This window comes from Mytilus galloprovincialis, chromosome 8 (assembly GCF_965363235.1).
Source record: "Mytilus galloprovincialis chromosome 8, xbMytGall1.hap1.1, whole genome shotgun sequence".
NCBI classification, from domain to species: domain Eukaryota; kingdom Metazoa; phylum Mollusca; class Bivalvia; order Mytilida; family Mytilidae; genus Mytilus; species Mytilus galloprovincialis.
The window spans coordinates 29,316,583-29,384,951 of NC_134845.1; the positions used below are offsets into that span (position 1 = coordinate 29,316,583).

A 68,369-nucleotide genomic window follows, 5' to 3' on the forward strand; every position below is an offset into this window, starting at 1 on the left:
GAGGGGAAAGAAACGAAGAAACATAAATAGTTTTATTTGTATACCGTCGTAAGTTCCTCTTAATGTACGACGGTAACACGACTCCCTTAAAATTGATGTTTAATGTTTCAAAATATCATAAAGTCTTAGGGGGGGGCTATGGATTTTTTTGGAAAAAAAAAGTTTGTTTCCAGTTTTGGGAGAAAAAAATAATTTGTTTCTGATCCTGAGAAAAAAAATAGTTTGTTTCACCCTCAGCTGCCACTATATGTAATGCTAAAATTGAAAAAAATTGTTTTCGACTTCTCGCCAATTAAATAGATTGAAACTGATTTTCATAGTTCGTTCTTATGTTGTTATCCCGCTAACATGTTTCATCCCGCCACATTATGTATGTATGTGCCTGTCCCAAGTCAAGAACCTGTAATTCAGTGGTTGTCGTTTGTTCATGTGTTATATATTTGTTTTTTGTTTATTTTTTATATAAATAAGGCCGTTAGTTTTCTCGTTTAAATTGTTTTACATTGTCATTTCGTGACCTTTAATATCCGACTATGTGGTATGGGCTTTGCTTGTTGTTGAAGGCCGTACAGTGACCTTTAAACTCTTTGTTAATTACTGTGTCATTTTGGTCTTTTAAGGAGAGTTGTCTCATTGGTAATCATACCACATCGTCTTTTTTATAATCACCTTAAAATGACCCGGCCAGCAAACCAACATGGTCGACATGGCTATAAATAGAACAAAGGGGTGAAATGCAGTTTTTTACTTATATCTCTGAAACTAAAGCATTTAGAGCAAATCAGAAAAAGGGTTCATAATTTCATCAGGTCTAAATATTTCTGCCCTTATGTTTTCAGACGCATCAGAACACCCGTTGTTTGGTTGCTGCCTCTGAATCGGTGTGTAAGGAAATTTTGCAGTTTTTGGTTATTATCATGAATATTGAGTTAAACTGTAAAGAGCAATCATGTTCAGCAATGTAAGATTAAATTAATCAACATAAACACAATTGACAGTTGACCCCTCTTCTCCTCTGAAACTACTGAGACAATTTTAAACAAATTTGGCCATATTTATGGTATCTAGTTTAAGAAATGTGTTCGATGACCCCGCCTAAAATTATTCAATAGGGCAAGATCCATCTGCCCTGTAATTTTCAGACAAATCAGGCAACCAATTGTTGGGTTGCTGCCCCTGAATTGGTAATGTTAAGAATGTTTTGCAGTTTTTGGTTAATATCTTCAAATACTATTAAAGATAGAGATAAACTGTAAACAGAAATAAAGTTCAGCAAAGTGAGATCAAAATGTTCAAGTGATCCCTCAAGTAATCATTGCCCTTTATAGTAAATTTGTGACAAATTTTGAGTTTTTTACAAAATATTTTCCTCTAAAACTAATGGACCTAAGTTTTTTTTAAAGATAGCGATAATAGCAAACAGCAAAAATGTTCAGTGAAGTAAGATCTACAAACACATCACCAAAACACAATTTCGTAATGGATTCTATTCATGTCTATAATGTGTGTCCTTTTTTTTTAATATGCACATAGACCCAAGTGAGCGACACAGGCTCTGTGAAACCTCTAGTTTATATAGTTGCAACTCCCAATAAATTTTATCGATTTGAATACTAGATGTATATTGATCGTTAATTGCTATACGACGTGTTTCGGTATTTTTGCATCCAACGTTCGCGTGCTTATTTATGATGTCTCTGTTGTGGTTTCGGTTGGATATTGTGTTCGGTCTTACAGTTTGTGTTTGAATTTGTATGTTCGGTACATTTCAAATATGTCTTAAATGTCCTAACCACAAGTCGGAATAATGACAGTTGTTATCATATAGATATAAGATGTGGTATGATCCAAGTCACAATTTATAAAGGTAAACCATAATTGGTCCAACTACGCAGCATTGGATCACAACGAACAACAAGCTGTCTGTTTCTAATTATGGTTCGTTTTTGACTATGTCACATTAGCGTTTGTTTCTGTTGCATTCTGTGTTTCTGTTGTTCCGTTGTTTTACTCTTATAATTGATGGGATTCCCTCGGCTTTAGTTTGTAATTCGGATTTGTTTTTTCTCAATTTAAAAGTGACTTTTGAACAGCGGTATACTACTGTTGCCTTTATCTATACTCTTGTGAAAAAGATGAATATACTGGGTTAAAATTTAATCACGATGGGGCGAAGGATACCAGAGGGATTTTAAACCCATAGATCGATATTAAACTGACAACGCCATGGCTAAAAACAAAAAGACAAACAGATAAATAATATTACACTATATACAGCATAGAAAAACAACTTATAAAACAATTATTATCAGAGTAGAATCATATTCAAAACAGTGTAGCTGTGGCCATTGATTGACAACCTTAAATTATCCCACTGACTGGGGCAGATTAGGTGAACGACAACTGCTCACTACCTACTTATTATAGAATTTAAACTGTGGGGTCACCAAAGGTTCTTAACGCCTTTAATATTAAAATAATTCGAAAAATTAATCAGGAATAACTTTATGTTTTGATTTATATTATTGATATAAATCAAAACATCGTGTTATTCCTGATTAGTTTTTCTAATTTCTTTATTTAGGTGTTGAGAACCTTTTGTGACCCCACAGTTTAAGTGCCTTTAACAAGTACATTGTGAGCAGCGGTTGTTACAGACAAACGTTCACATAATCTACCCCAGTCAATGGGATAATTTGAGGTCGTCAATCAATGGCCACAGCTACACTGTTTTGAATATGATTCTATATAGTTTTAAAATGTGTATATTTACCCCATCAGCAAACATGGCATAAATGGCTAAAAAACATAGGGATACCAAGCGAGTTTTGAGTCAAAACTTTCAGATGACTTCTTATAGTAGTTAATGCGTTGTCCTTAAATGACAATTTTATCACATTTTCATTAATTTTTCCTCAAAACTATAATAATACATAAAAATGATCTTTATTTGGGTAAATAATCAGCATACAAGATCTACAAATAAGTCAACATAGCTGAAATCCTCAGAAGACTTTATTGAATTTTTTGCTCTTTAAGAACGATTTTATTAATCTTTTTTGGAAATTATTTTTTTTTAAACACTGTAATAGATCAACAATATAAGATCTACAAACAAGTCATCATGGCTGAAATCTTCAATAGATATGTGATAAGAGATGTTGTCCTTTTTTTTTTATATTACCCCATTACCTTAGAATTGAGAATGGAAATGGGGAATGTGCCAAGAGACAACAACCCGACCATAGAGCAGACAACAGCAGAAGGTCACCAACAGGTCTTCAATGCAACGAGAAATTCCCGTTTTTGGCACAACTTTTTGGAAATTTGGCTCCTCAATACTCTTTAACTTTGTACTTGTTTGGCTTTTAACTGTTTTAATCTGAGCGTCACTGATGAGTCTTATTGTAGACTAAACGCGCGTCTGGCTTATTAAATTATAATCCTGGTACCTTTGATAACTATCTTAAAAAGTATTATAATTACAAATAGGTTGACAATTTTTAAAGCACCAAATGATCAGCTGTAAAATTACAATATGTCAACACGATTGAAACTGTCTGTAACTATTCATAGAGTTATCGCCCTTTTGTAAAAAAAATTCTCTCAAAAAGTGGCAACTGGTGAAGATGAATGTGAGCAACACAGGCTCTTAATAGCTTTTTTTTACCAGGGCTCGTATTTGATATCATATACATTTGTATAAAGTTACAAATGTCTCTTTTCTTATAACACTTTTTTTTGTTCTTATATTTATTCATTCATGCATTTCAATTATTAAATAAACGTTTAATTATTTGATTCACAATCCAAGACCATATCCATGATATTAAAGACATAAATTTTGAAGGTATCAGATTCTATTCCTACGTACATTCTTCCACTGATTCCGAATAACACTATACTTTCAGAAATCTTTCATCGTCAGCAAAATATATAGGATTGTCCACACTTTTGTCAAGTTCTTCTGTTGTAGAACATAGTTTTTCTTCTGACTGATCCCCGTTTATATCAGAATTGTCATATGACTGTTCGTGACATTGGGTAGTATTTCCGGTTCCTGTTACGCCAACAACTATTCCATCCTCATTCGAATTCACCCTTAACTGAATGTCGTTCACTGAAGTTTCCTGTTCTTCAATAGGAAGCAATGCCGCTCGCGGACTATCCTTATGATCCATCAATTTCATTCTGACACCGTTCTCCGAGTAAGAACTATTTGTGCGCGGTATTTTTGTAAGAGTGTAATCATACGAATTTGATCCATTTGACATGAAGGATGACAATGTAAAAGATCGTGACCTTTTCTTAAGATAATATTCCCGCGCACAAATTATCATTCCGGCACATACAAGAATAACTGAGATGGCTGTAGCGCAGATTATCACAATAATATCAACTTCGTTTAATCCCATTAGGAAAATTTCTGAACCAATTTCATGATTTGTATATAGATATATTCTGATAGCTTTGAAATTCAATCTATAATTATCAACGAGGACTGTTATGACAAAGTTGTTATTTTTTATCATAGTCTGAATAATTTCTGTTAAGTTTTTATGTGTTGTGTTATATACATTGAATGACAGACGCAAAGGACCACATAATATATTTATCGGTTCCACACTCAATCCTTTTGTGCCTGCCTGAAAGGCAACGATGTTCATCAGACTGCCCCAAATTTCCTTCAATGCCTCTTGGTTTTCTAACGATTTGCATTCACCGGTAAACTCGATTTCAAAACTGAAATTGTATAAATTCCTCTTGTGTGAGTTTGGTTTTACAGTTACTTGAACTCTATCGTTTAGAGAATATGTCATTTGATGATATTTAGTCGACATAGAAGGTTGAATAGTAGTGTCTCCAAGTGAATAAGTGGAAGATACATGCGACACATTTAACAAATTGGATATATTTGATCCAAAAAGAGATTTACTTGCAGCACTCAGGGATGTTTTGCTTGTTGGAACGTTTGTTATGACTGATGTTGAAAACATATTTATTGCGGCAACGGATGACGAAGACACTAAACGTGGATGACTTACAGAATTTAAAAGTGAGGAAACAGTAGCTTGTGTACTTTGGAGAGTCACGTCGCCTGAAGATGCAGATACAATAGGAAAGAGAGTTGAAGTAAAATCACTATGTTGTGTTAAATTCTGAGTTTTCAGATTTATTGATGTCGATGGCACAGCCTGTGTAGCTTTCGAAGATGACAGATTTATCTTTGTGTTAACTTCTGTTTCTAAATGTGAAATCCCAGGAGTAGATCCTATCATATTTGTGAAATCTCTAACCTCACCATTGACTAATGAGCTGATTGGTTCAGTTGACGACTTTGATAGTTGATCAATAATCATGCCAAACGGCCGCGTCGTTATTTCTGGTTGGAATGACGTTTGTAACACATGCGCCCGTGTCGTAGTTTGTAACACGTGTTCCCGTGTCGTTGTTCTTAACACATGTGCTCGAGTCGTTGTTCTTAACACATGCGCCCGTGTCGTCGTCTGTAAAACATGTGCCCGTGTCGAAGTTTGTAACACACGTCCTTGTGTCGTCTCTGTGTGTATTTCAGACGAAATGTTCGGCGTGTTATAAACAGATACATTTTGTACTAGTAAACTTTCTGTAGATAAAAATGTCGATTTTGTCACTGAAGGGCTATGATTGACAGTGGAAATTTTTGAAACCGATACATTGTTTAATTGAATAACTGGCGATGTTAATATGAGGGAGGATACCTGTGAAGAAGGATCTACTGAATCAGTTAATGCGTGTGGTCTGTTACTTTTCGTTGTTGCGTTGAGTTCCCCATCGGTATTAAAAATGGTTATTGTAGATGACGCAAGTGGCATTTTTAGAACTGATCTCGTTGATTTTAGCTCATCAAAGTGCGTCTGAAGCTCGATGTTTGAAGTAGAAAATGTGTGTGGTAACATTGAACGAGTTGTTGTTGGCACAACATTGTCAATTGTTCGTTTTGTTCTTATACTCGAGGATTCAAATTGCGTATTGTCAGTTGATAGTTGTCCTCTTGTTATACCTGACGAAAGATAAACAATAAGTTTACTTCATTAGAAAGTCAAGTACTTAGTTTAAGATATAGGAAAATAAAAACAAACATGTCTTAATGTAAGGTCTTAATGTAAATAAGTGATTCTTTGGAAGTTTTTTTATTAGTGGTTGACGTTTGTTGATGTGGTTCGTAAGTGTTTTTCATTTCTCGTTTTTTTTATATAGCTTGGACCGTTGGTTTTCCTGTTTGAATAGTTTTACACTAGTCATTTTAAGCCCTTTAAAGCTTGCAGTTCGGTGTAAGCCAATGCTCCGTGTTAAAGGCCTGTGACTTGGGTGGAGAGTTGTTTCATTGGCACTTTTATCACATATTCTCATATCTAAATATGATTATTCCGAAGATTTCCTTTAAGAATGTGATCACTATAGATCTTACATACATATTGGCTAGATAAAAACGATAACTTACAAAAAAATAAAGTATGACTGATAATTATATCAACAGTCAACATTACTAATGTTTGACTTCACGCTCATAAAACTCCAATTTTTGTTTATAGAAACAGTGTCGAAAGTGTATGAACAAATCTGTAAGAAAGAAATTTGACCTTTAAGTGATGGCGTTGGTTGATTTTAAACTGTAATACCTTATATTAAATTATCTGCATCAACTCATAGAAACTCCTCTGTGACATTTGAATCGTATTAGAGTATATAATGAATAGCATAACTACTGTAGCTTCACAATTCAATTAAATAACGGCGCCATTTCTAAGTAATTGAAATGTTACTGAACAACAACGCTTTTCTGTAAAGTAAATGTCACGCTAGAGATTCATTTAAACCTGTATATCAAATCTTTTTCTCAGTAGACATATGTCCCGAGTCGATCGACTTTCAATCTCCTAAAAGCATCAAATCCTTAAAAAAAGATCGTAACGAAATTGCAATCGATTTTGTATTAACTTTATTCCTACATTCTTGAGCAAGCAATATCGAGAAAGATTTATTGAAAAACAAGAAACACATCCAACGCATATAACATCTGATAAGCTGCGAAAGCCACATATTAGAGACAAATGTGTTCTCTTGACATTGTGTTTAATATTATATGCATTGCCTAATTAAGGAATTACGACTACAAATCCCTCATGACACCAGTAAAAGTTATCTTGTTCCGCAAAAACACGATTTAGACGAAGGAATTTATTGACAAGTGATTCGTTATACAGGAGTTCTCGTTTATTCGTATTTGATGTATTTTATATGCGTTTATAATTAACAGGCTACATATGTGCAGCAAGAGCAATACCCTATACAGTCATTTTAGTATAGTTTAGTTACGTTTTTCATTAATGAAATAAATGTGTACGGAATCATAAACCATCTATCTCCACGGTAGGCATAGTGTCCGGCTAGGATCGTGGTTTTTCGAGTGATTTGATCGGGCTTTTTCGAGTGTGACCACTTTTTTTCGAGTGAATATGATCAAAAATGTAAACAAACAGACTTCTTTTCTAATAAGACGTGATATAGAAGCTTCAGTTTGATAAACAAGGTTGTACATGATGTGTTAGCATTTGAGATATAAAGATAGTATCATTCTGACATCACTTTTCGTTTAAAACGTTAAATTTAGCTTTAAAATGCTTTTATTCCAAAGTACCGAATAAAGCCATTTTCTTACACATATCAATGCAAATGTCGACGGAAATGCATACATGGATTCTATGTATCCTTAGATATACAAACACTTTACAAAAATTATTGTTATTGCATTGAAAACGACATTTTGAGAGCAAATTCAGTTTTTCATGTCCGGGTTTTTTCGAGAGCAGTCCGGGCTTTTTCGAGTGTGTCCTTTTTTTAATCGAGTGATTATACTCATTTCTTATGGCTACAAATCTTATGTGTTTACGTTTAAAAACTATAAAATAAAGGCTCAAATTAAGTACTTTCAAGGCACATGGTGTATCAACACTTGCATTTTATCATGAAACCAGTATCGTTCATTTGTATATATATTCTTTTTCCCAATCTTATAAATTGCATGTGCAGTATATATCCGGGATGTCAACAATCTAATGTGAGTGTTCCGGACCATATAAGTATTTGGACCTCATGGGATGACTATTACTGAACAGCAAAATGTCGACTCGGAAGATAACTTCTAAAAATGTCTTAATGAACTATTAAACAAGAGTTCAACTGTTTTACCAACTGACAAAAAAAAATCGATATGATAAAGAGTCTAATAATTGATACTAGAGACGGACAGAAAACAGATACACCCAACTTAGACAATTAATTGAAAGACAATGGGTTTCAACTTGTAACTTGTGATGTTTTGGGTAGCCTTTGAACTTTAAAATTAATACATTTCATGTAACCATCATTGTTATAGATAAGTTCATTGTTTTATTGAATCGTTTCTAATGTATAAAATTGAGAATGGAAATGGTGAATGTGTCACAGAGACAACAACCCGACCATAGACCAGACAACAGCAGAAGGTCACCAACAGGTCTTCAATGCAGCGAGAAATTCCAGCACCCGGAGGCGTCCTTCAGCTGGCCCCTAAACAAATATATGTACTAACAAAGGCCAGAGGCTCCTGACTTGGAAAAGGCGCAAAAATGCGGTGGGGTTAAACATGTTTATGAGATTTCACCCCCTATACCCCTAGCCAAAGTAGAAAAGTAAAAGCATAACAATACGCACATTAAAATTCAGTTCAAGAGAAGTCCGAGTCTGATGTCAGAAGATGTAACCAAAGAAAATTAACAAAATGACAATAATACATAGATAACAACAGACTACTAGCAGTCAACTAACATGCCAGCTCCAGACTTCAATTAAACTGATTGAAAGATTATGTCTTCATCGTGTGAATATCAGGCAAAATTCTTCCCGTTAGGGGTTTAGTATCATACCATCATAACATATATGAGAAGATATACCTATATGGTTCCAAATTGGGGTTCCCTTTGGGCACTTATTTTTTTGCCACTCTTTCGCCAAAACAATATATTTTTCGCCACTTTATTACTTTTTTCGCTAAATAGCATAACTACATCTTTCGTTTAAATTTTTTCTACCCCACCCCATCCCTAAACCGTTGGTTTTCCCGTTTGAATTGTTTTGAACTAGATTAAGGGGCCCTTCATAGCTTGTCGTACGGTTGGAGCCAAGGCCCCGCGTTGAAGGCCGTACCTTGGCCTATAATGGTTTACCTTTATAAATTGTTATTTTGAGGGAGAGTTGTCTCATCGACACATATACCACATCTTCATATATCTATCATATGGTCCGACCATTCGCGTACAGTTTGACCATATGAAAATACGCATATGGTCGTGACCATACGCGTATGGTCCTAATACTCATATGGTCCGGAACATAAGCATAGACAATTCGAATTGAGACGTACATGCATATATTGTATAAGATGAGATGTATGTTCTTAAAAGAGTATACATCTTAAGATACATTTCATGATCTATTTGTCTTGTATCTTGTATTGTTTATTTTATTTTTTAAGAAATGGAAACCGAAAATGACTAAATGCTACAACTGTGAGGAGAAGTCTGATTATACAAATATAATAATTGGTATACAGCAACTAAACACCATGATAACTCCCTTGTAATAAAAGAAAAGTGTCTAAAAAGTGGAAAATATGAATATTAATCAAGACATTGAAATGTTATTCCTGGTGTCTTTCGATGCACTGGACATGATATACACAGTTTGTATTTGTCTATCATTGCTGAAGGATCATATTTAGGCTAATGATCTATTCATTTCATTGTTGATTTTATCTGAAATTTTATTCACATTTTATGTTCAATGGCAATAAAAATGGGAGGGATTAAGTGTGTGTGTTTTTTTATGTTTTTTTATTAATAGGTTTCTTTTTTTAGTCTTCGGAGTTCACCACAAGAAATATTATTAACTGTAAAATCAAAAGTAGCATGGAATGAAGTTAAAATGAATATGAGACCCCTGCATAATGTTCTAGACACCGTTTTGTTAAGGATCAAGTTATATCTAAATGAACACTGGAAAGGAGTTGTATAACGCTCTCCAAACAGAATATTTGCATTAAATTTTCCTTTTGATATGTTTTTGATGACTTATTGGGAAAATATGATATTGTCCTTCACTTAATTACAGTTATAAACTAGAAAAAAGTCATTTTTTAAGGCCTAGAATACCTTCAAATTTTCTGTAAAAAACCCGGACCATTTGTCTAAAAACCCGGACGAAATCACAGTTGCTCTCGAAAAAACCCGGACAATAACAAACACTGATTTATTTAATAAATACAAGGAAATTGAGATTCTTTGTTGATCAAAACATATATAGTTTTCAATATAAGATGGGTAGTAATGTTAAAAACTGTTATAATTACGAAATATTCGTTAATTGAACTTATCGCATGTTTTATCATTCGAAAAAGCCCGAACTACACTCGAAAAAAATGGACCAAATCACTCGAAAAACCACGATCCTAGCCCGACACTATACCTACCGTGTATCTCTATCTAATTAAAAGTGAAGCGTTGTTTTACACGCGACAATTTTGATATATTTACAGAAAAACATTTTGAAAATATATCTTTTACAAGATCACCAGACTTACAAAGTAAAACTGAGAAAGGACATGGGACATTCATACATGTAGAAGTTCATAGAAATATATATACGACTGAAAAAAATTATAGCAACGGTCTCATATATATTCAGAAAACCACCAAAAAGTTTACATTCCGTTTTTTTGGTAATATTTTTGGAAACGCAAATGTTTAGATATGGGTTGTATAATTATATTAATCATTTAACAAAATATTCACACAATGAGAAAGTCTAGAAAACAACAACGTATATCATAGTTTTAATGCGTTTGAAAGAACAAACTGATAAGCCATGCTGTTGTTTTGTAGGCATTGAAAATGTATTTTCGCCCTTCTTTCCCGAAGAAGAAATTGTGTCGGTTTTCTTTCTTCAAATTATCTATACATAAAATGTCTTTCTGGTATTAGTAGTCGGCTGATATTTGTGAATTTCAAAATCTCTCTAAGAAATAAATGTAAAAGACAGTCTAAAGATATTGGACATTAAACTCTTTTAAAAGTCGAAACTGACAATGACATGGCTAAAACGGAAAATAATAAAAACAAAAACAAAATTAAACAAAACAAAAAAATAGAAAACTTTACGACTGATCAACACGACCCCAACCAAAAACTGGGGTGTTCTTATGAAATTGGGTATATTTTGTGTGACTTATAATTATATTTATCGCTATTTTGTGCATTTTTCCTTTGATCTTTTTTTGTGATAAATTTCATATGCTACTCGCTTGAGATGGAAAATTATCGCTAGAAACTAAACATGCACGTGGCGTTGCTAACGAAATTGACATGAAATTGACAACGTCGTCATAGGTAAACTAGCGATAAAAATATTATCATTGTTCATCTCAGCTCGATTGCCTTTCTCGCTTTCGCCGTCCCGGCTCAAGCGAGAAAATCAATCTCGCTGAGATGATCAACGATAATCTATAAATATCATTTATTACATTGGTTGCAATGAATTACATTGATTTCCCAGTTAGATAAAAACCGATAATTTCACATGTGAAATAATATCAGATTATTACATGGCATTTTTCATATCGCATGTATTATCAGCCCTAGGTTCAATATCAGCCCAAGAGCCGCATGGCTCGAGGGCTGATATTGACCGAGGGCTGATAATACATGCGATATGAAAAATGACATGTTATGATCTTTTTATCATATGCTTCAACAGTAGAGAAAAATAACAGATTCATATAATGATCCTTCTACGTGGTTCCCGAAAAGAAGTTGAAAGAGTAAAAAGTTCACGGACGTTGGACCCAAAATTTGATACATTCAATATGAAATCTTTCTATCATATGCCTCAACTGAGGGAAAAAAAATCATTTAAATATTGACGAATCGACAAAAAATAATTCAACAACATACATAATGAACATTGTTTGGAAAAGTCAACTTTTTTAAAGTAACTTTCTAAATAATGTTTCAGAAAAACTTAAAAACTGCATTTATTTAATTTTTTTTTTTTTTTTTTTTTTTTTTAATTTAATTTAATCATTTTACACCATATACTTTCCACTATTCAAATAATTGTTTTGTACACTACTTTGTAATGTTTTTCACTGAAAACGTAGCATTGAGATGTATTTTCCGGAATTTGCCGAGTATCACCGGAATGCCATGTGATAACGTTACGGAAAGGCATGTGATAACAATTGAATCATGTGATAAACTTTTCATATCAGCCCGCTAAGCACCAATTCGGAAAATATGGAAAATACTTAAATTTAATGCTATTATCATACGGTAAAAATCATATGTTATTTAGTCTAAGTATATGATAAACGTGGTTATTTCACTCTCTGACGTCATACAACAATAGGCGTTGTCAAGACGTCGATAACGTCGGATCAAAACAAATTGTCAATGCGTAGGAAAAAGATATAGTTCCTTACATTTTCTACATTAATTTCATAAAAAAAAAGCCATTTACCAATGTAATGAAAAGAATAACTAATCGCCGTATTTGAATATCAAAAATAAGACAACGCGTGACCGAACGACGCATGGATTAAACGAGTGCGCATAGTTATACTATAAGTATACTAGAACACACCCGTGATATATCGCGAGTCCGTGACTGAATTAAAGTAAATAACTATGCGTAAAGCCTTATTTAAGTATTCATTTTTTGGTATTGTCATCTGATTAAGCCATTAAGATGCACTAGAACATATCAATATTGGTAATATTTATTATTTGGAAAACAAAAGGGCTTGGAATGAAGTATTTTTTAATCAACAGCATTGTCCTATATTAGTTATAAGATCTTATTAAATAAAGATGGATCCTTTAATTCGCTGTTTTACGTCATGCCGGCTATCGATTGAAAACTGTACCTATAGGCTTTATTTTAAGTCCAGATTTTTAGTATTCGTATTGTCATCTTAGAAAGTCATACTGATTAAAATACTACAATAGGGAACAATGTGACAATGATTGAATTTAGTAGTGTCAACCTCTTGATTATGACCCGTGTATATAGCAAAATCCTAAATACACCGTTTGGTGGTGCTCCTGTCAGATGCGTAACGTACAGATAAGGTGATAGGTAACAGGTGAATATACTATTGGTATCGGTATCGGATTCGACCCGGAACTTGTTAATTATTGGCAATATTACAAAAAGTCTGGAAAGGTGTAATTTTTAGTCAACACCATTGTCCTATATTAGCTTTATATAAAGTTGAATTCTTTGATTTGTCGTTTTCACCCCATGACGTCTGATAAATTGGACCTCGTTATTTTAGTATTATTGTATCTTGTGTGTACTATTGTTTGACTGTTTGTCTTTTTAGATTTTAGCCATGTTGTTGTCAGTTTATTTTTAATCTACGAGTTTAAATGTTCCTCCGGAATCCTTAAAATTCGGTCATCTTTATTAATTCTATAATTTTCATTATAACTTCATTATATCATTTTGAAGTAAAAATATTATTTTAATTCAAAAGAGAGCCATTATTATCTAAAAAAAAAAATCTTATAAAACTAGATTATTTAATAAATGTTGTTAACATATTCTGAACCTAAATTTGAATTGCACACATGATAAAATTTTAAGATTGGCAATCATATGTAGGAGAAAGAACTACATTCCCCAATTCATGTTATGTACATGTATCTAAGCTGTTCATCTCTTTCACTGACGTTACATGGGATTTTATGTTTTAAATCAACTGAAACAAAAAGAATAATTAGGAAAAAAATCATAGTTATATAACTATGTTTAGCAAAATGTCGCAACCTTCCTTCGGATTTAATGTAAATTGCATGTATAGTTATATATACTTTAACTATTCCATTACATTACACAGATTGGTATAATCAAGCCAATAGATTCCCATCAAATTCACATATACACAATAATAGGTGCTATATTAATCGCCGGGATTGTTATTTACATCGAAAAGTAACCAATTTGTCGATGTTTGCTGTCGAATTAATATGACTAGTTACTGATTTGAATTGACGTCATTGAAGCTTACACATATTTAGATTCTTCATGCTGGAAATTAATTATACATGTAGGATCATTATAAGGTTTCAAAAGTTTTACTGCATGTAGCATTTTGTGATGTAAAGACTTATAATTGTAATTTAACAGCACATCTATTTTGCAGTACTATGCACGCATATGGCGACAAAAATATCCCTTTTCATCATGAGGAGAAACATATAAGTTAAATTTATTGTAATCTATAAAAGTACAGTAAGTTTGGAAGGAGATCTACGTATACGTCAATGAAACAGCAACACAACTACTAAAATAACTCGTTGACACATACACTGTTACAAAGCACATACACTATTGCAACACACATACACTGTTACAAAACACATACACTATTGCAACACACATACACTGTTACAAAACACATACACTATTGCAACACACATACACTGTTACAAAACACATACACTATTGCAACACACATACTGTTGCAACACACATACACTATTGCAAATCACATACACTGTTACAAAACACATACACTATTGCAACACACATACTGTTGCAACACACATACACTATTGCAAATCACATACACTCTTACAAAACACATACACTATTGCAACACACATACACTGTTGCAACACACATACACTGTTGCAACACACATACACTATTGTAACACACATACACTGTTGCAACACACATACACTATTGCAACACGCATACAATGTTGCAACACACATACACTATTGCAACACACATACACTGTTACAAAACACATACACTATTGCAACACACATACACTGTTGCAACACACAAACACTGTTGCAACACACATACACTATTGCAACACGCATACAATGTTGCAACACACATACACTGTTGCAATACACATACACTATTGCAACAAACATGCACTATTTCAACACACATACACTATTGCAACATGCATACCCTGTTGCAACACATACACTGTACTGGGTCGATACCTCTGCTGGTAGACTATCAGTCCCCGAGTATATCATCAGCTTAATTGTCAGTATTTCGGTACTGACATGATTTAACAAACTTTACTTAAATTGTCCGTTGTTAAATTTTTAAATTATTAAGAAATTAAGGTTTCAACTCCCTCGGGCAAAGTTGGCTTTAAATGAATTTGGCTATTTATTTTAGGTATTTTTGACACATAGGTCTTCAACGGTTTCGGTACTTATACATCTTCGGATTTCAAATGTTTGCATGGTTTTGAGTGTTCCTGATGAAGGTAAATCCAGAAAAGCGCGTTGGACGCAAGAAATTATTAGACGTGATGTTCTCAATATTGCTACACACATACACTATTGTAATATCTTTAAATCGACCAACCTATAAAGATTCTGCATTGACCTTAAAAGAGCTTGAATCAACCAAATTCATTTGATGAAATAAAATATTAAGATACAATAACCTAAGACTAATGACGTTTCGGACTGAAATTCGGCACATGAATATGAAGTCGGCTTAAAATTAAAAAAAAAAAAAAAAAATCGAAATTCTATTTTTTTTAAATCTCGACCACAGTTATAGCATAAGGTACACAAAAGTGTGTAAATTACAGTCGGTACACAAAAATCTTTAATTTTGAAAGGTTTCATAATTTTTTAAGCTCTGGAAAAGTTCTTGTATTTAAGATGTTTCGCTGCCTCCATTACAAACTAGTTGTTTATTTGATGGCAATTATGAAGAAATATAGGAATCTGTATTTAAATTGATATCTTTTAAGATGTCAAGGGTTTTCAAAGCTATGAAAAATTGAAGGCATAATAAGTATCGATTCGTTAAACTAGGCAAATTTTAGTTACTATTTTGTTCATAGATATAAAGAGATGTGATATGAGTGCCAATGAAACAACACTCCATCCAAGTCACAATTTGTAAAAGAAAAACCATCATAGGCAATTTTCTCCTAATTAGAAATTATGACATTATCATTAAGATACAATAACATGGAACATCCTAGCTGATTATCAGCAACAAAACACAGTATCAAAAAAATATGATGTATGTAACCACAATCATGAACCATAGGGATTTAACGTCCATATTCTGACCTGAAGTGGATGCTCATTTATACATATCGCACAGCCAATGTTAGTTCTCAACTCCCTTTTCAGGAATAAGGACAACTTGGACAAAGACAACTAGGCCAATATGAGGACAACTCAGACTACACTGTAAGACAACTCGAACCAGTTTAATAGATAAGTTGAAACAGTTTGATAGACAATTAGGACCTGTTTGCAAGACAGGTCGGACATGTTTGAAAAATAACTGTGACCAGTTTATTTGAATAACGATAGTTTAACAAAAAGTACACTAAAAAATAAACAGCAAGAACCAATACAGAAAAAAAAACCCTTTACTCTAAAATAATGGAATAATTGATAAAAAATAAGCAAAATATACACTGAGTTCTTATTAATGTTCGTAGTGACTGAGAGCAAGCTGAAAGTACTTAACCCGTTTTTTTGTATTAAAATCTTCATAGAATATTCCCTGAACTAATTTTAAAGAATAAAATTGAGAATGGAAATGGGGAATGTGTCAAAGAGACAACAACCCGACCAAAATAAAAAAACACAACAGCAGAAGGTCACCAACAGGTCTTCAATGTAGCGAGAAATTCCCGCACCCGGAGGCGTCCTTCAGCTGGCCCCTAAACAAATATATACTAGTTCAGTGATAATGAACGCCATACTAATTTCCAAATTGTACACAAGAAACTAAAATTTAAATAATACAAGACTAACAAAGGCCAGAGGCTCCTGACTTGGGACAGGCGCAAAAAATGCGGCGGGGTTAAACATGTTTGTGAGATCTCAACCCTCCCCCTATACCTCTAACCAGTGTAGAAAAGTAAAAGCATAACAATACGCACATTAAAATTCAGTTCAAGAGAAGTCCGAGTCTGATGTCAGAAGATGTAACCAAAGAAAATAAACAAAATGACAATAATACATAAATAACAACAGACTACTAGCAGTTAACTGACATGCCAGCTCCAGACTTCAATTAAACTGACTGAAAGATTATGATTTCATCATATGAACATCAGACACAATCCTTCCCGTAAGGGGTTTAGTATCATACCATCATAACATATATGAGAAGAACATAACCCGTGTCATGCCAACAACTGTTTTTAGAATAAATGTGTTTAGTTCCGACGCAAAGACCTTATCAGTGACTCAACATTTTTGTAATGTCATAACAGAACTATTTGTATAATGCTTTAATATGATATAGATATTTTGAAACCTCTTGGTGAATAATTAGGAGTTTTCACTTAACTAACTGTCACCAAGCAGTCTTCCGTGTTGTCTTACTACGGATGCTATTCTTACGTCTTTTAAGTGGCTGCTGTGGTTTACCAACAAACTTAATACCACATTAATATTGAATAAGATATCTAGTGCTCCTGATTTTGCAAGTAAGATTACAGAATATTGCGTAAGTTATCCAATTAAAGAAACAGTTAGAAGCTTTTGGTGACAATATGATTGTTTTGCATGTCAGATATTGTTTGTTATTTGTGGATTTTACGTCACAGAGAAGTGTTTTGGAGAAGATCTTGAGTGTTTTCGATTAGTGTTCCATTTCATTAAAATTTCGCTGATCACTTTTGACAATTATATATCCCATTTTGAAAAGAATTTCACTCCAAATTGACTGGTTTTTTTATCTTGACTTCGGTACCTCCTAAGACAAAGGTCGTCAATAATCTTCATTGAAACACAGCATCTCTACATCTTGTCTAAAAGCATTTCTTTTAAGAAAAATGTTCGAATTAAGTCCGTCCTACGAACTTGGGGTATATTTGGGTACAATAGGATTTCGTGTCATAATTCTGCTCGATTTTATATAAAAATGACCATCCTTTTTTATGACATTTAATGAATGACTATTATCTATTTTGAATTTATTGAACCATAAAACTAATTTTTGACTCTTCACATTGAATAATCCGCGAAGCGGATTATGTAAAATGTGAAGAGTCAAAAATTAGTTTTATGGTTCAATAAAATCAAAATAAATTATTGCCATTCATTATAAATAAATTTCTATCAAAAATAAGGCTCAAAGAACTTTTTATATTATTTATATTAACAATAACAACGTACACACATGTTGGCGTATGAATACACAACGTCAGAGTGGGCGTGTCGCCATCAAAATTGACAACATTGAAAATAAAACTAATAATTTTAACCAATCAGAAGACAGTAAAAACACCAAATTTATTTATTCTATATTAAAATGGATTCATGTTTGAATACTGTATATTGATTTGGGGTATGACCTTCATATCGTTACATTGTAACACATCTGCAATTGGGAATTTTACATTATAATTGATGATCAATTATTATAGATTACATGTATCAAATTAAATCATTAAAATATATGTGCTCCTCACGATGTCAATTCATATATAAAAACTTGAGGGTCACTGTATATATTTGAATTATGATTGATGATATAGATTAAGTGGTTATATAAGTTTTGATATAACTATAGGTACTGAATTTCAGTGAATGCTATATTAAAATAGTACGTTTTTGTGGAAAAAATGCACCGGCCTAGAAATCTTTTGTATTGAAAAACATTATGCGTCAGATAATATAAAGGGAAAGCTGTCTTTCAAACCTCCAAAAGAAAAATCTTAGAAATCGTTATCAGTTAGAGAGAAGTATGTTTAAAATATTTTATACGAAATATTGCAATGCTTGGAATTGGCAATACTGGAATTCATCTTTTAAAATTATTTCATTTAACTAAAGATTGAAATATAAAGTGAATTACTTACTTGTAAATAACGGGAAAATGATGATAATTATCTTCGTTTCCATCTTAAAACTTTGTCTGAAAATACAACAAAGACAATGTTTATGTAATTTTCCATGAATAATTACATTATTGAATTGCCTATATACTACAGTCATTTGCAGTTACAGTGAACAATTTACTGGTACGGAAACCTTGTAGACAGCTCATTACCTCAAAACGGCATGGTTGCGCTTTAGCAATTTTTCAATAATCGGATGTGAGAAACTCTGCTCAAGGGTAAATTCATTTTTAAATTCATTTTTTTCTCCTTTATTAGACATATCGGGAAGGAACAGTTCAGTAGATATTACCAGATTTTCTACTAAACTGTATATGTAGCCAATTATACTGACTTGAAATTAAACATTCGTTGTGATATCGATAAACCTGTCACAGTTTTGTAAAATCTATTCTTTAGGACAAATCAAGCTGCTCATTAAAGTAACAAGGATTGTTTTGATATTTTTAAGCGAGGATACTAATTGCGTAAGACAGCAATCACAATCTTATTGACGACACATCGCGTCTATAATGGTATATATAATTATCATATAGTGTAAAAAAGTCGTAGTTTCAACGTGAACAAAACTTGTTGTATACACTTAAAAAAAAAACAATTCAATAATAGTACTAGTGTAATAAGGGCGATCCGTATCTTTTAATATCTTAATGATGTATACCCTCCACTCCTCTTGCTCATATATATAGAGAAACAATTATTTCAAGAACACTGTAAACGACCTTTGTTGCTATAAAGTTTTGCCTAAACCAGTAACATGCGGACAAGTTAAGAATTTTTTATGAACTTGAGTGTGAACCATCTTATTTAGAAACGGAAAAAAACATATCAAGTAAAATACTTGCATACATAACATTTTTTTTAAGTCCTCAATTCTTTTTTACAAACATTGGAAAATATAAACCAAATTATAAGCAGTCATTATCCATCTGAACACAGTAGCAAATAGTGACACAATTTGAAAACGCCATAGAGAGTGTTGAACTAGTGAAGAAGTATCCTTTCATGACAAAAAACAGCTACTTTTTCAGATTTTTTCTATATATCTAAATGGTCTGATCTGATCATTTAGATATTAAGAAATATGAAATGTAAAATTGGCAAAATAATCTTTCAACAACTCCTTAAAAAGATTTACAACATTAAAAGGTTTGTAGACTCTCTGCGAAGTTCTAAGGTCTGGGTTAAAAAAACCTGACATCATCTTTGAAAATATTTACTAAAAAATCACCAGTTAGTTTGAAAAGAATAGAAAAATATCAAAACATTTCCTTTATAGAAGTTCACAACTTCACTATATATGTTCAATTATTTTGTTAGGTTTCAAAGAATATTTTTAAACCAGTATTAAACATTTATTTTACATTTTGTTTGTCGTTTTTCTTGTGGATGAAAATTGACTACTCCCATAATATTACTTGATTTATTTCCCTTGACTGGGCGGGTTTGAACCGGTTCGATCACCAAAGACCAGTCCATCTCTAGACAGGTGTTTCGGAATAAATTCATCATGAAGTGTCCAGTTGTTCGTCCCATATCTCACATTCAGTTCTTTGGTGACACTGAGAAATCAATAATAATTATAACGGCAATTATCCTTATCACACACATCTTCAAATAAAATTGAGAATGGAAATGGGGGATGTGCCAAAGAGACAACAACCCGACCATAGAGCAAATAGACTGTCGTTATGCAAATTAAAACGTAAGCTCCGCCCGATCAGTTGAAATAACTTTTGTAATACATGGTGAATAATTTCGACATGTGTGCAATCTGTTTGAAATTTCGTGAATATATATTGTAAACTGTACGAAGAATTGCGCGAAATTGGTACCGTCTTCGGTAAATTCTGCTAAAATAATAATAAGTCCCAAGTGGGGAAACATAGGGTAATATTCTATACTATCAGAATAAAAATTTCAGCAAGTGTTCATTTTAAAGATATGAGCTAAAAGCTGCAGGAGGAAATGATTACATAAAAGTGGTACCCACTTTTCCCAATCATCGACCCTCGAGCCAACACCATAATATACGCTGGATTTGGCTTTTAAAGTAACCCAGTTTAACTGCATGGGTCCAAAATTTACCCCAAAATATGAAATCGAATGATTTGATTATAATAACAATTTTAACAGACTGTTGTTTAAGAGATGTCGCTATGTTGGTGCTTTAAGAAGGTCAATGCTACAAAATACATTATGACTGTCCTTTTGAATGTAAATTTATAAGTTAATGTAAAATAATTGATGCATAAGAATTGTATTAAATTATACATGTAGGAATTATATTAATATACCTTTTTTGTGTGAATAAAAAGAAATTGTCATTATTTAAAACAATTTCCAGGTTACGATGAGTTGAAGAACTCTAAGTCTAACCTCTTAAACGATATACAGCAATTGTTAAAAGACGGTAATAAACTTCAATGTTTAAATGAAGGGGAAAGAACAAATGATTGAATATTATTTACCTCATGTAAGTCTAGCCTGTATAGTCCAAGCATTCATTACTTCACAAATGCGTTATTATTACTTAAAATTGTATTTTGAAGAACAGTATTTGACCTCGAATATTGAATGCCAATTCCAATTGCTTGTCTCAAATTCCATTATATTTTCCATAAACATTTACACTTTCGTTATACATTAAAATTTTGTAATTCTATTCCATCGTGATATATCGAGAACAATTACGCCTTATCTTCTGGTGTTATTTCATTGGACAAAACAAAACAACAGAATTGACGAACGTGTAAATAAATATTTCCTTAAAACGTTTTCTATCATGTCAGTCTGACTAGAAATCAGATAGAAAATACATTAAAGCATAAACTTGGCGACACTGTTGTGAAAACGTATTGAATCCAATCAGTTTACTTCTTGTACATAATTTGCAGAAGTTTTTTTTATCTCTTTCTCAGATTTATCTTTTCCCTCTCTTTTTCTCTAGATTTATCTTTTCCCTCTCCATTTCTCTAGATTTATCTGTTTCCCCTCTATTTCTCTAGATTTTATTTCAAACAGGATTATTGTACACATTTTTCGTTAATGGAGTGTCAATTTTGAAAGTAGCAGACAAGTTTTCATCAGTTTTACATACGTGTATTTGTTTGTTCAATAGATACAAGTTTTGGAAACGTTGGCTATCTTTGCAATATTAGAAAAGATCCCTAACAATAACTTTTTGAGGGGTTCATAGTGACCTCTATTATATAAGGTGCAATTTAAGTTTTTTAACTTCTTATTGCAGCTAAAGCGTTCATCAAATTTCCAGTTTTTCATCAAGTTTCCTGAATTTCATAAAATTTTCCAGTATTTCATTGAATTTTCTATTATTTAATAAAATTTCTACAAAAGTTTCAATATTGTTATTGTTTATTTTTTCATTTTGTCTTGAATACACAACGTGTATGCCTGAACTATTTGAAACTTGATGTAAGTTTCAATCCCACTAGCAAAAATAAATTATGTATGGGTTAATTTTCTGTCCAAGCCTATTGTACTTCGTTACATGTAATACGAAGAAACTCAAAGCAACGTCATTTTAGCGCAAATGTTATGGCAGTACGAGAACCTCTATTAATATAACAAATGGATGTCGTTCATGTATATCAATTGTGTAATTGGTGATTTAGTGTTGATCTCTGGAGCTTATACCATCCATTAGCTTCTCTAAGTATAAAATAACTGACCAAACCGCTAACAGAATACTAATGAAGGTTTTACAAAACATTGGAACAGACGCCAAATCTATTTAATTTCGTATGTAATACAACGTAAAATGTGACCGCTGACATCAGATAAGTTAATGCAATGTGTGATGTTAGTGCAGAAACATATATGATATGTAAACAACTGAACATATACAATATAACCATTACCAATGTTTATTAACCGTAACAATAAACAACTGAACATATTATACAATAAAACCATAACAATAAACATTTTAATGTATTTAACTCTACACCACTGAAGAAGAAACACAGTTTGAGTTCCGAAGAAACTTAGAAACAATTTAAAATTTTGCAAAAAACGGAGAAAACATATAGTGTAGATAACAAAACTATTCGATAACTGTATGTACGAAATACCGAAGGAAACACTCATAGACACTGGAGTTATATCTTTTATCACTTTTGAATTCTGAATTGCATTAAATTCAGAGGATTTGACTAATGTAAATGCAGAAGGCGTGATTAAATTGTCAATTGGTCTTTTCCTTTTTCAAGATGCAAATATATACAAGTTATGAAGCATGCCTTCAACCACTATGACGTCTTGATGATTTGATATGAATGATAGAAGACGTGCTTTACACACCAATTAAATGAAAACAAAACTACAAGATATATAAATCATTAAACATATTTAGAGGTCAATATACGATTTTAACAAAAGACAAGTAAATAAACCACATGTGACTTTAAGAGTATTTGGTTTGATGAGACAATTATCTACTACAGACTAATATGTCAAGGACGTGGATGCTGAACTAAAAAGATTGCCCAGAGGACAGAAGTAGTGTAAACAAAATTCTACACTGGAAAAAAATACATCGTTAATTCATTAGTTGATATTAACATTTGAACTATTGCTTCCGGAAAAGAACCGACTAAGCTCGGTATCTTATCTACTTTTTCGTTTATTTTCTTATTATTATTACATGCTTAGTAGTGATTGGAAGTTTTAAACCTTTCCAGTTTGTTTAAATGTTTTATGGTCACACCAGTGTTCCAGTTAGTGAAGTTTGGTGTTGAGTGCTCAAAAATGAGTGACCCACCACATTACAATGTACATCATGTATGTGTATGTCCACAACTATGAACTTGTAATCCTGGAGTAGTCATTGGTTGCTGTTTGTCATAATTATATATGTTCGTATATTTTGTCACATTTTGTCATTACGGAATCTTTAATAGCTATCTATATACATGTACTATGAAATTTGATCAATATTAAACATGACTAAAAACATTTTTTGTCTGTAAAATGTCCCTTTCATTTTTTTATACATTATCTTTCTCGACTTCCAGTTGAACTTTTAAAGATAAAACAAAGTGAGTTTGTTAGAACTAGCCACCAAAGCTGCGGATTAACAGGTATTTTGGATTTTGTAAAATATCAGTTATCGATGTTTATTTTATCTGGAACATAATAATGATATTGACAGTCCCAGATTTTATGCATTCATATTTATTTTTAGACATCTTATAAAAGAGACTTATGAGTCAGTATTACATGACAGATGATAAAAATGTCAGCGTGGGACAAAACGAAATGATCAATAGCAATAAATATCGTCTGCAGAATAGGCATAAATAAAGATTTATAAGTATGAGTGTATTCCTCTGGGCAAAGATCTATTATGCACAGCTATGTGTTTAGTCAATTGCGTAATAAGTCGAATTCTGAGGAGTCATGATCAATGCAATGGTCACTAATTATATGGCGTGAAATTGTCCATTGCTAGTATGAAAATACACTTTGTAAAAGAGGGACGAGTGACAGTCAAACAAATAAATCGAAACAAACCGACAAAGACTGGCTAAAAATGAATGAAGACAAACAGACAAACAACAGAACACATGACACAACATAGAAAACCAAAGAATAAGCAACACGAACCCCACCAAAAACTAGGGGCGACCTCAGGTGTTCCGGAAAGCAAGCAGATCCCGCTCCACGTGTGGCATGTGAAATGTGCTTAGATTCTAAATATATAGCACAATTATGCGCTTCGTTTCATATCCAAAACACATAAAATGTGACGTCTTATGTGCTAAACATGTCTAGTTGATATATCGAATTTCTAACGCTATAGAAGTTGCGCACAATGTGACGATGACAGAGTATGAAGAAAAAGACAAATGAGTTCAAAATAAAGAGCTCACAAGTAGTTTGAATAATGTATATAAACTAAAGAACGGTAGAGTTTATGTTTAAATTAGTTCTTGACACTGTTTCTAGTAATTATTAAACCATAATTTATTCCTAATCTCGTTGGTATATCCTGATTATCGCTATTTGGAAATCTGTCTCGCTTGACCTGAGAATCTATCCCGCTTGAACTTTTGACGTCATACAACAAGCACTCTTCCATTTTGGAGTCAGATATTTTCTAAATTTTGACGTCAACATTTTACGGGAACGTTTGTGATGTCCAGTAATGGCGGACAAATAGCGGTAGTATTGCTAATTATTATAATAGAATAGAGAATGGTTACGAAGATTGTGTCGTCAATTGACAACAATCCGATCAAAGAGTTACGAATACGTAAAAGAAAAGAAGGCAAGGTCATTCAACTTGTTTTCTGTTTTACTCAGATGTAACTGTTCAGTATCAGTATTAAACAGTATCTATGTCTGGAATGTGTTTACTTGCACGTCAAGTCAAATACAAAATTGAAGAGCATTAAAAACCGATATATAAAATAAATTGCCAAATACGGCGAAGGCAATCCATATCAGCTGGGGTAGAATAATTTGAGTGTTTCCAATAGATCATCATTTAAAAAAAGAAATTTTAAGGATTAAGATTTTTACGATTCGCATATTTCATCAGTTCATCGGCAAAACACTGATCTGCTGGAGCTAAGTACTTTAATCATTTGACATTTTGAGCATGATATCTATATTAGTTTTTATTAATTAACTACACTGTTATTGGACTTAATATGATGAAAACTACCTATGCAATATAAGGTGTAAACTCGGCCAATATAGATTTTTTTTCTGTATTGGCCGAGTTATTCTATATTGGCCGAGTTGACTTCTTCTCTAGGTAAATTCCTCCGCAACGGAGCACCCGTGTCACACGGTAAAAAAAAACCCTTATTTTTATGTAATATTGTTTAAAAACATGGAGCAGACTGGATTAGACTTTATACAATCCTTACAGGAATATTGTTGTCCTAAAAGCATGTAGTAATGTAAAATCTATCATAAAAATATTGACACCTACTATTTTATGTACATTAAGCATAAAATAATGTTAGTCCAGATATCTTAAAACACGCAGATTTAAAAAAAGAGGGGAATAGATTTACTAGTAAAAGGTAAAAGGACACAGTTTATTTATTTATTTCTTGACAGAAAAAATAAAGGGATTAATAAAAATATAGAGTGCTATTTAATGGTCTGGGATTTATCGTTACTATGTACACCACTAAAATTAATATTAACTGTTATTTTACTGTACAGAACATGCTGAATTTATATCATTATATTTATATATTACCAGTTGTTCTTCCGTTAAAATAGACGTGGATTAAAGAATATAAAGTACTAAATGGTGGCCCTATTGCCGGCAATGCTATTTTTAGCAATTATCTCCTTAAAAGGCGTTTTTAATAAACTAATTATGGAAAAACTGCTGTTGTCTAATTGAAGCTCGATATCTATTTGTGATTTTACCGCACTCCAATATATATGGTCCCATGGCTTTTCTTGGTGAAATTTGGGGGTTTTCACGATACCTTACGATTTCGCAGAAAATTTTCCCTAATTTTTATCAACATAAAAAAAAATATTTCCGGCCCTTCATCATATACATTTAAGGACAAATTTGTGCCTGCATGAAACTTCATTCATAATGCTTTCCAGAAAAAAAAATTATAAATGATATAACAACCAATCACAGAGAGCCATCTATTTTTATCTCTATGTCATGCTCCCTTCATAAAATGGCTGCGCCCATGTAATTTTATTTGGTACATTGTAACCAATAAGGAATCATAGAACTTTATAAAATCTAAAATATTTAATATTAAACATTACTAATTTAGGCTTTTTAAAATCTAAAATATTGAGTTTTCCTTTTTTGTGTTACTTTGTCCATTTAAGTTTACTCTTAAGTTTTCTTTTAAGATATATGTCTGATAATTAACTAACTTAATTTTTTTTTTGGTTAAAATTATTAGTTATTTAGACATTGCACCCGGGGTATTTTGCCTCAAACTGCCTTGATACTGCTATCCTTTTGTGTAATAATGTTCTTCCACAATGGAGGTCATAGCACAGTTTTCTGCTTATTCTTTCTATCCCTGTTGAAATTTCTTCGTTGAGAATTAGAATATTTTCCCGTACTTTGCTTGAGTCAATACTTACTTGCATTAATTGTTCTTTGTTTCCAGCGAAGTGTTCTTGCCACTTATTCTGGCCTATATTCCATCTATTATAGCTTGTTTCAGCGCAAGAAACACTTTTTGACGTTGTTCAATTAATGCTGGGCATCTTAGTAGGAAATGTTTTAAGTCTTCCTATTCTATTTGACAAATCAGGCATTTTTGCTCATCACGATTTCCATTAAACCTTTGAATATGTTCTTGCAATAGGTATGTTCCTGTCAGAAACCTAGCTTTAATGTTTGCCTTTTTGGCCTCGTATGTTACTGGAGGTAATGTTCTCCATACGGGATGGACTTCGTGTATCTTAAGCATTTGGATGTTATAATGTTTCAGTGTGGATTTTTCTTCCATTTCTTTTTGTAAGAGATTTGACTACTTATCAGCAATGCTCCTGTTAGTATCTTTTTTCCAACGGATTTTTGAGGGCAGATGTTCTTTGAATTATGCTATTGATGGCAGATTGTAGAAATTCAGGATTTCTTGTGCTCTTGAAAAGAAGCTGTCAGAGTTCCCTGCATTTATGGTCATCTGTCGTTCCATTATATTTTTCAGTTTTGTGTTTTCTGATGCTAGTATGGAATATAAGAGACTGTCTTTTGTGTAACTCTGTCTCAATTGGAAGGGCTCCAATAAGCATGTAAACTGCTGCACTAGATGTCCTAATTGGCAATGATTGGAAGCATCTGCGAATTTTGAGGTGGAATTGCTTCAACTCTGACATTTGGGTGGCATTCAGTGATAGTTCTTCTAATCCATATAGTAATCTTGGGAGCACGTATGCCTGCTATATCTTATATGCTGTTATAGCGTTTAGCCCTTCTTGTCCATTTAGTCCAACAGGAATTAAAGTATATAGTGTCCGCCTGGCTACACTGATATGTTCTTGTATATTCAGTTTTGTTTCGTTCTTACTTGCTCTGATGATGCCAAGATGGGTTGTCTGTTGGTCTTCTTTTATTGGTTTTTCTCCTAGAGTTATAGGATTTTGTTCTTTGGTTGGTTTTATCCTCTCTGTTTTGATAAGTGTACTCTTTTCTGGATAAATATTGTAGCGATGTGTCAAAATTCCTGTTTTGAACACTTTAGATATTTCTCCTGTAAGCATTATGTTGTTAAATAGAGACACTATATTTGGGCTTATGCTTTTACCTGCATAGATGAAATGTTCTGCGGTGAGTGAGTATTCGTCTGCTGTTTTTCCTGAGTTGAGCTTGCCTACTGCTTTTATTATTTCCTCCTCACTAAATGTTGTAATGTTACATGTATCTATTTGATGTTTAATAATGTTGTTCATTAACTCCAGTCTGTGCTTGCTATCCTCTAGGTACTCCTCGTCATAGTGCTCGTCATTTGATGGAACTGCTAGCTTTTCATAGTAGTCTGCAAATATACGTGACTGCTCTTCTGGATTCATGATTTCTTCTTCATTCTCATTCTTAATTACTTTGGAGTTGCATCTTTGGATTCATACTTGTTTCTTCTGATCAGTCTATGAAAAGCTTTTGAATCAGATTTATTCATTAGCTTGTTATAAAAGTTTTGTTTATCAATATGATCTTCTTTTCTTATTGTTTCCTTAGTTCTCTTTTATGTTTTTTTCATTTCTTGATATTCTGTATTTCCTTCATTCTTTGGTCGATTCTTTTGCTTCCATGCATAGGATGCTTTTTTGTTCTTTTCTATACATTCCTTTACTTTTGGTGAGGCTTCCACTTTGGTCCTTTCAGGGCAACTATTTTCTTGACAACACTCATTTCAGTAGCTTCCTGTAAAATGTCTATGATATTAATTGCTTGTTGTTCTACATCAGTTTCATTTTGCATTTCATTCTTCTTCCTTACTTGATTTACTTTTTATTTCTAGTTTTTACCTTAATAATCAGGTTGGTTTTTGCCTTGAGTTGGTGCCCCTGAAATGTCTTGAAATGCGGTTATTTGATTATAACTTCAACTAAGTTCATTATAAAGGCATTTACTGGTACATGTGCTGAACTGTTAAGTGGATTTTGGTCCATAATCGTTGAATACAAAAGATTATTGCCTCTGATGTTTTCTAGGATGTAATCTATCTGCGAAGTTGAATTTCCATTATGGTGATAAAAAGTAGGTTTGTGAGCATTTCTAATTGTATGCTTTAGCCGATGCTGACTGCAGAAGTTCTTCGGCAGTTTGTCATGGTTATTATTTTTACTTGGCATGAGTGTTCCATTCACATTCCCCACTATGAAGACGTTGTGTGTTTGCTTATATTTATCAATTATTGACGAAATTTTATCAAGATGTTCTCTGTACTCTTTGTCTGATCCTGTTGCCATTGTTGGCATATAGCTGTTAACTAGTATGATTTTAACTGATTCAGATTGAATTTCAGTGACTATTATTTTTTCTTCTTTTTCTAGCTTCCTGACCTTATGTGAGATTGTTTGAGGCCATATGGTTATTACTCCCCCTTTCCCCCTTCTTCTTTGTATTTCCAAATCAATTAGATTATCATCAAAGCTCGAGAAATGATAGTCACAGTCTGGCAGAATTTCTTTTAGTGCTACGGATTCATATCCGTGTAACCAATGTTCTTGTAGGCATAGAATTGAGTTTGTTTTTAAAAGTTCTTTCAGATATACCTTGTTGCCTTTGATTCACATAATGTTCATTGAGACAATATCTAGCATTGTCTCAGTAGTATTTCGGTCTCCTGTTCAAGTTTTTGGGTGTCTGGTGGTTCCTTTGGTAGGCCTATTTTCCCTAAAAAATGCTGTTGTTTTTTACTTTCTTTTTCTGTTGAATGTTGAGGAAGGTTCATTGAAGGATGGTCAACATGTTGATTATTAGGAACTGTTATTTCAGTGTCAGGAGTTGCGGTAATTGTTTGTGTTTCTTTTAGTTTTTGTTCTTCATATAGCAGAGATTCTGGATTTGTAAGTTGATCAATTGCTTGGGTCAGTTTAATTTCTATTTCGGCATGACTTAGCGGACTTGAGCTACCTTTTGAGTTGGACTTTTCTTTTCTTTGCCCCTTATCACTGTTTTCCCACTGATATTTTGTTATGGTAGTAGATATGACTATTTTGTTGATAGGGTGGTGGTGGAACTCTCGGGAGTCCTTGTCTTAGTAGATCATTTTGATGATTTTCATTAGTATAGGGATCATTTTGATGTCGACTTTTTCCAGAGTTGTACCCTATTTTGACATTTTAGTGATGTTGTTCAGAGTTATACCCTCTTGGATCGTTTTGAAGATGTTGATTTTGTTCGGAGTTATACCCTCTTTGGTGTTTTTGTTGTTGCATATGTGGTCCAGAGTTAAATCTTCTTGGATGATTTTGGTGAATTTGACTTTGCCCTGAGTTAAATGTATACCCTCTTGGATCATTTTGTTGATGTTGACTTTGCCATGAGTTCAAACATCCTGGGTCATTTTGATTTTGTTTTTGATTTTGTCCAGAGTTATACTCTCTTGGATCCATTTGATGTTGATTTTGTCTAGGGATATTCCTTCTTTAGTCATTTTGATGTAGGATTCGCCGAGATATATTCTCTCTTGGTTCAGTTTGGTGTTGGAATTGTCCAGAGTTATACTCTCTTGGATCTGTTTGATGTCGAAAATGTCCAGAGTTATATCTTCTTTGGTCATTTTGATGAAGAAATTGTCCAGAGATATACCTCTTTGGATCAGTTTGATGTTGACTGTATCCAGAGTTATACACTCTGGGATCAGTTTGATGTTGAGTTTGTCTAGAGTCATAACCTCGTGGATCTGTTTGCTGTTGGTTTTGTCCAGAGTCATACCATCTTGTATCATTTTGCACAGAGTTATACCATCTTGATTCATTTTGATGAAGTTGGCTTGGCCTCAATTCTTGATATATTCATGGCATGATGATGTTGTATCTGGTTGTAATTATCAGTATGTCTTTCTCCTCTATGTGAATGAGTGTGGTCTTTTTGAGACTGTATCATCATTTGGGTTGTGATGGATGTGTTAAGACACATGAATTGAACCATCTGACTTTCTAGCTGCTTTAGCCTCATACCCATCATTTGCCCATGCATTTCTTGTCATCTCTCATTTGATCTATATTGCTTCTATTCGGATTACCTTGTTCTATATTTGGTTGCCTATTCATGCTATTGATGTTATCTGTTGGCTGTCCATTATTCTGCATGATCTCCATGTTTTTCTTTAGTAAATCTATTGTTTTGTCTTGATTCTTAATACGCTGTTCTAATGAGCTTATGTAGGCTATCTGTTCTAGTTCAAATTGTCGGTTTTATTGGTTTTTCGTGTTGCTTTTTTTAATCGGTTGTTTCTGGTTCTGTTTATCTATATTTCTTTTGTTCTCATATGCATTTAGACTAGCACTTTCCAATGGCTTTTTTACTGAGGTTTGCTCCTCCGCATGGTGTCGAGATTGTCTATTCATAATGTCTGATTCTCCCTCAGGATTGTTACTATCCATTTGAGTATGTTTCTGTTCAAGGCTTGCTGTTCTCTGTTTGTTTCTCTAATTATATTATCTTCTTCCTTGTACAAGGCACTCTGGGTTCCCTCATCATTGTCTATTTCTATAATTGGTAAATCCAGGTTGGTTGTGTGTCGGGTTTCATTGTTTTCACTCTTATCTTCTATTACTATAGCATTTGTTGGTTGCTGATGTAACTTTACAAATTTTGATGGTTGTTGATTAGGAGCTTGTTGTTGGTTGAAGTCTCTGTCAGATTTTGTGATTGTGCTCCTAAAGAGAGCCTCGTCATTACACAGATCACAAATGTATGGTATGTCTGGATCAATCTTACGTATCTTCATTTCTGTAAGCTTTAGACAGGTGTAGTGGAACCATTCATTACATTCGTCACAGGCTATTGTGTTATTTTCTGATTCTTCTCTGCATATTGGGCATTTGTAGTTATTCTCATTCTGTTGTTGTTGGTCTTCACCTTCGTCAAATTCATCATCTTGTTGTTTCGGGTTCTTGTCAATTTCTTTATTGCTTGGTGCTGCTTTGTCTTTATGGTTTATATCCTCTATTTCTTCATTTTGGACATTACAAGCAGCTGTTATAGTTAGTCTCATAGTTTCAGCCATACTTCTGTTCAGCTCATCTAATGCAGGTTGTGTTTGCTGAATGAACTCTTGTATTGGGTCTAGTATGTTTTCTGTAAATATATTGATTTCAGAGCCATTTACTAAGATGGAATTATTCGTCCTGTATGAGTTTATAGTGCATTTTGATTGCTTCCCATAGGTTCCATCAGGCTTTTTTTGTATATCTTATAGATGTCTTCAACTTACAGTCCTTTTTGCAGTCCTTTTTCTTCATGACTTTGGTGTCGTGTTGCATGGTATGCTTTATTAAAGGGGGCCGTAAATAGGTATGTCTTGAGTGTGGTTCTGAATACCTCGTATGCTGCTGTGCTAAGTTCTATGTACAGATTTCCAGCTTTAAGATTGACTTCTATGTGTTTTGACTTACATTTGTCTATCTTCTTGGAGAGAGCATTTTGTCTGTTAAGTTTATACCCTTTATTTTTTCCTTCTATTTCATGCTTATCTGGTGATGGCGGTCACAGTAAAGTGTTAGACCTTTCACTTCTACGTAGTGTTTTTGATACTTGTTTTTCATCTTGTTCTGCCATGACCATTTTGTTCTCTAAACTTAAGCTTTTTAAGTTCAGGCTTTGTAAAAGAATGTAACTACCAATGAGCTATGCAAGTTATATATTTTATTTATTTTTTTTGCTTGTACAGATGTTGTATAAAGATGTAAGTTCTATCATGCAAGTTACACCCTTGCTATGATGGTATACTTTTGTGTGTTGATATTGGTCTATTGGTGTTTGTAGATGACTGATCTAAGATCGCTGTGTTAATACAGAGGCAAGTAATAATCTTGCTTTTCAAATATAGGTGTGCTTGATATATGGAAAGTTGTGGCCAGCAAGCTATATCCTTGCTATATAAGTACAAGAGTAAAGTTTGGTTATAGCCTTGCTCGTACAATGTTTGTAAGATATGGTTGTATCATGCATTTTAAACCCTTGATATTATGGTATACTTTTGTGTTGATATTGGTCTATTGTTATTTGTAGATGACTGATCTATGCTCACTATGGTATTTCAAAGGCAAGTTATAATCTTGCTTTTCAAATATTGGTATATATATATATATATATAAAATTTTGGCCAGCAAGCAATATCCTTGCTATATTAGCACAATGGTAAGTTTTGGTTACAGTCTTGCTTGTAGATGAACGTTCTAAGTTCACTATGGTATTACAAAGGCAAGTAGTTACGTGGTATACTTGATATAGAAATTTGTAACCAGCAAGCTACATCCTTGCTATATTAGCACAATAGTTAGTTTTGGTTATAGCCTTGCTTGTACAAGGTTTTACTGAAATGTAGGATAGTTTTATCTTGCAATATACAACCTTGCTATATTGGTATATTTATATGTTGTTAATGGTTTCTGGATATTTGTAGTTCAGGCAGGCTCTAGGCTCAGTATGTTTTCATAAGGGCAAGTTATAATCTTGCTTTTAAACTAGAAGTTATCTTACTATTGATATAGTTGTACCCAGCAAGAAGTTTAAACAAAAAAGAAAAATTAAATCCTTAAAGTACTATGATTTTTGAAAGAAAAACTTATAAATATTTAAGTGCACTATACAAGGTGTGACACGGATATAATACAAATGGGAATATATGGACTAAACACTGGAAAAAACGAAAAATTCTCTCAGGATCTTTCAGACATCTTCTTTCTCTCATCCTCGCTTTCGAACTTCATTGACACAAGTGCAGGATTTCGGGACGTCTCAAGTTTTTACATCGAAAGTCACGGTAAATACCAACTGATAGTAAACAGTTGTTTGGAAGACGCAGTTTTCATTTAGTCATCTAAATCATTTAGTCATCTGAAAAGGTCAGCATGGCATATATCTCAGGCTAAAGACGGTCACATTCATTTAAAAAGCATTTTGAAAACAGACGATGGAATAGTTCAGGTTTGGGGAACGAGTAGATTATCGCAAAGTTCAATTCTTGACGACCTCATAATTTCACGATGGTGCAAATCGATTTTATAATTAGTTTCTGCATAAACACATGCAATGGCAGTACCTTTCCAATTACTATTTATGTGTTGCGTCTAAATTTAAGTTGTAACACTTTATAGTGACTAAAAAGGGTAGAAAAATTCATCAGATGAGAAAATGCTCAAGACACCTGGAAACAGCACCACAGATCATTATATACATTGTAATGCATCTAATAAAGAGAAACTGAGATTTGGATAGTTCCACTTCAAGGTAAAAATATTTATCTCTTTTGAAATGAAATTAAAAAAAAATGCAACACTGTGGTTAATTAATAAAGGTACTATAACGTGTATTTCTGTATTGGCCTTGTTATTGGTCCGAGGCTTGCTGTATTGGCCTGTTCGCCTCAGGCCAATACAGCAAGTCTCGGACCAATAACAAGGCCAATACAGAAATACTTACGTAATTATATCATAATATACTATTCTTAGATATCATCTTTCATCTCTTTTATCATAGGTACAGACAGTATAATCCCATTATATATGCTTTATTAACCATAGAAGTTATCGAGGTATAATAAACTATACGGTTCTATGCAGCCCTCTGGTACATTTATATGTTGTTATATTATTAGCTGCATGTTTTAGATAATCCTCTGGACGTTATGCAACCAACAATCAATCAATCATATTGTATAATATTAAAATAACAATTAAGATATTGTTTTTTATTTCAATTTCCCTTAATTTCCAACTGTTCAATTATTGAAAACCATTTTCCAATCTTATTTTAAAGAACAAGGAAAATTGACATTGCAGTAAGAACTCCTACCTGATTTATCTTACAACGTTCCATACAGCTAATCGATGGGTTGATACATAGTGCATAAAATATGCATATAATCTGATGACAGTGATCTGTTTTCAGTGATACTTATTATATCCTTTTTATAGCTGTTACACCCAAATTATTAAGTGCTTAGCGAAACTGTCATTGTGCAAAAGTAGGGTTAATAGAAACACCCCAGTTGATCTAATTTAATGTGAACGAAAATAACACTTAATAAATTTGATGCGTCCGAAGCTCTTTTCTGTATTGACCTTCAACAGAAACAACCACACCTATAACCTAAGAGAGTTGTATGACCAAAAGTGTCCAAAACAAATAAGTCAAATGCTTCTTGAGTCAGCTTTACGCGAAAGAATTCTAATTATTTATCATCGGGTAATAAAATAACGGCCTCAACAGCCTTGTGGTTGTGTAATCGCCTGTACTGTTGGATATGTTTGGTTCGATTTTCGGCCTCTAAAACAAAAAAAACAACTTCATCATTGGCATTTTTTGCTTCACGCGGTATTTAGAATTGAGACTAAAGAATGGTCGGATTGGTAAAGGATAATGTATTCGTGTAGGGTGACATACTTGACTGTGGACTGTTAACTTGTAAACTGGCAGGTTTTAAAATAGATCTATAGCTCAGCGTGTAGGTTTAGTTCAAAGTATTGTATATATTCATCACTAATTATTATATTTTCAATCTGACTATATAAAAAAGAAGATGTTGTATGATTGCCAGTGAGACAACTGCCCACAAGAGACCAACATGACACAGACATGAACATTTATGCATTTTTGTTTTTAATTTTGCTACTTGACGTTAAAAGCCTTTCATCAATCTTCAGGGAATACAGTTTTCCTTGTTCTAGTATTTTCTCATTCATATCTTTTTAACTTAACTGTCCCCTACTCAAATTTTTCATTTGTTTTGTGAGATTTAGGTTCCAATTCCATGATACTTTTTTTTTTAGAAAAACTGCAAACGACTTCTCTAAAATACCAACTATTAATTTAATATCTATGAAAGAAGATGGTGTATGATTGCCAATGAGATAATTCTCAAAAAAGACCAAATGACACAGAAATTAAATGTATAGTTTACCATACGTCCTCCAACAATGCGCAAAGCCCATACTACATAGTCTGCACTTTATTAGTGAATTCGTTTGATTACATAATGTAGCTCTAGTTAAAATGAACGCAAATGGAAATGTATATTTAGGTTCATTGAAACAAAGTAACACTTAACATCAAAAATACTTAACTTTCTTCATCGGTTACAAAAAAAAAAATCACGTGATTAAGACATATTTTTGATCTAACGAATCCTAAAACTGTGTTATTCAATATTCTAGATATATTTAAGAGAACAAAAAGGCATATGAAACGATCCCATCATACGTGTATTTGACAAATTTAAATGATAAACTCTTTCGCCCAAAAGGTTATGTACTAATGCATTTGATTGAAAGATAATTTACTATATATAAACATCGTATCCACTCATGGAGACAAGTAGCCTCTCAGAAGATATTATACAATTATTGTGGGGGAAGAGGAAGTGACAAAAATAAAAGATAATTGGTTAAGTTTATATAGTATAATATGATTTGATTGGCTTAAAAAATATATATATTACTGCATTGCCTTTTCACATAAAAATAATTTTATGATATATCTATTAACCGAAATCACACGATTGTTTTTAAATAACAAATAATACAAGACAATTTGAAGATTATAACGATAGACTTTTCTGTTTAAATGATTTTCAAATCATAACAACTATTAACTTGAAAAGGCTTTATAAGATTTACGTTTAAGAAGTCAACATTTCGATTAAAAAAGCCAAGCATTTATGGCGTATCGTTGAAAGCATTGTTATATTTTGAATAGAATAAGAAAATACCACCTACCCTCTACCAAAAATCATATAAAAAAACAGTACATGTAGTTTTCTGTGTTTATTACAGACTTTGATAATTTTTAATTACAAATGCATGCAAAACTAGCATTTTGGACAATGTTAACGAGATTTTTCCATATTTTTAAAAATTATTATCTAAGTTAATTTATTGTGTTTTCAAAATTGATGAGGTCTGAAGAATCTCCCGTGAGTATAGATATTGTACATCAAAACATTCAGAGTTGTGTGAATTCTTTACTATGGAACACCAAAACTGTCTTATTCGGTCTATTTTCATTTTGGAAGCATTGTTAGTAACAAACATTTTTTTAGTAAATCTAATAAAAAACTATTGTGACATTTGAATATAATGTAACCATGTCATAATCTTCGTAATAGCTGGTGTCCATGCAGTTATGAGTTTAAGTTAGAATTTGTGCTGTTTACATCAATCTGTAATTATGTGCAGTAGATCAATAGTTATTGAAGGGAAATATATGATAAGATCAATGATTATATAATCACCTTTTTTCTTAAGTAGCTATATCCTACGTTGTTGTAATTTGTTGTGTGATTAAAACAATTAAGGATGTTCTCAAGAAAATCAGATTCGACCAAACATTTGTTTCTTTTATAATGCTATGAAAATATCGTTTACCAAACTCGCCTAAGATTCATATAAAAAGGTCATGTTATGTATGTCATAATGAATAAATATTGTGTCAGGCTTAATATTAATAGTGATTAGCTGTAATACAGTATGGTAATTCTTTCTGTGAATCTGGTCCCTTGAATAACCATTTAATCTGAAGATCGAGAAAGATACTTTTATAACTCATCTGAGTTATATTTTATCATAGATCAAAATATCTCTTTATATTTGTACCTTTTTTCTTTTGGTTTGTTTGTTACTGTTTTGTAAAGTCAAAGATTAGACACGAGATATTGAAAGGGATATGGACGAATGTTCAGCAGAAACCGTTCAAAAGACGAATATGGAAAAAAAATCAATTTTGCATCAACTGTTCTTGTTCCTGATCGTTAATACTTAATCTTCTATGATACGATTTGATTTCTAGATATGTATGCATGTAATTATATCACACTTGTAATAAATCTAAAATTAAAAATTCCCACAACAAAACATTCCCACAATAGAAAAACACTATAAAAAAGAAGATGGCAAGTTCTTGTTGTGTTGTTGTTGTGATTTGTGGAATACATATACGATGTACAGCAGCCGATATTACAATATAGGATATTATTATCTTACCTCCTATCCATTTCTAGAAACATCATTAGTTAAAAGCAACCGCGTGAAAACTCTTAAGATTTGATATGGGGTAAGTAGGCGTTAATTTTAATACACGGTTAGAAGTGGTGCTACGTTCCTTTATAAATAAAACAACACAATTTTTTGCAGTAAATTATTTTTCTTTTTTTTAATCTTCGGTGGATTTTTCATAAAAATTGGTACACATTATCTTCATCAAACCTAATGCAATTTTAAACAGAGGATTCGATGTACTCGTTTTCAAGTTTAATCAGTCTCAATCCTTTAAAAAAATGCATTTTTCCTGATGTCACAGTTTGACGACGCGGAAATATATCTTTCTTACTATCATTTACATCATTTATGTTAAAGATTTTGTATATATGTTATAATTATGTATTGCACTGTCAATAAATGAGAAAACATTTTTCTTCAAAATCATGTATAAAAAATACTGTAACTGCTAGCAAGAGAATAATCGTGACATACAAGTTTCCATGGCAACATGAATTTTAAGTAATTTAATTGTGACCATGATGGTACTTTCAACGACAAATTGTTTTCACTAAAGGTGAGTGCTTTTGAAAAATTGTACAATTTTAAATGCGCTTTCTGGTGACATTAACTGATTACATTTGAATAAAGTGGGTAATTGTTGGTAGAAACTAAAATACATTTGCATTAATTTGTTGCTTAGATTGCGCTATCAACAACTGGTAATTGAAAACTGAACTATCATACATTACTTTTCCTAAAATTCAACAAGATAAGTTGATTTGTGACTATTATGTCCATAATGGTAACTTTCAAAGTAGATATTGCCTTAAAACAAACAAAATAAGAAATTGAGAGTTACTTTAGAAATGAACAATGATATCACATTTTTTACAGCAATTAATGATCATTAATTGCGTTTGCATTAAACGTCCACAACAAATTTCAAATTAGAAGGAAACAGAAAATTAAAAAGTCGCAATTGAGTAGGTAAAATACTTGCATATACAAAAATAAATGTACCAATAAATAAATACATTGTCGGAATGATATTCGTAAAAAGGCAACAAAATATCGGAAATTCAGACCAACAGAAAACGGAACTACTTAAATATAAATACAATGTTTCTGTGACAGGTTGGGACATACTAGTCAGTGATAAGGTTCCCGGTCGGTGATCTATTTTGGTCTGCATTTCTATTTTGAAATGTTATACGTGAACGCTTCTTTTATCACATAATTATAGTTACCGGATAAGGTAATGAAGCTTTAAATCTGGCATTACAAAATGGTGTATAAGAACGCTACTAATCTCTGGACAGAACAAGAAGGATAAAACAAGAACATTTTGTAATATGCGTTAAAACACTATTCAACTTCTTGTCCCTTAAAAAAATATGTCGTTGAGATTTCTATCTCAATATATTAGGATCACTATCTATTTCATGAAGGTGTAAATATCAATTCAGCATAAGATTTGTAAGCTTAATCTTGCACACATTTTGATAGAAAACCAAAATTAATATAAATAGATAGGTATATCTAATAAGCCAATTATAAGGATCAATATAATATTCGATTGGAAGACATTATTACAAACGTTGACAGATTATTAATTTGTACAGCAGATGACAAGCAGAGAAAAAAATCATCAACAATATGTAGAAAAAGTCATAGATCAAATCTGTGTTATATGTATATAGATATAGGAAGATGTGGTACGAGTGCCAATGAGACAACTCTCCATCCAAGTAACAATTTATAAAAGTAAACCATTATAGATGAAGGTACGGCCTTCAACACGGAACAAGCTAAAGGGCCCCAAAAAATACTAGTGTAAAACCATTCAAACGGGGAAAACTAACGGTCTAATCTGTATAAAAAAAGAGAATCGAGAAACACGTATGAACTACACAAAAAGACGACCACTGTACATCATATTCATGATTTAGGACAGGTGCAAAAAAATGCAGCGGGATTAAACGTTTTAATGGTACCAAACCTTCTCCCGTTTCTAAAACAATAGTATAACATCACAACATAGAAAGACACAATATAAAATATCAATAGGAAGGATTAGCGCTTTCAAAAAACGCAAATTAACATATGTGTAAGTTTAAATTACTAAAACAAGTACTCCATATTCATGCACTAGATAACGTCTGATACCAAGAAGTGAATTGTCACATACCGTATCTGTGGTCTCATTGAATGGTCGCATCAAAGACTCGAAGCTTTTCCGCTTAGCATGCAACATTTATTGAGCAATATCAAAGACTGGTATGTCAAGAGTCAAAGCACAACTAGAATTGCACTTACTGTTCATCCCACGGAACACATGTCATTAATTAAAAGCAAAAATGTAACTGCAAAACTATCTCCGGTATGGAAATGGGAGTAAACAAACTTTTTTCTAGAGATATAAATGTTCATGGTGTCGCTTTACCTATTTCTATGTAAACCGTCACGTAAACCGCTGATTAATTCATTTTAAACATGTAAAAGAAAGAGGAAAGAACCAGGGTAACCAAGTTGGAAATATAATCTTATTTAGAATTACAAAAAAATATCATAATCAGGCTTAATTTACATAAACTAATACAAGAATATAGAGATGTGATGGGATTGCAAATGAGACAAATCTAAAGATCAAAACAGCTGTATGTTCCTGTGAATTTTCAAGAACAGAATTATTAATTACTAGCTATACAGGTCTTCCTTCCTTACCTAGACTGGATACTTAAAAATTGTATACGTGAATGTCTTTTCATTCATTAAATGACTAGATCTTCTAAATTTTTCACAAAGAGCTTTTTCCAATAATTAAAATATATTGTAGGCATTAAAACAACCAGGCGTCAGGACAACTGTGAAAATGATCTGATACAATTTAAATACAAGTCATCTTTTAATAGTATTCCTAATCAAACCTTAAACTCAGATTGAAAACTTTGACGGCTTTGTTTCATAAGGCAGAATGGTTCACACAGAAATAAAAAATCTTGTTCAGAAATGCACAAATCATAATGGTTTTAGTGTGAAGACGTCAGCAACAGTCAGAGAAAAACATGACCTTGTGCAATGCCAAGATACAGGTGTTTATATATTGTAGATCTAAGAAAGGGCATATGTATATTACAATAATATTTAGTTTGCTTTTTATTTACTGATAGCAACATCAATTTTAATGCCATTAAAAACAATATTCAATGATCTAAAGACAGTGTTGAATTGGTAACCATTTGCATGTAGAGTAAGTCATAATTCAAAAGTTTTATTGACGCTATCATAAATAAGTTGCCCGTTATGTGATCTCTGTGTATCTAATGTCAACTGATATATTTAACGTGTCGTAATTAAAGTCCCGTCCTCTTTTCTTCAAATGTAACATTACCGAATTTGACTCACCCCATACAAGGCAAGTCGATAGGTGTCACATTCGCATTATGCATACCTTTTCGTTCTGGCTACATGAGATCAACCCTCCTATTTTTGATGTGATATTTTTGCTCAGTCTTTAATTTCATAGAAAGTTAGAAAGTTTTGTTATTTTCGTTTCTTTGTCGTGTCCCCGCCCCGCCATAGACTTGTCTGTGATTTTAGACTTTTCATTTGCTTCTTATGTATCTTCTCTTTTCTTTTATTAGGAGAATATAAATGATTTGTTTTAATGTAAGCAACATAACTCAACATTGTGAAATTCACTGGACATAGAAGAATTATACTTGGTTTTGTCAGTGCACTGTAGCTGTACAGTATATATATAATCTACACTATTAAACGAGAAGACCTCATTTTGTGCGTCTCTTCCTTCCACAATAAATCAATCATCATGCCTATGTGTCCTATAGGTAACATGCATAGTCGCATTTGTCATCCATTCTTATGATTATTCAGATTGCGCTATTTTGAGAGAGAAACGACAAAAAAAAGGAGTCCGGATATGATTCCGTCATCAGACTGACTTTTAGTCATAGATATGATTTTCGGTTTAAAATCGCATAAATACAACCAATCGTATGATAGATAACAAAAATGAAAAATAAACAAGCCAATCAGAGCGTTCTCCGTATAATGGTGTTTAGATCGCAAGAACCACAACAATTATATCTCCTTATAGAGGACAATTATTTTTCGCTTTTATCTACATGTAAACCACGATTATACTACTTTAATATTTAGATACTCTCTGTATTCTGTCTACTGTTTTCTTTGAAATGTTTATTATTTAAGGGGTCATACCAGTTGCATATATATTAAAATAAGTAAAACATGTGACACAAGTACAACCAATCGTATGATAGATAACAAAAATGAAAAATAAATAAGCCATTTAGAGCGTTCTCCATATCATGGTGTTTAGATCGCAAGAATCACAACTATTCTACCTCCTTAGAGAGGACAATTATTTTTCGCGTTTCATATATATCATGGTGTTTGAATCGCAAGAACCACAACTTTTATACCTCCTTAGAGAGGACAATTATTTTTCGCGTTCATCTACATGTAAACTACGATTATACTACTTTGATATATAGAGACTCTCGGGATGTCGGGATAGGATGTTTTTAAGCTCGGAATTTCGGGATTGATCTCTACGGGATGCGAGAATATTTTTTTTTTAATTTCGTGATGTCGGGATATCAATTTCGTTGAAATACGCGCTTCGGGATATCATGTTTTTACGCCCGGAATTTCGGGATCAGGGTCCCTCAGACCACCCCTCAGATGAGCCTTAGTCATTTATACGAGATTCAAATCCTATCATTGGCATGTTAATAGGGCTCTCAAAAGGAAAAGCACTGATGGATTGTCCTAGAACATGTAGAAGCACATTTTATAAGAATAATAATGGTCTATAAGCAGTTTCATTTATTTCTTGTTGAAGCGGTGCAAATTTTTAATTTAATTTGACTTTTACCAAAAAATGCATTGTAGCAAAGGGGATTAATAATTGTGGTATAAGGCCAGAAACACGAAAAAAATGAATTTAACAGAAAGGAAACACATAACGGACTTTGGAAAAAAGAGAGAGGGCTTTTGATACCTTATATGAAATTCTCCAGTCATAATATCTTTTACAAAAAATCATCTTACAACAGTTTACAAGCTGTTCATGCGGGTGTGTTCTAGTATATATTAAAATAAGTAAAACATGCTCAACTTCATCTAAAACTACCTCGACCAAAAACTTTAACCTGAAGCGGGACAGACGGACGGACGGACGACCGAACGCGTGGATGCACAGACTAGAAAACATAATGCCCATAAATGGGGCAAAACAAAATATTGTTGAAAGGGAAAATAGTGATTTGGCAAAAATGAAAGTAAGGTAGAGATTAAAGGGAGGCATGACCTTTTTCTAGGCGTCGGGATCGGGTGTTTTTAAGCTCGGGATTTGGGGATTGATCCTTACGGGATCAGGGAATATATTTTTCGATTTCGGGATATGAGCCCGGGATTTTGGGATCAGCACCCCTCCGACCACCCCTCAAATTAGCCTTAGTCGGTCTTAGTCATTTATACATGATTCATATCCTACCAATGGAATGTTAATAAGGCTCTTAAAAGAAAAAGCACTGATGGGTTGTCCTAGAAGCATATTTTGTTAGACTCATAATGGTCTATATACAAGCAGTTACATTTATTACATGCATGTTTGAAACGGTGCAAATTTTTAATTTGATTTAACGAAGCATTGTAGCAAAGGAGAAGAATAATTGTGGTCTGAGGCCAGAAACACGAAAATGAATTGAATTTAACAGAAAGCAAACATATATCGGACTTTGGAAAAAGGGAGAGGGCTTTTGGTACGTTTTATGAAATTCTTCATATATAATATCTTGTACAAAAAATCATCCTACAACAGTTCACACGCTGTATGCCCGTGATTTCGCGGGTGTGTTCTAGTAAATATTAAAGGAGGTTTGTTTTGTTAACTTCCAAATATCGGATATCGTTCCAGCAATATGTGGTTGTAAAACGTTTTTGATCAAATCATTTGCAATCAGATTTCATGTTAGGAAGTGATGATGATTCCTCCAGGATATAAGAAAGAACTGAAGAATCATCACAGAGAACTAATGACAAAATCAATTTGTAAGTCCTATGATAAAACACAATTAAGTCTCGTGTCCTTTAATTTGAGGTGACAGCAACTTAATTTGAATCCATTAGTAAGCAGAAAAACTGATGTGGATGTAATGAGAGAAAATGGAACATGATAAGTCAATGTAAACTGGAATTTGTAATATTACTTCCGTTTAATAGAATCCATTTAAATAGTTAAACAGGCATTCAATATACTTTGTTTCTAGTAAAATAAATAAATGAAATAAATGCCTGTGAAAAGAGTTATCAAAGGTACCAGGATTATAATTTGTGTTTCTGTATGCATGTTATAATATTCTATAACCGTAAATGAAAACTGACTATCGTTCAGTTCTAGTAAACATCTATGCTAGATTGATCAAAATGCAATTATATTTGAACAATGTAGATATATTTTTGCCTTCGAAGCTACGTTAGAAAGGAAGCGCAATTTTAATTTCGATGAAGAGACAACGTAAAAAAAAAAAACAACAACCGTTTCACTATTAACAGTTGGTACATTGACATAGAGATATGTCTCGCCTTTATACGACTTTGATAGTATGATGTTAAATAACGTTGAAAGTAAAATGGCAATACTTAAACATGTTAACTATATGCAATATATTCATAGTCAATGACCAATGAATGAAGGGGCCATATACTACTTCCGGAGAATTTCCATATGCTAATACAACGGCATACATTATACACTACAGTTTACGTATCATAACTTAGTCTAAGTAAACTGAACTAAACACAAAATTTAACATATAAACTATACATAATTAGACGTGCAAATGTTATAAAAATGCATCCTAATGTCATTGGCTTACCATTATTAACTGTTGTTAATATTAAAATGGCTATATCACAAACTGTCCAAAATTTTCAAAGTCAATAGACTTTAACAGAGGAAGGTATAGCCAAATAATATCCGTAGAAATAAGATGCGTCAATGCTTAAACAACTGCACACCAAATATTTCAGACCAATCACACGTGGTTCCCCTTGAACTGTCTCAAACTTACACAATATAAACTTACCAAAGTTTTAAGGTCAGTGATAAACTGAAATAAATTGTTTACGCCGCCGAAACGCCAACGCACGAAACAGCACGTACGTATGCGTATCGTCTATAATTGTTTACTTCATCGAGGTGAGATGTATGACATCTAATAGACTAAGTTTCAGATTTTTAACGATTGGATTTCCGAGAGAGTACCTCCTGTAGTTGATGACGAGAACGGCTTGCCATAGATGACGTTGAAAACTTAAGTAAGTGTATCCAAAGTATACTGGAAATTCAAGCATTGGTCGAAATGGTATAACAATGCATGAATGCACTGGTGTGGCTCAATATAATTGCACTAATACGTAATATTTTTTTCGCTGGATAAACATACATATATTTATATTATCAATATGCCATTGTTGTTTCTTAAGTGTATATAACATTTTAGCCACTTCAACCAATTATAAAATAAACACCTGAACCCTTATAAATACGATATAAAACAATAGTAATCTTTAAGATAACAAAATATTATTAAGTACAAGATACAATGTTAACCTATTGATATTGTATCATATTAGTTACATGCTTTTGTTAAGGTGTTTTCATAATACAAGTTTGACATCAACCAGAATATATATTAGGGTTAGGGTTGCATTCCGGCCCCATATTGGTACCTTTTGATGTTGCTGGGGTGCGGGTCAAGTACTTGTATATATTCCACCAACTCTCTCTGTCTTCCGCGGATTTGTGAATGATCGATGATGATTTGTTATATAGATTATCATTTTGAGGATAGAGTGTCTATAATTTGTTATATAAAGTTCCATTTTGATTTATTGGTTATATTCATTGTTTACTCCTTGTTAATTAGGGAATGAAGGCTTCATATATACATTATAATTGAATGTTTACTTTAAGGTTAAGATCACTGACATTCGTGTGAAGAGGTCATTTATTTGGTATTGTCCAGCTGTTAATTATCGAATCTTCCTTTCTTATTACGAACAGTGACGTATGAACGCTGTCCGATTTACAAGGAAGCTGACAACATGTGCATTTGACTGTTACTCCACCGTTTTATTTCAAGTGGAACCTTGAATTGTTTATTACATGTATAACACCTCTTATATGACATAACAGACATCATAAACATGCATGAAATATTTGCCACTGGGCGTGAAACAACCATCAATCAATCAATATTACATAACAGACATTTTACTTCTAATGAACATATATCTGTAAAAAAATATCCAAATATGAAGTGACATTCGAACATCACTAACATTAAACGAAATCACCTAATGTCGGGGAAAATATCCCCTAGTTTTCAAACTAATTAATATGTTATGCTTTTTGGCTTTCCGTTGTTTCTTTTTTACTTTTTTTTCAAGAAAGAAAATACATACAACTTAAAACTACCATCAACAATTATTTGATTTCTACAATGAAAGCATATCAATTCTCTTTATTGTCCTTTTTTAATCTGCTTATTGCTTTTTACTGATGAATTTATATTCCTTGGATCATTGCTATTTGACAGAAAATCTATCCGAAAGGAAGATATATTTATATATCGAACAGTTCTAAGTGTAACGATATATATTGTCACAACACTATATGATATCTGTCTATAGATACAATACAATTATGTAAATCAAGACACAATTATGTAATTATGCAGTTTCAATTTAGTAAAGATTAGTATTCAGATCAACAAATTGAAGGATAAAACTACAATGTATTTGGTAAAAAAATCATATTAGAATAAAAATTACTACATCTTACCTTTATCTGTTAGGAAATGCGTACGCTTCCCCAGACTATCTGATGCCGCTAGAGAGACAACTTATAGAGGATATTAATAGATCAAACAGTCAAATGTTGATACAAAAAAAGATATATCATATAATTATTTCCTCCAATAAGAAACTTGAGTTGTGAGAAAAGAAGTGAAACGCCATCATCGTCTACACTTAAAAAATGGGCGTCCTAATTAGGCATTGAAATATTTGATAAGGGTGGGTTAGTTGCCTGTGTAGTGTAAGTGATTTCAAATTATCTTAATTTGTTTTGATAATAGTGAACTGACCTGTGAACTAATAAGATAGGACATGCCAAAATTAGCAATATAATTTCATTTTGGAATTATGGGAAGGAGAGGTTAATGAAATATAATAATGTCAGACAAATAGCAGGCATAGACTTGCAACTATATACGCATATATCATATGTATAAGGTGTAATAATTTCTTTTACATTGCGAGACATTAAACTATTTCTCAATTGAAAAAAAAAACATTTTGGATATAAATATATGGACCTTTTTAATATTTTTAATGAAAATTCAAAGTTAATGTGAACATTTTTAGACAATGGATCCAATATGCATTTCATCTCTTCGTTACTATTTCTGAAATGCATACTATATATAGAATTTATGAAAATGTGAATATTATCATATATTTTTTTCATAAAGTCATTTATGGTTGATGTGAACATTTTTTGAATCATGGATCGATACCATTAGCATTGTATTTCCTGTTTTTATCCTTTCAACTTTAAGATTTCAAATCTTTTCTTGATGAAACATTTAAACTAAATGAAATTTTATTACAATTTCAATTCAGAAAAGTGAATGTAAAACGTGTTTGCGCGGCAAATTGAGCTATCTGCTTTTATTACCATTTCTGTCAGTTTACTTTAAATAATATAATTAGTATTGCTAAACTAAATGAGTGTGTTGCATAGTAACACAAACTAATTAAGCTCTTTATTGCCCATTTCAGCGTGAATTGGAATTCGATCATGTTATAGACGAAGACAACATATTATTTGAAAAAATAATAAACGTTAAACCTGAAGTTGGAATCGAAGAATGGAAACTTGTCTTCAAGCATCTCAATTAATATTTAATTCAGTTGTAGAAGCTAGGCCGCACTTTTTCCAACGTGAATATGTCTAATTATAAAATATCGAAGTGTATCCATTGATAGCAAAGTTATCTAAGAGTATTTTCCGCTATATCTATCGTATAATTATTTAAAGTGATAAAGAGGTTAGATTGTATATAAGTTGTCATGTGATATTCATCTAGCCTGTGTAATAAAGTTAGAAGAAAACGTACGTTAAGGTAGGTGTAGGTGTTTTCTCCTAAAACCCGACCCCTTATAACTAGAGTATAAATTATACGATCGGACCGAGATGTCTCTTCATTGCCAAGCTACCACGTACATGTACTTTGTAAATTTGAAATGAACGAATTTCCACCTTTCCTGTCTTTTAACTTGTATTTATCATAAGGAAAACTAAAAGGTCAACATAGGTCAACATTTTTACACAAGTTTCCAGTGTTAAGTTTGTCATTAATATTCACGAGGCCATCTTGCAAGTATCAGTATGAATATGTTTTTATCCACAATGCAAGACCCTCATTGGTTATCCATGTCGTTAAATATGAAAGGCCGTTCGGGTCATAATTCTTTTTGTTAGCGAGTGACTCATTCTATTTTTTCATTTATGGGGAACTGTCCTTAGCTTTCTTATCCAAAACCTATCCCGAGCAAGTCTGTCGACCCTTGATAAACCCTCGTTGACCTCCATAAATGAAAAAAACATAGAATGGGTCACTCATTTTCCTGCCATCACTTGTTTCCAGTAACTCCGGCTTCCGTACTGGACTCTTACAGTTTTAAGGATTATTGAATTATGCTAGTCTAAATTTAAGGATTCATTCATTTGAGAGTGATGTACAAGTACACAGTCACGTTCAATTATTTAATCTTAGTCAAAATTTATTATTACATGTAATCATTATCAAACTGCTATTTATTTGGGATGTTTAAATACGCAGCCTCTGTTTTAATTACTCTATAGTTGTCAAATTTGAAATATAATGCCAGCTTGCATAGTAGATAGTCTAATTCGGTAGGTCACATTTGTTAAAAGGGAACGGAATTGTAAGTAAGACATACGGAAAGTGTTGGCAGTTTTCTATTGCACATGTAGCTGCACGAACAAAAAGTTACTCGTACATCCAGGTTAAAGCTAGGTTCACACTGCCGATCAGATCAACTCGATCAAGCCCGATCAAGCCAAATTACGTGATCGGGAGACTGGTCTGACTCAATCGACAAGAATGTTCGGGATAGTCTACCTTGCTCGTCATCGATCTGACTTTCTACCCGAGAGTTTTTGACATGTCAAAAACATTCGAGTAAGGATCGAGAAACAAGTCCCTCGAGAAGAGATCGAGAATTCGTCGAGTAGCGGTCAAATTGATCGGGAAAGGGTCGTGTAGAGATCGAGTTTGGTCGGAAAACAAAAAAAAATATCGATCAGTACTCGATCATTTCGACCTTCGGCTCGACTAGTGTCCGATCATTTCCAGATTAACTCGACCAATGCCCCATCGCTTCCAGATCACATTCGACCACTCTTCGATCTCTACTCGGCCATACACGAGAACACATGACTGCTACACGTGTGTGCAGATCTAATTAACTCTCATAACTCTGCTTCCTCAAAAATATATTGGCAACATTATTTTTTAACTGTACAAAAATTCCTCCATGTACTGTACGTGTCTTTACTTTTGCAAGGAGAGGTAACAATTCAATGGAGAGGCCAAAGACACCAAAGAAACAATCAAACACAAAGGTCAAAAACAAACAGACACAGCCATAGCAAAAACGGTAACCGACGAGAAGACAAACAGCAGTCCACAAAACATATAAAAGTAAAAACTTATCAACACGTAACCCAACAAAACCTGGGATGATCTAATATGTTCCGGAAGGGAAGAAATTCCTGCAATATTGGCACCGGCGGATTTTTCAAATATTAAAGTAATTGTGCAATAATATTCGTTGTTAGACTTCTATCGACTAAGTTATCTCTCAAAGTTGATTTATAAGAACATCAAGATTATATTTTACCTGTTTTATTGGCTATTTTCTGTAGGTCACCTTACAGTCAATTTTTTTTTCCATTCAAACTTTTTGACGTAATTTCATACAAAAATGAGACGAAAGACAAATATTTTTTATTTGGTGCGAATTTCTTTATAACAGTAACGATACAAACTGTTCAGCGAGCACAGTCACGTTTTGATCATTTGTTTCTAACATACTTTTTGCAAGTTTGCATAAACTTTGACAAACTATACACTCGCTGCTAATGCGTCTGCAGTTTGTCGTTCGTCGTTTGTTAGTTCAAACGATGCATTTTTTTCTTTCTTTATTATAAAATCAATCATCTAAACGTGTTCTTGCTTGTCATAACTCAAAACATTGTCTAGAAATTACTCAAAATTTCAATCTCTTTTGACCAAACGATGCATTTGTTTCTACTTCTGTAACTTTCAACAAACTACAATAAACGTTGATAGATATATGTAAAGTTGTAAACTGTTTCATAAAAGGTATCACTCCAGGGGATTGAAATTCTACTTTGGGTCAAATTGTGGGGAAATATGTGACATCTTTGCCCTCTTTTTGCAATATTTTTTGACAAATACATACAGGTTGTTGCCATACAGCAAAAAGAAAATAAACTTTAACTAATCAACTACTGAATATCAAATCTATGAAAAATACTGATTACATACTTATGCATGTATATTTTCGACAAACAGTACGCTTTATTTGTAAGAAAGCAAGTAAATAGGGATAGTTAAGTTTATTTATATTGCTATCTAACATAAGTACTAATCCAGTGACAAATCTCATTTTGTGGTGTCATTTCCAAAAACGAGCAATAAAACTACCATATATCAGTGTCCACTATGAGGAAGTTTTTATAAGCATTGGGTTTCTCTTTGTTAAGTTAGCGCAAGTCTCTCATACTGCCCACACAGTGGTCTTCGTGTCAGCCACTGCCTCACCTAGATTTCTCTGCGCCCGTTGCTGTCTACACCATCTTGTTCGTCTTCTATGCACTCTACAAGCTCCGTCACAGGTATTAACCTGTCTCTGTGAGCTCTTACCTCCTTACCCTTTCTTTGCTAGTCAAGGAACGTAACCCTTGGCTAGCGAAGATGCACTTTGCCAACAAATCCAATTGCTTTATTTCTATGTAGATATTTTAGATGTATGATTATACTCGGACCTTCTACTGAATATAACCAAATCAGTGGCGGATCCAGAAATTTTCATAAGTGGGGGCCCACTGACTGACCTAAGAGGGGGCCCACTCCAGTCATGCTTCAGTGATTCCCTATATAAGCAACCAAATTTTTTCTCAAAAAGGGGGGGCCCCCCTCTAAATCCGCCTCTGCAAATAAACGGAGAATGTGTCAATGGGACACTGATAATGCCCCAGCTAGCAATATATAACATTATAAAGGGTCATGTTGGGATGTACGTGCGTACGGACAGACAAGGGTAACACTTAATGTCCACTCCAAAGCGGCACGGGAATAAAAAAAATGGACGTTTTTATACTAAACATGTGCATACCCGACAAATTCCCGATTATCCCTACGACCCATATACGATCAGGTCGATCTGGTCTGGTCGAGATCAGGCTGAGCTCGTGAATAGTTGATTTGGTCTAGCTAGTCGAGTAAAGATCGTGAAAAGATCGTGAATTGATCGGAATTATCGAATAAGTATTCGTTTTGTTGCCGGGATGGTGTCGTGACGGAGTCATTAAGGAGTCGTGAATGGTCGAGTTAAGGTCGTGTACAGTTGGATGGCGGTCGGGTAGAAGTCGTTAACAGACCAGATCAAGAATTTGGTTGCGCTTGGTCGTGGAAATTTGGACAATCGGGATCATCGAGTTGATCTAATCGGCAGTGTGAACCTAGTTTTACGTGAACAATCAGTGACGCGTACGTCCAGTGTACGTGAACTAACTGTCACGCGCACAACTAGGAAAGTGAAAATTTGTTACGTGTACCTCTATCGTACGTAAACAACGTTTCACGTGTACCTTAATGCCTACGAGAATACATTGTGACGTGTACGACCTATTACTCATACTTCTAGCGTATGTGTAACAAAATGAATTACGACCCGAACGGCCTTTCATGGTTATACACCTCCTAGCAGTAGATATGTTTTGTTTTGTAACTAATGGTGATTTAGATCTGTCATAGCTTTGATCTATAGTAACAACTTACTCCAAATTACAGCAGCATTCGATAACTGTAACGTGTCACCTTTTGATTGAATTGCATTTATTATCAATTTATAGAATCCTATTAGCTACAAAACCATGTTTAATCCTGCATTTTTACTCACAGAAATGCCCGTACCAAGTCAGAAATGTGACAGTTGTTTTTAATTCGTTTAATACCGGTGTTTGAGACTTTGATTTTGCCATTTGATAAGGGACTTTTTAATTTGAATATTCCTTCGGTATTTTTGTAATTTCACTTACAAAAAGAAAATCAACATTACATTTCGGTCGCCTATCATGATCGCACAGTCTTCAAATACATAAGTTTGTTCTCAATAAAACGTTTGGACTCGTAGAGAAAAGAAAAAAAAACTAAATGGACATCTTTAGAATATTTCTGAATGGCAACACAATGGATTCGTATTTCAAATAATATCCGATCGTGTCAAATCTCATATTGCCAGAAACCAATTAACTGCGGTATGGAAAAAAAGTTGCATAGCTGGTAATTACTAGAGACAAGCGATGGTCCTTCCTGAGGAATATACATTCGCTGAGAAAAAGATATGTTTAGAACTTACGACGAAAAAGAGAATTATGGTTTGATTGACAAGGCGAAAGCTTTTTATGTGAAATTTCGAAGGACTGAAATATTTACTGCCAACAGAGAGCTTATTTTTTAGGAATCAATTGAAGTCCTTTTGAACTGCTTGTTTAGTTTAAACTCCAAACTTTAAATTCATGCATGTAGACCCGAGTCTGTTTATTACAGTTCTTATATAGTTCTTAATATAGCCCCGAAGGGCCAAGTGAGCTTTTCTCATCACTTTGCGTCCGTCGTCGTTAGCTTTTACAAAAATCTTCTCCTCTGAAACTACTGGGCCAAATTAAACCAAACTTGGTCACAATCATCATTGGGGTATTTAGTTTAAAAATGTGTGGAGTGACCCGGCCAACCAACCAAGATGGCCGCCATGGCTTAAAATAGAACATAGGGGTAAAATGTAGAATTTGGCTTATAACTCTGAACCCAAAGCATTTAGAGCAAATCTGACTGGGGAAAATTGTTTATCAGGTAAAGATCTATCTGCCCTGAAATTTTCAGATTAATCGGACAACCGGTTGTTGGGTTGCTGTCCCTGAACTGGCATTTTGAAGGAAATTATACCGTTTTTTTTTTGCTATTATCTTGAATATTATTATAGATAGAGATAAACTGTAAACAGCAATAATGTTCAGTAAAGTAAGATATACAAATGAGTCAGATGACCAAAATGGTCAGTTGACCCCTTTAGGAGTTATTGCACGTTATGGTCAATTTAAAAAACAAAATTGTAAATTTTTGTTATCTTTTACAAAAATCTTCTCCTCTGAAGCTACTAAGACAAATTTAACCAAACTTGTCCACAATCATCATTAGGGTATCTATGTTTAAAAATGTGCCCGATGACCCCGCCCGTGAACCAAAATGGCCGATATGGCTAATAATAGTACATAGGGTAAAATGTAGTTTTTTGGCTCGTATCTCTGAAACCAAAGAATTTAGACGAATCTGCGTCCTTTGTTTAATATGCTCATAGACCAAGGTGAGCGACACATGTTCTTTAGAGCCTCTAGTTATTTAGCTACAATGTGTATTCAAAAGTTTCAAATCACCGTTCTTCTTTGTTAACATTTATACTGTATTTCATAAAAAAAACAAAAACAACTATATAACACATGGACCATTTTACTTTTCTATACTATTAATTTCCATGCCTTGATGGTTATATCTGTTGTCTTCTAATGGGCTCTTTATGCAGGGACATTAAAAAGAATAGGTTTGTTTGCCCTCACCCTACCTACCCAGAAAATGGCTGCCTACTCAAAATCTTTTATTGTCCTGATGTGAAAAAGTTTATAAACAAACAATTGACACTTCAATTTCTCTTTGCCTTAAAGAAAACTAGAGGCTATAAAGAGCCTGTGTCGCTCACCTTAGTGAAGTTGGTCTTTGTGCATATCAAACAAAGGACGCAGATGGATTCATAATAAAATTATGTTTTGGTGTTGGTGATTTGTTTGTAGATCTTACTTTACTGAACAATCTTGCTGTTATCTCTATCTATTATGAACTTGATCAAGTTGACTTATTTGTAGATCGCACTTTGCTATACATAATTGCTGTTTACAGTTTATCTTTGTAGGTAATAACCAAAAACTTCAAAGATTTCTTAAAATTACCTATTCAGGGACAGAAACCCAACAACGGGTTGCCTGATTTGTCTGAAAATTTCAGTGCAGTTAGATCTTGACTTAATGAACATATTTTAATAATGAGATTTGCTCTAAATGATAGCCAAAAATTGCATTTAACCCCTTTGTACTAATTTTAGTCATGTCTGCCATCTTGGTTCATCGACAGGGTCATTGGACACATTTTTAGCTCACCTGGCCCAAAGGGCCAAGTGAGCTTTTCCCATCACTTTGCGTCCGGCGTCCGTCGTCGTCCTGCGTCGCCCTGCGTCGTTAACTTTTACAAAAATCTTCTCCTCTGAAACTACTTGGCCAAATTGAACCAAACTTGGCCATAATCATATTTGGGGTATCTAGTTTAAAAAATGTGTGGCTTGACCCGGTCAACCAACCAAGATGGCCGCCATGGCTAAAAATATAACATAGGGGTAAAATGCAGTTTTTGGCTTATAACTCAATAACCAAAGCATATTGAACAAATCTGACAGGAGTAAAATTGTTAATCAGGTCAAGATCTATCTGCCCTGAAATTTTCATTTGAATCGGACAACCCGTTGTTGGGTTGCTGCCCCTGAATTGGTAATTTTAAGGAAATTTTGCTGTGTTTGGTTATTCTCTTGAATATTATTAAAGATAGAGATAAACTGTACACTGCAATAATGTTCAGCAAAGTAAGATTTACAAATAAGTCAACATGACAGAAATGGTCAGTTGACCCCTTTAGGAGTTATTGCCCTTTATATTCAATTTTTAACCATTTTTCATAAATCTTAGTAATCTTTTACAAAAATCTTCTGCTCTGAAACTACTTGGCTAAATTGAACCAAACTTGGCCAGAATCATCTTTTGGGTATCTAGTTTAAAAAATGTGTGGCTTGACCCGGCCAACCAACCAAGATGGCCGCCATGGCTAAAAATAGAACATAGGGGTAAAATGCAGTTTTTGGCTTATAACTCAAAAACCAAAGCATTTAGAGCAAAACTGACATGGAGTAAAATTGTTTATCAGGTCAACATCTATCTGCCCTGAAATTTTCAGATGAATCGGACAACCCGTTGTTGGGTTGCTGCTCCTGAATTGGTAATTTTAGGAATATTTTTCTGTTTTTGGTTATTATCTTGAATATTTTTATAGATAGAGATAAACTCTAAGCAGCAATAATGTACAGCAAAGTAAGACCTAAAAATAAGTCAACATGACTAAAATGGTCAATTGACCCCCTAAGGAGTTATTGTCCTTTATAGTCAATTTTTAACAATTTTCATGAAATTTGTAAATTTTTACTAACATTTTCCACTGAAACTACTGGGCAAAGTTCATTATAGATAGAAATAATTGTTAGCAGCAAGAATGTTCAGTAAAGTAAGATGAACAAACACATCACCATCACCAAAACACAATTTTCTCATGAATCCATCTGCGTCCTTCGTTTAATATTCACATAGACCAAGGTGAGCGACACAGGCTCTTCAGAGCCTCTAGTTTAAAACTACATACCCTTTAGATGATGGTTGTCAAGTTTGGTTAAATTTGTCTAACTAAAGTAATTTCAGATTGTTTTTAAAGATTACCAAAATTTTAGAAAAATGGTAAAACATTGACTATAAAGGGCAATAACTCCTTAAGGGGTCAACTGACAATTTTGTCCATGTTAACCTATTTATAGATCTTACATCGCTGAACATTATTTCTGTTTACAGTTTATCTATATCTTTAATAATAATCAAGATAATAACCAAAAACCTTAAAATTTCTTTAAAATTACTAATTCGGGGGCAGCAACCCAACAACAGATTGTCCCATTTGTCTTAAAATTTTCAGGGCAGATAGATCTTGACATTGATAAACAACCTCATGTCAGATTTGCACTAAATGCTTTGGTTTCAGAGATATATTTTCCCCCTATGTTCTATTTTTAGCCATGACGGCCATCTTGGTTTTTAAACTAGATACCCCAATGATAATTGTGGCCAATGCAAGTGTGGTTAAATCTTGTTCAGTAGTACTGACTAGAAGATTTTTGAAAAAGTTTACGAACGACGGACGCAGGACGCGAAGTAAGGAGACAAGCTCACTTGACCCTTCCAAGTGTGCTGAAAAGGAAATCCCTACCTACATACCCACTATCTTTACCTTTGAGCAGGGTTTGGGCAAACCAAAATATTTTTAAGTGTTGCCCATTTTTTAGTTTTCGTTAAGATTGTATTTGATTTGTTACAACGACTTTTATCAACATTCTATTCCTATTTAACAATGATACAATGAATTGTTAAACATTGTCTTTGTTTTGTTCACACATCATTGTCAATGTAATGGAATTTGATGCGACAGTCATGAAAGTGAGAGATTTAGCTAGATTTACAACCAGGTTTAATCCACCACTTTCTACATGAGAAAATGCCTATACCAAGTCAGGATTATAACAGTTGTTTTCCATTCCTTTGATGTGTTTGAGCTTTTGATTTTGCTATTTCATTAGAGACTTTCTGTTATGAATTACTTGGAATTCAGTGTTTTTGTGATTTTACTTTCTATTGTTTAGATGCAATTTGAATTCTGTTTTGGATTGTCTATTCGGATTTTTTTTTCGCATAAGACTGTTGTGTATCTGTCGAATATACAGCAAAGAACTACTTTTCATAACACAGAACACCTTTGAAAATTGGTCTGCTGAAATAAATTAATTGTTTGTTTCCACCTATCTTGTATGATACTGTATACTAATTTTACCCTTTGAATTTTTCTTTTTTCAGACAATGTCTAACTTTGCCACCACTCATACCAGCCATCCGGATACTATTAACGGTTGTTTGTCTAATATTTGCCTCACTGAAAATCTCTTCGATGTGCATTTTATATTCCCTGGGGGTTTTAGCATAAGAATCCCTGCTCATAAAATGCTTTTAGCCATTAGAAGTCCAGTATTCAAGACCATGTTTTACGAAACACCTCTACAAAATGATGAGAACATTGAAATTTCAGATATATACCCTTCTGTATTCGAAAATATGTTACGGTGCGTAGCACGTTTAGTCAAATTATTTGATTCTAAAATAAACATAAAAATAAGGAGAAGTGGTTTGATTGCCAAATGAGACCAGTCATATCCACCAAAGTTCACATGAAGTGGATGTATGCAATTATAGGCAACCACACAGCCTCCAATAACGAGAAAGACCCATACTGTGTAGCAGGCTATAAAAGGCATCGTAATGAAATATATGACACTTTTCAATTGAGAAAACTGACGGCCTAATTCATACCAAAACAATTGAGGGAAAACACATATAAACCAACCAGACAGTATAGTATTATAAAAAGATACTTATACAGTCTCTTTTTCACTTTTAATTGTAAGTTTATTGCACTAAATAAGTAATCAATTAGCTCGCTGCTACAGCTTTAACGGCAAGATACAGATTTATTTTTTATTTTTTATTTAAAATTTGTATGCCCCATTTATGGCCATTATGTTTTCTGGACTGTTCGTCCGTTAGTCCCTCTGTTCGTTCGTTCCTCCGTCCGTCTGTCCCACTTCAGGTTAAAGTTTTTTGGTCAAGGTAGTTTTTGATGAATTTGAAGTCCAATCATTTTGAAACTTGTACACATGTTCCCTATGATATGATCTTTCTAATTGTAATGCCTTATTAGAATTTTTACCGCATTTTCACGTTTCATAGAAAATAATAGTGCTGATGGTGCATCCGTGTACTTTGGACACATTCTTGTTCACCCTAAAAGTAATACTGAAAAGAGAAATATAAACATATACCGCCCTTTATAATTATTATAAAACAGATAATATTTACATCGTTAAGAATTCAAGCTTCATCAACAATAAAAACGCTTCAATTACAACCATTCGTTTTAAAAACACAATCCTATAATAGTTAAAATTAGCATATAAATTCATGAAAGATCAACTTTTAACTATTTTAAAATATGGCATAGTCATTGTATATAATAGTGTCTGAATATGGTTTAGTAATAGAGAAAAACGGGCAAATTGTGCAGATTATTGGCTAGAAGAAAAAAAAGGAAATAGAATAACGGAAACAATGAATAAAGAAAAGTGGAAAATGGGCTAAATAAATTTAAGATTATTGAATAAAGTGCCTCCATATCAACCCTCATATTAGACAAAGACAATGATGATAGCAATTGCAATGAAAACGATGTATAAATTGATTTTTCTAATTCTTTGACAATTTATCCATTTCTGCTCCAATTCTAAATAAAAAGAATCATCAACGTGTGGTTGCCGATGATCTCAGAAGATGATTGAATGAGTTTAAAGGTCATAAACTTTATCAGCTCACTGGATGAATCAAAAATGAGCTAACAGGTGTTAATGAAATTGACAACTTTGTGGAATGTTAGAGGCACTCGAAGGGGATTTTCTTTTAACAAAAATTTGAATTAATAGAGAAACAGAATCTTACATTGTTTTTCGTGGATCATCGTATATATCCAATCTCGATATTGAATTATAAATTTTAAAGCCCTCGCCGAGGCTCTGACTTTAAATTGATAATTTAACTATCTCGATTGGATAAATACGTTAATCCACGGGTATCAATGTAAAAATATATATGTATATACTGGAAATTGTCTTATTTTATAGGTATATATACACTGATCAGTTTATTCTTAACGACGAAACTGTTATTCAGATGTTGTGCGCTGCTGAGAAATACCAAATTGTGTCTTTGATATTTCAATGTGAAGACTTCTTACAAAAGAACCTTGGCATCAACAATGCTTGTACAGTTCACAACCAGGCAAAAGTGTTTTCTCTAAAGGCATTACAAAACAAAGCATTACATTTCATATCGAAGAATGCATGCGAGGTATTTAAAAATGACGACTTTCTTGCAATATCGCCTGAAGATATTAACGATTTTCTCAAACTTGATTCTCTGTGTATTTCTGAAGTGACATTATTTCAATCCATACTTAAATGGGCTGATACCAACTTACGTAAATCAAGAAAGTCCATCACAGGAGAGACACGACGCAAAATCCTTTTACAAATGGTGTATTATACCGTTTGGGGTTTCCGCAGTTTCCACTTGAAGATTTTACTGAATTAGTCGTTCCAAGCGGCATTTTGAGTAGTGACGAACAACTACACGTATTTAAAGCTATTACAATGAAATCGTCGCTGCAGGCCAAACATAGTTTATTTAGAGTACAACCAAGAATGAAATATTGCGTTACAGAGATTTTTGTTGATCAGCTAATTCTATCAAACTTTAGCAATTTAGCTTTCACGTTTGGGTATGGAAATAGGAATGAAACAATCTCTTTCAAAGCACCTACAAAATTACGAATAGTTTCGTTGAATATAAAACCAAAGTATCAGGGACTGGTACCGTCTCTACCTGTATCTACAATCATGTGTGATGTCTGTGGAGTAACTAAGGAGACAACCTTCACACACGGACGATCTTGTGTTATTTTTCTAAATGAAGATTTTGTGTCACATGAAACTTTTCAAATGACCATATCAGTGAAAGATCAACAAGAACGCGGAAATGGATTTAATTTTGGTCCGTCGTATATTTTTCAAACTATGGAATCACGATCCGGTCGAAAAGGGCTTTTTGATATGTTTAATAAAGCTGATATCAGCTATTTGACTGATAAATGGAATGAATTTAAATTCGCGTCAAATAAAATATTGTCTATCTGTTTCAAAGGCGCATGGTAAGTTGATAGTTTGCAAATTATAGAGTTGTCGATGTAGATGATTTTATAAGGTTAAAATCCTCCGAGTTTTTCTTAAGGAACTATGATTGAGACATCAAGTGGTGTTGAATGGGCATCAATTAATAAACTGCAGATCACAATCATTATTTTCTTATGAATAGAAAATATATTATGAATACTATGAATGACTGCCATTATTGGTATAAAGAACTTGAAGAATAAACAAAATAAAACCTCCTGTACATGTACCATATCAACTTGCAACATGTACATGTACATCATCACTAGTAACCCGAATTTAGCTTGAACGGACAAAAACGTGTTAACGCTATTTAAATGAGATTAATTGTTATTTGATAAAGATTGACAAAAATTAAAAAATATTTTTAATTCATTTCAATTCATTTCAATTCATTTTAACGCCAGTCAAATAGATTTCTTTGCGGTGAATCAATTGAAATCAAGTTGCTGGTAATGTACGTCCAACTATTAGGCCACGCCCCCGTTAAACTATTTCAAACAGGCATCAATTCGTTTTAAACATCGTTGAGACCCGAGCTTTGTACAGGTAAATCACTCAAGCAAGACAAACTTTATTTATTTATCGGGTTTTTTTTCATCCAATTTTATCGAATTCAGTTAAATGTGTGTATTCTTAGTAAAGTCGCATGCTTCACAATTGTTAACAAATGAATGAACAATAGATGTGACATTTTTAAAAGAAATTTAAATAAAAACATTAAAATATTGATGCACGGTTTAAAAAATGTGATTCTGTTGAAAATAAAATAGTAAACTTGCAAACTTTCAATCCATTTGTTCTCATCGAGGTCCGCGTTCATGTTTCAATGCGATACGTAACATGAAAGTCCAATATGTTACAAATGTATAGACTCTACGATGTCCGAGTTCTGTCCGAAATAAATAATTGATAGCACTTATAAGACATAATGTTGGAATATTTGTCTTTTGTTGAAGTCGACACGTCTCCCTTTAGATGGCTTTCGGTTATTTCCGTAGTTCGGTTGCTGTCTCATTGGCGTATATCTTACATCTCCTTTTTTTTCGTGCATCACTTATTTATCTTGTGCAATGATGGCTGAAAAAAATCTGATCATATACCTCGATAGCACTGCCTGTCACGTTTCTTTTGCATCAAATAGAGCGGTTTGATTTGGATTTGAATGGGTTTTACTAAACGTCTAGTGGCAAATATTTCACCCATAATACAGCCATTATGTCAGTGGCACATCTGACGAAATTTCAAACCACAGATTACAAATTGCGTTTTTTTTTTCTGAAGTTTATTAACGAATGATATGCTGCCTTATACTCTAATATCAGTTACCCATTCGTGAACGTAATGGACGTATGATGAATGAAGTTCCATGTTTTATCTTTTATATAAAATTTAAAAGGTTCAACCGGGTTGAATTATTACATTTACAAAAAAACATCATTTTATTTTTAAAATAAATTCAACAACAATATAAGTATATTTTAAAAATTTAATTGACAGTTTATATTGACCATTATATACATATAAAGACCGATGTCGATAACTCCATTGATCTTTTTTATCGTTATATTTTTAGCACGAAATAAATACAGGAGTTAATCATATCATAGAAAAAATATCAAACAACGTTAGTTAAGACACGATGGATAAAATCTAATGGTTTATATTTCAGTTTCGAATCAGATTTTTTTAGGCACAAGTGTTACTACTCATTTTGATAAACAGTGAGACGCTTACTTGTAATTCGGAATTGACGAATAAACGTAGCGAAATTACCGTACTTATAGATTATACTTTTGTTTTCCATCTTAATTGTATTGTCATTTTAGGGACCGTTATAGCTTGCTGTTCAATGAGGACCAAAGCTCCGTGTTGAGGCCGTACTATTCATATTAAACGGGAGCAGTTTATTACATTTTCATTTAAATAAAAAAAATATAAAAATTCAGTGAATCAAATGAATTTGTAGCATATTGTTACATTCAAAAGTATTTAATTTTGATTGATAGTATACATTATTTTTATTGCATTGGTCCACAAATAATGCCCAGTGTCAAATATTACACATCGATGACCACTTAGATTAGTTACTTTAGTTAAACTCATTTCCTTGGCTGGTAGTACACGCTTGTATTTTGTCCTTTAAAGTTAGTCTGTCGGTTTAATCATGGAAGTAATATTAAATATTAATGAATCACAGATGAAGGAGAATTCTTCGTCATTTGCAAATAGATAAAAAAAAAAAGTATGAAAATTTGCTTACGACTGAATTCAGGCCGAGAGAAATATGTTTTGTTTTATTTCAGATTACGATTGAATTCAGGCCGAGAGAAATATGTTTTGTTTTATTTCAGATTACGATTGAATTCAGGCCGAGAGAAATATGTTTTGTTTTATTTCAGATTATTTAGTACATATACAAAAATATTCTTAATCTTTTACAATTTGCAAATAAAATTTGATAGTGCTTTTTATGCACATGGTAGATGAAACCTGTATGAACTAATTTTTTCAGAGGTTTGTGAAATATTGAAAATAGTACGTTCCGGCAGTGTCTCTGGTTCCGGAAAACACAATTCGCTATATAAAATGCTTGTAAAATTCCGTTACATGTGGTACGCTCATATTTGAATACCTTCCTATAAGAAAGTGAAAAAAACAGTTTTTGAAATTCACCTAAAAAAGATTAAACGAATAGTTTAACTTACTTCTCAAATATCGAATACACAAATAAATCTCTAATTTATCCACGCTTGAAATTTGTTTTTACTGACAGGTGTCTGCTGGTATTTGATTGGACATCAGTATCAATGTAGGCGTAACAGCCTATCATATTTATCCAATCAGCTGTCTTGTGTGCGATGACATACGGTCCACTTTTTCCTTGTAATGAATTATAAATTGATTGCAATAAAAATTATTCAATACACTATAAAGCAAACAATGTCTAGCCCAAAAATGACTTACACGACGCTATACTATACATATTATACTTAATAATTATTTACAAATTAAGACAGCGTAAAAATAAAATAATAACATTAATAATAATTACTATTTAACGGTAGAGCTCTGAAATTAACGGGGACTACTATGTTATTAGTATGATCATGGAAGTATTATATTGTCAATATAATACTTCCATGGTCCGAGCATTTGTTATAATGTATTAACGTGTGACGTAATTTATTTTGAACTCTTTTTTTTTGGGCGCTTTTTATACCAATCCACTAAACAAGAAACAATGCATGATGGGCTACAACATGTTTACAATCAAACGAAAACAAGTGTTATTTACTGAAATACAACACATTTATTCATGCTTTGCGGTATTATCAATTTCGCTTAGATTTTTTTTTGTATCCATATTTATATCTTGTGATATGAAGTATTCTTTCAATGCTCAGATTAACGAAGAATTATTTCTATGCAAAGAACAGAGTATTAAATAACCAAATAACCCGATATAAAGTCATTTCTGTATGATTGCTGATGACACAGAGATTTCGGATATTCGTCCGCAAGACAGCAACGTAGCGACAGTTTTAACACAAAGCCAATTATCTTTAAGACAAACTTACTAGTGTAAAGCTAACAGTCGGTGCTAACTTTCATAAAGACAGTTAAAAAAATTAGGGATCCTTGAATTTTGTGCTCGTAAACACAGGAAAGATTAAGAGGGGTTCAAATTTATATTGGGGTCACTAAATTTTCATCGCTTTTCACAAAATTGATTTTATGATATTGTACCCTTTTTTATGATGTAAAAAATAATTTAAATCGATAATTTATTTCTCTATAGGAAACAACAACGTATAATGATCAAGCGGGACAATTTAAAGCCGAATATACGTTATGTTTTCTTCTCATTATTGAAGGCATTGCGGTTGCCTATCATTACTTACATCCATGCACTTCATTTGAAACTTTAAAAAAATTTATTCACACAGAAATCACAGCTTATATTAGTGTGGGTGTAAGGGCAGGAAAGTTATATAAAATACAAAACTATTAAACCGTTGTTTTCCCCGTTTGAATGGTTTTACACTAGTAATCATGGGGCCCTTTATAGCTTGTTGTTCGTTGCTAGCCAAGGCTCCGTGTTGAAGGCTATACATAAGCCTACCATGGTTTACTTTCATTAATTGTAATTTGGATGGAGAATTGTCTCATTGGCACTCACACCACATCTTCCTATATCTATTTTCTATACACCTTAAGGGCGTTAGCCTGAATGTGTGCGTCTTTCTTACGCCAAAATAATGCAGAACGACAAATTGAATTATTAAGGACAGGGATTGATTGAATGATTGATTGATTGTGTGTTGCTTAACGTCCAGTGGCAAATATTTCATGCATATTCAGGACGAGAACTTGAAGAATAAACAAAATAAAACCTCCTGTACATGTACCATATCAACTTGCAACATGTACATGTACATCATGCATGTATTTGAGAGATAAAAAAATCGGGCAATCCTGATGTAAATGGTATACATTATGACTGATATGATAAGTATTCCTTAAAAATGCTAAACAGATACTAGTAGATAAAACATATTGTCAAAATATAAGGAAGGAACATAAACGAAATATATTGAAAATAAATAATACTGTTTGGTATATTAATTTATGAACTAATCCTATCGCGCACTAAATAAATCCAAAACCAAATGAAGAGCGATTTTGTAACTGATTGTTTTTTCGTTGCAAGGTTACAACAAGGAATAAAAACACCCACCTAAATGCAAGTGAAATTTATGGTGCATAGCATAATTAGGATTGAGTGGGATTGTTTATTGAAGTAATGATATAAATAATACGTGGGTATATGTCAAAATAACCAACTGACATCAAGGTGGCAACATACAGCCATACAGTTTTCATACTATGTAGCATCTGTGTATTGAAGACATAGGTGGTATATGAATAAATTATAAAACTTCTGATAAAAAATAGAACAAAAATTGTTTGTTAATCAATACAAACATTTAAAAAAAAAGTTAAATAACAACAACAAAAAACGAACTCCGAGGAAAATTCAATACGAGTCCAGAGCCAAATAGCAAAATCAAAATCAAAAACTCAAAACATATCAAACGAATGCAAATGACTTGGCAGGAACTATTGAATGAATGGGGCAATAATTTAGATTGACGACAAAGCATTTTCGTTTAATAAAAGAACCGAAAACGAAAATAACGAAAAATAAAACATAGGCATACATACGCTACAACAAAATAGTAAACGTGCTATGTTTAGATTCACGTGTATGTCATTTGAACTTTGATAGCTGTCTCATTGACAATCATGCCATTAATCAACATCTTCCATTTGATAAAAACACATCTCAGCCTGGTCAACATTCAGTCAAAAAGTATAATTAAGCTTTGTTTCTCATTCATTCAATTACATGTTACATAGTACCAGTGCTTTTTTGGAGTAGAAGTTGTCTCCTCTTCTCCAGTTAAAAAATACATCAAAACTAATGCATTATACCGTATTGTGTTTAAAATCTTTTCTTTTAATTTTGAATTACAACACAATATGAATTGTTTATTGAGGAATTCATTAGTTTATGCATTAGTGTACTGATCTATTAAAAGCGCCATAATTGGATTAAAAATATGTGTCAATGTATCCTAATTGTATATATGTTACAGTAAATAGGTGAAATTAGGAATTACATGTAATTACTAAAATTTAGGAATTACAGGTAATCCTTGATGCACTTAGTTAATACAAGTAATTCCTGAAACGGCCCAGTTATTACCAGTAATTACTAATTTTAAAATGAATTTTTACAACTATTTACTGACTGCTAAAACAATGTTGTATTATGGTCAGGTGATCAAAAGTTATGGTAATACTAACTAAAAGATCGGTTATAGTACAGTACAGTAAATTTTGAATGGTTGATTTTTATAAAAAATATCTTGAATAGATATGGACTTTCAAATATTTGGTTAAATCCGAGTAACTTTAGTTTTAATCCAAAATGGTTCAAGTTGAGCATTAAACAGATAATTTTTGACCAATTTCAGCAGACATGGAAATCAGAAATGGAAAATTCTCCTAAAGCATAATGTTTAAATTTTTTGAAAACAAATTTGAATTCTAAGAATATTAAGACTTACTACCTTATACAGATAAGACAACGTTATGTAGTTTAAGAACTGGTATGAACTGTTATGTTCATAAGCTTCGAGATATAAAAAAAAAATAATATATATTTTTTGTTGTCAAATCATATATAACAATGATATAGTGAAATTATAATTCACTGTTAGCAGCCAATCTGGTTATAATTTGTTAAAATAGCTGAGAAACAAGGTTGATGAGTTGTGCACTTGCGAGTGAATATTTGGACCTCATTGAATACGTATTCATGTGACCTTCAATTCAACCTCTAGCTGAAGATGCGCCATTTTGATGTATTAAGCTATTAAAGTTGTAAGGGTTTTGCAGAACAAATAGCCTACTTTTGCTGTTAATCGCAGGCTCAACAAAAATGAGGAAAAAATATTAAAATTTTCCTCTAGATGCTATCTTTTGACTAGTACTGTAAGAAGCTTCTGTCAAAATAAGGTAAAAATCCAGGATGGTTTATTAAACCTAATGTTTTAAAAACTTTAACTGCATAGTGTATGAAACGTTAACTGGGAAAAAACCTCTTAGACTAGTCCATTTATAAGTAATATGCAAAAAAGGATTCTTTTTACAAACTCTACTTTTGGATATTAACTTTTTACTCTTAAAAATTTTGCTTCTGTAGAAATCCAGGATATTTGGAGAAAGTTATTTTAAAGTTTTAAAACACAGTGCATGATGGAGATATTAGTTTAACCAAATTATAAAAATCAATTTGATATAGATATCATTGTCTTGCATGCATATATTTACAGAGTTTCAAAACCTATAAAACAACCATTTTCCAATTGCAATTCACAAACACTAAAGATTATGCACTTTTGATATGCCTTATATTCCTACATCCTTAAGTAAGCTCCCTTAAAATCCCTATCTCTTTACTTTCTTATTTTGTATCTTGAATTATGTTTTTAATTTTAAAACAAAAACATCAAGTTAGTAAATAGCTGAAAAAATGACAAAAAAAATCAGTGATTACCAGTAATCACTGAAACAACTAGTAAATACATGTAATTACTAAATTGGCTAGTAATTACAGGTATTTACTGAAACGTTTAGTAATTACGTGTAATTCCTAATTTCACCTATTTACTGTAACATATATAACATACAGTTGAAAGTATTATCAAATAATCGACGATTCTGGTGGACAAACCAACAACATTCTTTAGGGTCAGAAATGTCTTATGACATGTGAAGGTAAAAAAACACAGGAAACCAACACAATATATAAATTCATCATGGAGTTTTAACCAAGTGTTAATACAATTGAACTGTAATCCTGAAGAAATATTTTCGATTTTGAAAGCTTCAATTTATATTTTGTCCGTTTTTAATTTGCTTCAAGTCAAGTAAAGTTGTGACTCGTTCATAAGGGTATTAAAGATCTGCCATTATTTATTAATTGATATTTTAATAATAAGATACACCTCGAGACAACAACTTAGGTTCCAAACTTGTTACAGGCTTATATGAAGCATGCATCCGAGTATAAAAATCTTAACTTAACTCGGTATGACCGCTAAAAAGAACCAGTAATAAGTACCTCTAGAAACGATCTGTATCTGTATACTACCTATACACATGTACATGTAATCATCACAATAAATCAAGAGAACAATCAACAACTAATATATAAACCAAATATGGACTTATGACGTTATGCAGAAAAATCCTATTACTGGTTTAGGAGAGATAACACTATTAAAAGTATGCTTACTTAACCAAACGTCTTGACCATACCAAACTGACAAATTCATTACGATTGAAAAAAAAAAGAAAATACCATTTGGCAATCAAAAGCCATAGTTCGAAGAAAATAAACATACGTACTGACCAAAAG

The 68,369-nt window shown here is 32.8% G+C and overlaps 2 long non-coding RNA genes across 2 annotated transcripts; one reads left to right on the top strand and one right to left on the bottom strand.

The window, feature by feature from the left end:
- Window positions 1-3,449: 3,449 nt before the first annotated feature.
- Window positions 3,450-47,263, bottom strand: LOC143085501 (uncharacterized). Its single transcript, XR_012981347.1, has 3 exons — window positions 47,076-47,263; window positions 18,962-19,017; window positions 3,450-6,043 (listed from the first exon to the last, which is right to left on the bottom strand). It is a non-coding gene; the product is annotated as an uncharacterized LOC143085501 (long non-coding RNA).
- Window positions 47,264-48,355: 1,092 nt separating this feature from the next.
- LOC143043221 (uncharacterized) lies at window positions 48,356-60,595 on the top strand. Its single transcript, XR_012968257.1, has 3 exons — window positions 48,356-48,420; window positions 57,399-57,661; window positions 59,270-60,595. It is a non-coding gene; the product is annotated as an uncharacterized LOC143043221 (long non-coding RNA).
- The last annotated feature ends 7,774 nt before the right edge of the window (window positions 60,596-68,369 follow it).